Source organism: Pseudophryne corroboree, chromosome 2 (genome assembly GCF_028390025.1).
Source record: "Pseudophryne corroboree isolate aPseCor3 chromosome 2, aPseCor3.hap2, whole genome shotgun sequence".
Lineage (NCBI taxonomy): Eukaryota > Metazoa > Chordata > Amphibia > Anura > Myobatrachidae > Pseudophryne > Pseudophryne corroboree.
This window is the reverse complement of record NC_086445.1, coordinates 446920-519008: the sequence shown is the minus strand read 5'-3', so window position 1 is coordinate 519008 and position 72089 is coordinate 446920. Positions and strand designations below refer to the sequence as shown.

Below are 72089 nucleotides of genomic sequence, written 5' to 3'. Positions count from 1 at the left end.
TTCCCTCCCACCTGAGCAGTTTGAAATAGTCACAGCCCACCTGTTCGAATCAACCTATGACCTTTCGTTATAATGTGAAGACAGATTCCTGTGTCCAATGAACAATGAGATTGTAGGGCCCTTTGTAGTGTACTGTATGTTGTGTATATAAGAACAGCCAGCCTGGGCCAGCTCAGTCTTCTCTCCACAAAGGTTTTCATCATTGACTAACTAGAGAGCTGGTTCCAGGACTGCGCTAGCGATCATTCCCCACGTGTGTAAGTTCTCTGTGACCAACTTATTCTCTGTCTGTATTTGCCATACTCTTTCTCTCTCTCACTGTTATTGTTTAGGATTAAGACGCTATTGTATATTCATGTCCAGTTATTCTGTTTAGGTGTTTATGTTAGTGCTGTAGTGTATAAGCTGTTAACTGTTTTCCCCTTTTTACATAGCTAAACCTCGTTAGTAAAGGTGTTGGAACCTCAGCAAGGTGTCTGTGTTTCTCTAGCTAGTATAGAGGGTTTCTGAGCGTCTCAATCGCTCAATCAGCTTTTATATAATAGAGGTTAATCAGCGTTACATTGTGTTAACATTACTAGACCAAGGTTTACAGTATAGGCTTAGCCTTTCAGTGTGTTGCATACAAGGTTTACTGTGTGTCATCCTGTGAGCGCATGCGCCGCTCGTGTTCCTCTCGTGAACACCGCATCTGCTACGCTAGTAGCGTAGCATTACGGTGCTCGGGCCACCTATAGCGTGCTCGATACCCAGCGTAAGCCGTGAGCGAACGTGCCACTCTTGCGTCTCGACCACGGCCTAGCGTCTGCTACGCTAAGTGCGTACAATTACGGTACCCCGTACGCCAATTGCGTACTGAGTCTCTTACCAATATATAATGAATGTTATAAGATAAATAATTAGCTTTATTAGCCTATGTCGTGGGCAGATGTATAGGCTTGAATGGCCTTTTGCTGCTCCTCCATCCTCTGAAGCATATAGAGCAGGGGTGGGGAACCTCAGGCCCGCGGGCCATATAAGGCCCGCAAAGCCACTTGATCAGGCCCGGCCAGGCTCACCTAACCGAGGGTGATGCCAGAGGCCCGCTGAGATTTTGTTACCAGTGGGCGCCGGCTCCTTCTCAGCAGCAGCCGGAGGCAGGAGCTCACTCCTGAACACCGGCTTCCAACTCAGGCAGTGTACATGTGCGGCTGTGCAGGGCTATGGGAGAGATGTCATTATGTGTCTCCCATAGTTCCGAGGAGCAGGCGGCCAGGCGGATGGCAACGGTTCGGAAACAGGAGCGGGGATGGTGAGTATTGTGTTTTATTTTAATGTGTGTGTGTAAGCGGCGCTACTAGGGGGCATAACAACTGACTGGGGGCATATCTAATGGGGCATAACAAATGACTGGGGGCATATCTAATGGGGCATATCAACTGACTGGAGGCATATCTAATGGGGTATAACAAGTGACTGGGGATATATCTACTGGGGCATAACAACTGACTGGGGGCAGGCTAATTTTTAAGTTGGTAATTTTTGTATGGCCCCCGAAGGATTTTATAAATATCCAAATTTCCCTTGGTAGAAAAAAGGTTCCCTACCCCTGATATAGAGGGTTGAATTCCACCTCGTTACCACCTCTTGCTTCAGCTGATGGCAGGGCATGTTCAGGAGTGTTTGCTGGTGCTCCAGTCTTCGGCACGCGGTGGCTGAATGCCGAAAGTGGCCCGCAATTCTTCGGGCCACCGACACATCTCTTGCACGCCCCTGTCGTTTTTAAAAAAATTCTGCACCACCAAATTCAAGGTATGTGCAAAACATGGGACGTGCTGGAATTTGCCCAGATGTAATGCACGCACAATATTGGTGGCGTTGTACGATGTCACAAATCCCCAGGAGAGTCCAGTTGTGGTAAGCCATTCTGTGATGATGTTCCTCAGTTTCCGTAAGAGTTTGTCAGCTGTGTGCCTCTTATGGAAAGCGGTGATACAAAGCGTAGCCTGCCTAGGAACGAGTTGGCATTTGCGAGATGCTGCTACTGGTGCCGCCGCTGCTGTTCTTGCTGCGGGAGGCAATACATCTACCCAGTGGGCTGTCACAGTCATATAGTCCTGAGTCTGCCCTGCTCCACTTGTCCACATGTCCGTGGTTAAGTGGACATTGGGTACAACTGCATTTTTTAGGACACTGGTGACTCTTTTTCTGACATCTGTGTACATTCTCGGTATTATTTATTTATTTATTAACAGTTTCTTATATAGCGCAGCAAATTCCGTTGCGCTTTACAATTTGAAATAACAATAACAAACTGGGTGATAATAGTCATAGAGGTAGGAAGGCCCTGCTCGTGAGCTTACAATCTATAGGGAAATAGCACCTTTCCTTGTGTACATATGCCTATCTATTGCATAGAATGAGAAGACATGTGAGGATATGTGTGGACTGTACAGAGTGGATGCAATTTGATAGGAAGGCTTATGAAAGTTATGTGGGCGGTTCTGGAATTTGATACGCTTGCCTAAAGAGGTGAGTTTTCAGGGAACGCTTGAAGGTTTGGAGACTAGAGGAGAGTCTTATTGTGCGTGGTAGGGCATTCCACAGAGTGGGTGCAGCCCGATGAAAGTCCTGCAGTCGTGAGTGGGAGCGAGTAATGAGTGTGGATGAGAGACGCAGGTCTTGTGAAGAGCGAAGAGGTCGGGTTGGGAGATATTTTGCGATAAGCGAAGTGATGTACGTTGGTGTAGTTTGGTTAATGGCCTTGTGTGTGAGTAAAAGTATTTTATATTGAATGCGGTAGAGTACAGGTAACCAATGGAGGGACTGACAGAGTGGATCTGCAAATGATGAACGTCTAGCGAGGAAGATTAGCCTCGCCGCTGCATTCAGAATGGATTGTAGTGGTGAGAGTCTCGTTTTGGGAAGACCAGTTAGGAGACTACTGCAATAATCAATGCAGGAGATAATGAGAGCGTGGATTAGAGTTTTAGCAGTGTCTTGTGTAAGGTATGGTCGTATTTTGGATATGTTTTTTAGATGCATGTAACATGATCTTGAGACAGATTGAATGTGGGGAACAAAGGACAGATCAGAGTCAAGGATGACACCTAGGCAGCGAGCTTGTGGGGTAGGGTAGAATGTCGCATTTTCAACAGTGATAGAGATATCAGGTTGGTACCTACTATTGGCCGGTGGAAATATAATTAACTCTGTCTTTGAAATATTCAGTTTGAGGTGGCGAGATGTCATCCAGGATGAAATGGCAGAGAGGCATTCAGTGACACGGTCCAGTACAGATAGGGACAAGTGAGGGGAGGATAGGGAGATTTGAGTATCATCTGCGTACAGATGATACTGAAAACCAAAAGAGCTGATTAGTTTACCAAGAGATGAGGTATAGATAGAGAAAATCAGAGGACCCAAGACTGAGCCTTGCGGTACTCCAACTGAAAGAGGTAGCGAAGAGGAGGTAGATTCAGAGAAGCGAACACTGAAGGAGCGATTAGATAGGTACGAGAGGAACCAAGAAAGGGCTGTGTCTTTAAGACCTAGGGATTGTAGTGTCTGTATGAGAAGAGAGTGGTCACAGTGTCACATGCAGCAGAGAGATCTAGAAGAATAAGTAGTGAGTAATGACCTTTAGACTTCGTAGTGACCAAATCATTAACCACTTTAGTCAGTGCTGTCTCTGTGGAATGTTGGGAATGGAAGCATGACTGAAGTGGGTCCAACAAAGTGTATGAGTTAAGAAAGTGTAGGCAAGTCTCTCAAGTAGCTTAGAGAGACAAGGGAGCTGAGAGATAGGGCGATAGTTTGAGAGAGCATTAGGGTCAGAATTTTGTTTTTTTAAATGGGAGTAATCACTGCATGCTTGAAGAGTGAAGGAAAAATACCAGTAGAGAGAGAGAGATTACAGATGTTAGTTAAGGTAGGGATGAGCACCAGAGACAGAGCTTTACTTATTTGTGAGGGTAAAGGATCAAGAGGAGAGATAGTAGAGAAGCAGGATGAGAAGAGTGATGATACTTCATCTTCATTTGTGGGATCAAATGAAGAAAGAGTGCCAGAGGGTTCAGCTAAAGAACGGAGCAGGTCACTGGCTGCCGAAGAGCATACCATTTCATCTCGGATCTTATCGCCTGCCTAGAGAAGTGGAACCTAGATGGTATTTGGTACCGGGGACACACTACCTCAAGCAATTCTCTAAGTCCCTGTGAACTAATGGCGGATACCGGACGCACGTCTAACACCAACATAGTTGTCAAGGCCTCAGTTATCCGCTTTGCAACAGGATGACTTCTGTGATATTTCATCTTCCTCGCAAAGGACTGTTGGACAGTCAATTGCTTACTGGAAGTAGTACAAGTGGTCTTCCGACTTCCCCTCTGGGATGACGATCGACTCCCAGCAGCAACAACAGCAGCGCCAGCAGCAGTAGGCGTTACACTCAAGGATCCATTGGAGGAATCCCAGTTAGGAGAGGACTCGTCAGACTTGCCAGTGACATGGCCTGCAGAACTATTGGTGTTCCTGTCTAAGGAGGAAATTGACATTGAGGGAGTTGGTGGTGTGGTTTGCAGGAGCTTGGGTACAAGTGGAAGAAGGGATTTAGTTGTCAGTGGACTGCTTCCGCTGTCACCCAAGTTTTTAAACTTGTCAATGACTTCTAATGAATGCGCTCCAGGTGACGTATAAGGGAGGATGTTCCTAGGTGGTTAACGTCCTTACCCCTACTTTTTACAGCTTGACAAAGGCAACACACGGCTTGACACCAGTTGTCCGCATTTCTGTTGAAATAATTCCACACCGAAGAGGTGATTTTTTATTTTATTTTGACCAGGCATGTCAATGGCCATATTCATCCCACGGACAACAGGTGTCTCCCCGGGTGCCTGACTTAAACAAACCACCTCTCCATCAGAATCCTCCTTGTCAATTTCCTCCCCAGCGCCAGCAACACCCATATCCTCATCCTGGTGTACTTCAACAGTGACATCTTCAATTTGACTATCAGGAACTGGACTGCGGGTGCTCCTTCCAGCACTTGCAGGGGGCGTGCAAATGGTGGAAGGCGCAAGCTCTTCCCGTCCAGTGTTGGGAAGGTCAGGCATCGCAACCGACACAATTGGACTCTCCTTGGGGATTTGTGATTTAGAAGAACGTACAGTTCTTTGCTGTGCCTTTGCCAGCTTAACTCTTTTCATTTTTCTAGCGGGAGGATGAGTGCTTCCATCCTCATGTGAAGCTGAACCACTAGCCATGAACATAGGCCAGGGCCTCAGCCGTTCCTTGCCACTCCGTGTCGTAAATGGCATATTGGCAAGTTTACGCTTCTCTTCAGGCGCTTTTAATTTAGATTTTTGGGTAATTTTACTGAACTTTTGTTTTTTGGATTTTACATACTCTTTACTATGACATTGGGCATCGGCCTTGGCAGACGACGTTGATGGCATTTCATCGTCTCGGCCATGACTAGTGGCAGTAGCTTCAGCACTAGGTGGAAGTGGATATTGATCTTTCCCTATTTTACCCTCCACATTTTTGCTCTCCATTTTTTAATGTGTGGAATTATATGCCAGTAATATATCTGGAATTAGACGGCAGTAATGACTGGAATTAGATACCACTAGACAGATACCAGATACCACTGTGACTGGAATGATGATGACCTATGCACAGTGACAGGACACTACCACAGCACCCTACAGCAGCAAGATGCAGCACAAGACACTGGACTTTTAGTCACCACAATGCAGCACTGTTACTGAGCACAGATATTGAGCACTGTTCAGCATAATAGAACTAACACGGAGCAGCAAAATACAGCACTGGACTACTGTACTGTACTACTATATACTGGTCATCACAATGCAGCAATGATAATAATGAGCACAGATATTGAGCACTGTTCAGGATAATAGAACTGACACTGGGCAGCGAGAACAGCTCTGGACTACTGTACTGTACTACTATATACTGGTCACCACAATGCAGAAATGATAATAATGAGCACAGATATTGTGCACTGTTCAGGATAATAGAACTGACACTGGGCAGCGAGAACAGCAATGGACTACTGTACTGTACTACTATATACTGGTCAGTGGTCACCACAATGCAGCAATGATAATAATGAGCACATATATTGAGCACTGGTCAGGATAATAGAACTGACACTGGGCCGTGAGAACAGCACTTGACTACTGTACTGTACTACTATATACTGGTCAGTGGTGTTATGCACACCAGTGCCAGCAGGAAAGTACTGGTGTCAGAACTGTTATGCACTCCAGTGTCTGCAGGAATGTACTGGTGTTTGAACTGTTATGCAAAACAGATGGACTCACAGACAAACTGGGGGATATGACATAACGTACACAGAAGGTGATAGGGCAACAAAATACACACAAAGTGAACAGAGAAGCCCAGAGGCTAAGGAACTGGGTATCTCCCTTGTATTAGAACTGCTAAGATGGAAAAAGCAAGATGTTGTGTTTTAATACGTAGAGTACCCGAAATGCTGTTGCTAAGGGCAACAGCAAAACCCTAAAGGGTTACCAACGGGTGTGGCAGTAAACTCCTTGGTCAGAGATGGAATGATAGACACAAGGAGAATCTCCACAATCCAAATTCTCACTTGCAGTGCACAGGTTTTAGCTTACTGCCACTAAACTGACCCCTGACACCTAGCACAGTGAGACAGGATTAGACAGGCAAGTCTTAGAATACAGCCGCAAACTTGCTAAGTTCACAGAGTAATAACAGAACCCCAGCAAGCTAAACGACCGACTCCAGTCTTACTGCTAGGTCTGGATTGGCAGAGTGTAATACCAAATTCCCAGGCCTATTTGCAGTAAGCAACAAACAAATACAAAGCTACACAGTACTGGCTAACGTTCATGAACTGACTAACCAACAAAGATTCAGCAGCATCTGCTTACCCTGAAAAGAGGCCTTATAAAGCAGGTGCTGTCCACGCCCCACTCAGACCTCACAGACTGTGAGCACAAAAACCAGCACCGGATCCCCTGCCGTGCACAGAGCCTATAACCACTGCACAGCAAAAGACCCGAACCGGAGTATCAGCTGCGCTCAGGTTACTCCACTAGCACTTGTCTCCCGGTTGCCATGACGACGTGGCAGCACAGGGCAGGAGACCCTAACAGTACCCCCCCTCTGACGAGGGGTCAAAGAACCCCTACCACCGGGTTTATCGGGGAACTGCGAGAAGAAAGAGCGTATCAGTCTGGGGGCATGAAGATCACAACTGCGCACCCACGACCGCTCCTCCGGGCCATACCCCTTCCAGTGCACCAAAAATGACAGCCGACCCCGAACCACCTTGGAGTCAAGAATCCTTTCAACAACAAACTCCCTCTGGCCACGTATCAGAAGAGGGGAAGGTCTTCCACTGGTAGAAGGATTACTAATCGCCCGTTTTAAAAGGGAACAATGAAATGTTTTATTGATACCCAAAGAACGGGGCAGATCTAACTGAAATGCCACCGGATTGATAACCCTGGTGATCTTATAAGGGCCGATGAACCGGGGCCCTAACTTATGAGATGGCTGTCTCAACTTCAAATTCTTGGTAGACAACCAGACGAAGTCTCCTAATTTGAAGCTGCAGGGTCTTTTCCGCTTATCAAAAACCCTTTTGGTCACTAATGACACAGACACAAGGGCTTTCTTCACTTTCCGCCAAATACCTCTAAGGACCGAAACCACAGAGGAACCACCAGGCGTGGAGTCCACGGGGTCAAAAGAATTGGCCTTAGGATGATGCCCATACACACAAAGGAAGGGAGAGATCCCTGTAGCAGAGTGAGCCGCGTTGTTATAGGCAAACTCCGCCATGGACAGATGAGCAACCCAGTCAGTCTGACACTTGGAGACATAACACCTGAGGAACTGCTCCAAGGACTGGTTCACCCTTTCAGTCTGCCCATTAGACTGCGGATGGTAGCCTGACGACAAGCTGACAGAAATCTGGAGATCGGAACAAAATGCCCTCCAGAATTTGGCCACAAACTGGGATCCGCGGTCAGAGACCACATCAAGTGGCAACCCGTGGAGACGCACAACATGCAGCATAAATAATTCAGACAGGCGTCTGGCTGATGGCAGCCCAACCAGTGGAACGAAGTGCGCCATCTTCGAAAACCTGTCAACGACAACCCAGATGGCTGTCATCCCTGAGGATTTGGGCAAGTCCACCACAAAATCCATTGAAATGTGGGTCCATGGCTTAGATGGGATAGAGAGTGGATGTAATGGGCCAACAGGAACCCCTCTAGGAGTCTTATTTCGGGCACAGATGTCACATGCCCGAACCCACTGATCCACATCCTTAGCCACCGAGGGCCACCACACCGCCCTAGATAGCAACTCCCGAGTTCTGGCAATACCCGGGTGACCTGCCGACTTCTTGGCATGGAATTCCAGGAACACTCGCTGTCTTAACCTAGGAGGCACAAACAAAAGACCTACCGGAAGGTCTGGAGGAGCCTGCTCCTGTGCTCTAAGGACTAATGATAAGAGGTCCTGGGTAATGCCCACTTTAATACATGATGGGGAAACAATGGGCAACGGCTCCTCGGTGGTCTCCTGGATTGGAGCAAAACTCTGCGAGAGCGCATCAGCCTTGATGTTTTTTGACCCAGGGCGATATGTTATCAAAAAATTAAAGCGAGCAAAAAACAAAGCCCATCGTGCCTGCCTGGCATTGAGACGCTTCGCTGACTCTAAATATGCCAGATTCTTATGGTCAGTGAGAATTGAGACCACAAACTTAGCCCCCTCAAGCCAGTGTCTCCACTCCTCGAGTGCATCCTTAATAGCCAACAATTCCCGGTTACCCACGTCATAATTCATCTCGGCAGGCGAAAATTTACGGGAAAAGTAAGCACAGGGATGAAGGCGATTATCAGACACTCCCATCTGAGAAAGCACTGCCCCAATACCCATCTCAGAGGCATCCACCTCCACCACAAAAGGACGCTCTGGATCTGGGTGTCGCAGCACCTTGGCCGAAACAAATGCCCTTTTGAGACGGGCAAAAGCCGCTTTAGCCTCACAAGACCAGTGAGCAACATCCGCCCCTTTCTTAGTGAGTGCCACCAAGGGCGCCACTATAGACGAAAATCCAGCGATAAATCGTCTATAAAAATTTGCAAAGCCCAGGAAACGCTGAAGCGCCTTCAAACTAGTGGGCTGCACCCAATCCAGGACTGCCTGTACCTTGGAACCCTCCATTTGGAAACCTTCTGGGGAGATAATATATCCTAGAAATGCGATTTGCTGAACTTCAAATTCGCACTTCTCCAGCTTTGCCCCAAGCCGGTGGTCTCTGAGTTTCTGGAGGACTAAGCGTACATGCTTCCGATGTTCCTCCAGGGAATGGGAGAAGATTAGGATGTCATCTAAGTATACAACTAAGAATCTATCCAAATATTCCCTGAGCACATCATTCATGAAATCCTGGAAGACTGCCGGGGCATTACAGAGCCCAAAAGGCATCACCAAATATTCATAATGCCCTGAGTGGGTATTAAAGGCAGTCTTCCATTCATCCCCCTCTCTTATTCGGATTAGATTGTACGCACCGCGTAGGTCAATCTTAGAAAAAATGGTGGCAGTACGAAGCTGGTCAAACAAGACCGAAATGAGAGGCAGTGGGTATGAGTTTTTAATCGTGATACGGTTCAATTCCCTGAAGTCGATGCAGGGTCGCAACGAACCGTCCTTTTTACCCACGAAGAAGAACCCCGACCCAACTGGAGACTGTGAAGGTCTGATAAATCCCTTAGCCAAGTTCTCCTGAATGTACTCTGCCATAGCCTGAGTCTCAGGACGTGACAGGGAGTACAACCTGCTCTTGGGAAGCTTAGCATTTGGCAACAAATCAATGGCACAGTCATAGGGGCGATGGGGAGGTAGTACCTCTGCAACTTTTTTGGAGAACACGTCCGCAAAATCTGCATAACACCCTGGCAATCCTGGCAAACTTAGCTGCGAGAGCCTGACTGGAAGGCTCAAGCAACTCCTGAAACAATCAGTACCCCAACTAAGAATCTCCCCAGAGACCCAGTCAAATTGAGGATTGTGGGCCCTTAACCAGGGTAACCCCAACACCAATGGGGCAAAAGTACAGACAGTCACATAAAAGGACAATTTTTCAGAGTGTGTGGCTCCAATAAACAAAGAAATCTGGCTAGTGCAAGAGGTAATTTTACCTTGGGATAATGGTTCCCCGTTTAACCCACAAATCTCAATTTCCGATGCCAAGGGTACTAAGGGAACAGAGTGTTTCAGGGCGAATTGGCGGTCCATAAAAACTCCGTCGGCCCCACTGTCCACAAAGGCCTCAGTCTTGACAGTTTGACCGAGGATGTTCAAGGTCACCGGAATGATAAAAGTCTTCTTGGGAAATTCTGACTTCTGGCCTGACAGGATATTTCCCATCACCCTCAGGCCCTGAAGTTTTCCGGCTTTTCTGGGCATGATACTACCACATGACCTTTATTCCCACAGTACAAACACAACCCCTGCTGTCTCCTCCGCGTCTTCTCACGCGAGGAGAGGCGGGTAGCCCCAATCTGCATAGGCTCCTCAGAAAATTCCTCAGAGTCTGAGGTTCCCTTGGGAAGGAAGGAAATCTCAGTCTCCCTTTCAAGCCTACGCTCTCTCAGCCGTCTATCCACCCGGATGGATAACTGCATGAGCTGATCCAAGCTATCAGGCAAGGGATATTGTACCAGTTGGTCCTTTATCTGGTTAGAAAGACCTCTTCGGTACTGGTGTCTCAGGGCTGGGTCATTCCACTGGGTATCATGGGCCAACCTCCGAAACTCCGTACAGTAAACCTCAACTGGCCTGCGCCCTTGCTTAAGGATCGAAATCTGAGCCTCGGCTGAGGCCGTCTTGTCAGGGTCATCATACAACATGCCCAGTGCCGTAAAAAAAGCATCAACACTTTTAAGCGACGGACAGTCAGGCTGCAACCCATATGCCCAGACCTGTGGGTCTCCTTGTAGCAAGGAAATCACTATGCCCACCCGCTGAATCTCCGACCCAGAAGACTGAGGCCTAAGCCGGAAGTATAGCTTGCAGCTCTCCTTGAAACAAAAGAACTGCGAGCGATCTCCAGAAAAACGATCCGGGAGATTTACTTTCGGCTCCTTAACCCCTGCAGGTGCTGCTGCTGTGGGAGCTCCGCCAGCAGCCTGGGAGGTGTGCATTTTAATGGACAAATCATTAAATTGTCGAGTCAGGACCTGCACCTGATCGACCACCTGTTGCAACGTATTTTGAGGGGTATGCTCCATATTCCCACAAAATTTCAACAGGAGTATTAGGCTGCTGAATATGTTATGCACACCAGTGCCAGCAGGAAAGTACTGGTGTCAGAACTGTTATGCACTCCAGTGTCTGCAGGAATGTACTGGTGTTTGAACTGTTATGCAAAACAGATGGACTCACAGACAAACTGGGGGATATGACATAACGTACACAGAAGGTGATAGGGTAACAAAATACACACAAAGTGAACAGAGAAGCCCAGAGGCTAAGGAACTGGGTATCTCCCTTGTATTAGAACTGCTAAGATGGAAAAAGCAAGATGTTGTGTTTTAATACGTAGAGTACCCGAAATGCTGTTGCTAAGGGCAACAGCAAAACCCTAAAGGGTTACCAACGGGTGTGGCAGTAAACTCCTTGGTCAGAGATGGAATGATAGACACAAGGAGAATCTCCACAATCCAAATTCTCACTTGCAGTGCACAGGTTTTAGCTTACTGCCACTAAACTGACCCCTGACACCTAGCACAGTGAGACAGGATTAGACAGGCAAGTCTTAGAATACAGCCGCAAACTTGCTAAGTTCACAGAGTAGTAACAGAACCCCAGCAAGCTAAACGACTGACTCCAGTCTTACTGCTAGGTCTGGATTGGCAGAGTGTAATACCAAATTCCCAGGCCTATTTGCAGTAAGCAACAAACAAATACAAAGCTACACAGTACTGGCTAACGTTCATGAACTGACTAACCAACAAAGATTCAGCAGCATCTGCTTACCCTGAAAAGAGGCCTTATAAAGCAGGTGCTGTCCACGCCCCACTCAGACCTCACAGACTGTGAGCACAAAAACCAGCACCGGATCCCCTGCCGTGCACAGAGCCTATAACCACTGCACAGCAAAAGACCCGAACCGGAGTATCAGCTGCGCTCAGGTTACTCCACTAGCACTTGTCTCCCGGTTGCCATGACGACGTGGCAGCACAGGGCAGGAGACCCTAACAAGTGGTCACCACAATGCAGCAATGATAATAATGAGCACAGATACTGAGCACTCTTCAGGATAATAGAACTGACACTGGGCAGCGAGAACAGCACTGGACTACTGTACTGTACTACTATATACTGGTCAGTGGTCACCACAATGCAGCAATGATAATAATGAGCACAGATGCTGAGCACTTTTCAGGATAATAGAACTGACACTGGGCAGTGAGAACAGCACTGGACTACTGTACTGTACTACTATATACTGGTCAGTGGTCACCGCAATGCAGCAATGATAATAATGAGCACAGATACTGAGCACTGTTCAGGATAATAGAACTGACACTGGGCAGCAAGAACAGCAATGGACTACTGTACTGTACTACTATATACTGGTCAGTGGTCACCACAATGCAGCAATGATAACAATGAGCACAGATATTGAGCACTGGTCAGGATAAAAGAACTGACACTGGGCAGTGAGAACAGCACTGGACTACTGTACTGTACTACTATATACTGGTCACCACAATGCAGCAATGATAACAATGAGCACAGATATTGAGCACTGGTCAGGATAATAGAACTGACACTGGGCCGTGAGAACAGCACTGGACTACTGTACTGTACTACTATATACTGGTCAGTGGTCACCACAATGCAGCAATGATAATAATGAGCACAGATACTGAGCACTGTTCAGGATAATAGAACTGACACTGGGCAGCGAGAACAGCACTGGACTACTGTACTGTACTACTATATACTGGTCAGTGGTCACCACAATGCAGCAATGATCATAATGAGCACAGATACTGAGCACTTTTCAGGATAATAGAACTGACACTGGGCAGTGAGAACAGCACTGGACTACTGTACTGTACTACTATATACTGGTCAGTGGTCACCGCAATGCAGCAATGATAATAATGAGCACATATATTGAGCACTGTTCAGGATAACAGAGCTGACACTGGGCAGCAAGAACAGCAATGGACTACTGTACTGTACTACTATATACTGGTCAGTGGTCACCACAATGCAGCAATGATAATAATGAGCACAGATATTGAGCACTGGTCAGGATAATAGAACTGACACTGGGCAGTGAGAACAGCACTGGACTACTGTACTGTACTACTATATACTGGTCAGTGGTCATCACAATGCAGCATTGATAATGAGCACGGATATTGAGCACTGTTCAGGATAATAGAACTGACACTGGGCCGCGAGAACAGCACTGGACTACTGTACTGTACTACTATATACTGGTCACCACAATGCAGCAATGATAATATGAGCACAGATATTGAGCACTGTTCAGGATAATAGAACTGATACTGGGCCATGAGAACAGCACTGGAATACTGTACTGTACTACTATATACTGGTCACCACAATGCAGCAATGATAATATGAGCACAGATATTGAGCACTGTTCAGTATAATAGAACTGACACTGGGCAGCAAGAACAGCACTGGACTACTGTACTGTACTACTATATACTGGTCACCACAATGCAGCAATGATAATAATGAGCCCAGATATTGAGTACTGTTCAGGATAATAGAACTGACACTGGGCAGTGAGAACAGCAATGGACTACTGTACTATACTACTATATACTGGTCAGTGGTCACCACAATGCAGCAATGATCATAATGAGCACAGATACTGAGCACTTTTCAGGATAATAGAACTGACACTGGGCAGTGAGAACAGCACTGGACTACTGTACTGTACTACTATATACTGGTCAGTGGTCACCGCAATGCAGCAATGATAATAATGAGCACATATATTGAGCACTGTTCAGGATAACAGAGCTGACACTGGGCAGCAAGAACAGCAATGGACTACTGTACTGTACTACTATATACTGGTCAGTGGTCACCACAATGCAGCAATGATAATAATGAGCACAGATATTGAGCACTGGTCAGGATAATAGAACTGACACTGGGCAGTGAGAACAGCACTGGACTACTGTACTGTACTACTATATACTGGTCAGTGGTCATCACAATGCAGCATTGATAATGAGCACGGATATTGAGCACTGTTCAGGATAATAGAACTGACACTGGGCCGCGAGAACAGCACTGGACTACTGTACTGTACTACTATATACTGGTCACCACAATGCAGCAATGATAATATGAGCACAGATATTGAGCACTGTTCAGGATAATAGAACTGATACTGGGCCACGAGAACAGCACTGGAATACTGTACTGTACTACTATATACTGGTCACCACAATGCAGCAATGATAATATGAGCACAGATATTGAGCACTGTTCAGTATAATAGAACTGACACTGGGCAGCAAGAACAGCACTGGACTACTGTACTGTACTACTATATACTGGTCACCACAATGCAGCAATGATAATAATGAGCACAGATACTGAGCACTTTTCAGGATAATAGAACTGACACTGGGCAGTGAGAACAGCAATGGACTACTGTACTATACTACTATATACTGGTCAGTGGTCACCGCAATGCAGCAATGATAATAATGAGCACATATATTGAGCACTGTTCAGGATGACAGAACTGACACTGGGCAGCAAGAACAGCAATGGACTACTGTACTGTACTACTATATACTGGTCAGTGGTCACCACAATGCAGCAATGATAACAATTAGCACAGATATTGAGAACTGGTCAGGATAATAGAACTGACACTGGGCAGTGAGAACAGCACTGGACTACTGTACTGTACTACTATATACTGGTCAGTGGTCATCACAATGCAGCATTGATAATAATGAGAACAGATATTGAGCACTGTTCAGGATAATAGAACTGATACTGGGCCGCGAGAACAGCACTGGAATACTGTACTGTACTACTATATACTGGTCACCACAATGCAGCAATGATAATAATGAGCACAGATATTGAGCACTGTTCAGGATAATAGAACTGACACGGAGCAGCAAAATACAGCAATGAATTACTGTACTGTACTACTATATACTGGTCACCACTATGCAGCACTGATACTGAGCACAGATATTGAGCTGATATTTAGCTGATATTGGGCTATTCAGGCAGAGAACGTAGCCACGTCCTCTCCGCTCAATCTACAATGCATGAGTGAAAATGGCGGCAATGCGCGTCTCTTTATATGGAATCCGAATCTCGCAAGAATCCCACAGCGGGATGATGACGTTTTCCCCCGTTCGGGTTTTGCGAGTAAGGCGGGAAGAACGGAGGCTGCCTCGGACCCGTGTAAACCACGTGAAGTTCGGTGGGGTTCGGATCTCGACGAACTGAACCTGCTCATCTCTACTAAAAAGATTCAAATTCAAGATCGAGTCTCTAAGAGCAGTGATCTCCAGTTTGGAGGAGAAGGAATTCATGTTGTCGGTGGACATCAAGGCGATCCTCATTGCCCCAGACTGGCCAAGGAGGGCTTGGTATCCAGATCTTCAGGAGTTACTGACAGAAGATCCTCTGCCTCTTTCTCTTCGCGAGGAGCTGCTTCTGCAGGGGCCGTTTGTTTATCAAGACTTACCGCGGCTATGTTTGACGGCATGGCTGTTGAGCGCCAGATCCTAGCCCGAAAGGGCATTCCCAACAAGGTCATTCTCACACTTATTCAGGCCAGGAAAGGAGTAACATCTAGACATTACCATGGTATTTGGAGAAAATATGTATCATGGTGTGAATCCAGGAATTTTCCAACGGTGGAGTTTCAATTAGGACATCTTCTCCTATTTCTACAGACTGGTGTGGATGCAGGCATTAAGATTGGGGTCTATCAAGGTCCAAATTTCGGCCTTGTCCATTTTCTTTCAGAAACAATTGGCTTCCCTTCCTGAAGTTCAGACGTTCCTGAAGGGGGTTCTGCACATTCAACCACCATTCGTGCCTCCTACGGCACCATGGGACCTTAACGTGGTGTTGCAGTTCCTTCAATCGGATTGGTTTGAGCCTCTGAGGTTGAGTTAAAGTTTCTCACTTGGAAAGTGGTCCTGCTGTTGGCCTTGTGGTCCTGCTGTTGGCCTTGGCATCCGCGAGGCGGGTGTCTGAGTTGGGGGCCTTGTCTCACAAGAGCCCCTATTTGATCTTTCATGAAGATAAGACTGAACTGAGAACTCGTCAGCACTTTCTTCCAATGGTTGTGTCTTCATTCCATATTAACCAACCTATTGTGGTGCCAGTGGCTACTGACACCACTGCTCCTTCAGAGTTCTTAGACGTGGTCAGAGCTTTGAAGATTGACATTACGAGGACAGCTCGTATTAGGAAAACAGAAGCATTGTTTATCCTGTATTATCCCAACAAGATTGAGTGTCCTGCTTCTAAGCAGACAATTGCACGATGGATCAGATGTACGAATCAGCATGCTTATTCCAAGGCAGGATTGCTGTACCGAATTCGGTTAAGGCCCACCCTACTAGAAAAGTGGGTTCTTCCTGGGCGGCTGCCCGGGGTGTCTCGGCTCTACAGCATTGCCGAGCAGCTACTTGGTCAGGGACAAACACGTTTGTTAAGTTCTACAAGTTTGACACCTTGGCCGCTGATGACCTTTAAATTCGGTCAATCAGTTCTGCAGGAACATCCGCAGCTTTGGTACATCCCCATGGTCCTAAATGGACCCCAGCATCCTCTAGGACTTTAGAAAAAATAGGATTTTATACACCTACCGGTAAATCCTTTTCTCGTAGTCCGTAGAGGATGCTGGGCGCCCGCCCAGTGCTCCTTTTTCCTGCATATTATCTTTTCTTCTTGCACAAGTTATCACGTGTTAAGTTGTTGTTCAGCAGTTGCTGTAAAGTTATTCATGCGCGTTGGCATGTGTTTGAGTTGTACGCCATGTTGTGCGGCATGGTTGAAGGTGTGTGAGCTTGTGTGAATCTCGCCACTAGCTTAAAGTAAATCCTTCTCTCGAAGTTTGTCCATCTCCTCTGGCACAGTTCCTATACTGAGGTCTGAAGGAGGGGCATAGAGGGAGGAGCCAGTTCACACTGTAAAAAAGTCTTAAAGTGCCGAAGGCTCCTGCGGACCCGTCTATACCCCATGGTACTAAATGGACCCCAGCATCCTCTACGGACTACGAGAAAAGGATTTACTGGTAGGTATATAATATCCTATTATTTGTCTACAGCTGGTTGCCCTGGTCCCCGTCGCCGGACAGTTGATGTCACTTCCAGCGCGATGAGTCCAGCCGCGTCCGGAAGTGCCCGCTGCAGGAAGGCGGCCGCAGGGACCGGGAGCCCATTGTGACGAATGGGGAGGGGGTAAGTCCATTAAGGTATTTAAGGTTACTGTTCGTCACTTAAGCTTTGTCTGAAGAAGGGGAGACATCCCGAAACGTCACCAATAAAGCACGCCCCACGGGGCTGTTATTAAGCAATGGAAATAGTGTGCATAAGTCTCTGAGTGCCGCCTACTACATTGGAATCCTGTACATACACTGGGTTTGCACCCCCAGAGGACTGTTTGTGTGTGTGTGTGTATATATATATATATATATATATATATATATATATATATACATACATATATATATATACACACACACACACACATACAAATACTTTCTAAAAGGGGTTATTAACCTGTGCACATAACTGGGGCTAGTGTTTACTTCTTCACATATTAAACTACAGTATATTACTGCTATATAATGTTTTGCTTTGCGTGCATATTGTAACAGTTCTTTACATAACCATTTGTGAACATGCTCAATGGTACTGTATGTGAATTGTATGTAAATCGTATGTAAATCGTAACCAGCTTGAAATTATTACTGTGGAGTCAATATCTTGAAGTTACTATCTTCTTTAATAAATCAGTCCTCTGTTGAGATGATTCGCTAAACTATTCTTGCAGCGTGGACTCCTATTCCTTACCCCTCTGAAGTGAGTTGATGAAACTTGTATCTAGAACAGAGATCCAGATCACCAGGTAACAGACGGATGAAACCCCATAAATTACCAACTTACCTGCATACTCCATCTATTCTCACCCAGGTGTCACACTCGGACTTCCCTCTTCATATATGATTGGTGTCACCTGTGTAGAACTATCTAATTGATAAGAAAGGTGTTTCATCACAGGTGATTGCAATCATATAATAAGAGGGAAGTCCAGGTAGAGAGCATGGTGTCCCTCCTGGAACGGGTCATGTTAGGATGTATGGATTGTGTATATTAAATTTTAGCCAATGGTGTATATTAGATTTAAACTAATAGAATAATAATGCCTGGGTACTGTTTATAGCTCTACCTAATTAAGAGACAACTATTTTATAAAGTTTCCTGTAGTGGAACAAATACAACTTAGCCTAAAATACACAGAGAAAAATAAAATCTATAACTTATCTTGCAAGAATGCAATAGCAGCAGCTTCTGTACTAGTACCACACTGGGACAGGACTCAGGAGGACTGTGTGTGTGTGTCTCTCTCTCTGTGTCAATAGATAACAGGTTACACAGGACCCTGACACCAGGGCTGGAAGGAGGAGAAGCTGGGATCCCTGGGCCACTTACAGCTCTCCCCCCTCCTATCTCTCCTCTGGTCCGGAAGCTACATCATCAGTACCTTATGAAACCTGAAACTCCTGTGACTCTGCCTCTACTGCATAGTGTCCTGCTCACATTCTGGCTACCTGGTTCTGCTGCTGCACAAGAGAGAGAGCTAAATATGTCAGTGTGTTCCGGCCAGGTGGCCCCCTGACAGAGTACAGGTACAGTATGCCATGCGCCCCCCCCTTAATCTGGCTTTGCAGTGCTGCTGAGGGGAACAATTGCCCGCCTGTACAGCTCATATTGCCGCAAAGCATAGCATTTTGAATATTTCTTTTTTTTGAGGTCCATGGTGCCGTTCGCAGCTGGGAGGAGCTGGGACATCCTATGGCAGAGGTTCTCAAACGCGGTCCTCAAAGCACTCCAACAATCCAGGGTTTAGGTATTTCCATGGCTCAGCACAGATGGTTAAATCAAATTAACTGAGGTGCTAATAAAGTCACCTGTGGCCAAGCATGGATAAACTTAAAACTTGGACCGTTAGGGTGCCTTGAGGACTGAGTTTGAGAACCTCTGTCCTGTGGTGAAGCCGGATCCTCTGGAGATGTAACCGACTATGTCATCAGCCATGGAGACATCATCCTGGGCAGGGTCTCCCAAATTCACTCCTCTCTGGTCAGATGACCACACCCCTTCTAGCGACTGGCCATGCCCCTTAGTGGACCTCTGTGATTGCTTCACCTGGTGGGCCCTCCATGCCCCAATCCGACACTGCATTTATACCACACACAGTAGATGCTTAGATGCCAGGACAGGGGCTCCCTGGGGACCAGTAAGTGTCAGGTCCGGGTGTTTTTGTGAATCCGTTAACCCGGGACCAACCACAGGTGTAGGTGCTGGGCTATGAAGAAAGCAGGGAGGACGAAGAAAGTTCCGATTCATATATTTATTCAAAATAACAATTCAGTAAAGAGTTAACTGACAAGTTGTTAATCATCATATTATACTGAAGTATTGCAGGAATAATATGCAAGAGAAAACTCAAAAATACATAAAAGAAATGTTCATGGAAACATATGCAAAACAAGCTGATGAATAAATGTTGGATTGTCCAAATATAAACGAGCTTTGATGCTGAACTGCAGAATATGATTAACTGGATAATGCAGACATGAAGAGATAACTGTAAGGATTTGCAATGGAGTTTTGAGAGTTAACTGAGAGACTGTGAAGAATTATCCTTGTTATGACAACATAGCAAATATAAACAAGCTTTGATGCTGAACTGCAGAATGTTATTAACTGGATAATGCAGACATGAAGAGATAACTGTAAGGATTTGCAATGGAGTTTTGAGAGTTAACTGAGAGACTGAAGAATTATCCTTGTTATGACAACATAGCAAATATAAACAAGCTTTGATGCTGAACTGCAGATTGGGTTTAACTGGTTAATGCAGACATGGAGAATTAACTGTAAGAATTGGCAATGGAGCTTTGAGAGTTAACTGAGAGACTGTGATGAATTATCCTTGTAATGACAACATAGCAAATAAAAGTACTGAATTGGGTTACTTGCGGGTTCCGGAGATCACTGTGAAACTGTAGTAGAAGACAAGGTGATGAATGGGTTAAATGCAGAGTTGAACAAATGAACAGCTGAGAGAAACAGAATCCTCCAGACTTTGAATGATAGGCAGACTGACAAGGTAACCTCATGCAGGGCACTGGGAATCCAACTATTTCCAATAGGAGTGCAATTAACTGACAGCACAGCAGAGAGCCGGTGGATCTTTCAGCAGTGAAGGCTGCAGACGGACCTCTGGGAACGGAGGCGATATCTGGACCACGGGAATCACACAGGAATGCACGGAGAGAGCTCAGAGCTAGAGCACAGCTTTGATACAACAAAGCACTGGCCCAGAGTAACATAATCCCAGCCTACTTAAAGGCAACACAAGCACGGGATTGGCTTACACCTGCCCACAGGTGTTTTCACAAGTGCTATGTATTAGCTATTTGGTCTCCAACATGGCCACCTCCTATACAGCAGACACACCGCAGTGCCTTAGGCCATTTGGTCCCCGCACTCCCAGTTCCCAGACTCTGCATTACCTGTGCCATTGATCACGCCGTGTCCCCACACGGGCGCACAGCACTGCGAGCAACCGCACTGGCAACGGATGAACCCCAGAACCCGCAGAGGTAAGAGACCGGTTCGTGACAGTAAGAAGTCCACTTTACTGCCTGGTTCAGCACCCTGCTGCTCTGCTGCGCACTTCCGGTCGCCTGACTGCTGGTGTGCGAGCAGCCATTGCTGGGAACACTCTCCTTGGTAAGTTGTCAGGAGGTGATCGGAAAGTTACTAACAGTGTAGAAATGATGTGACGCCATGAACTCATTATCGTTTCTATAATGGGTACAATGTGTGTGGTGCACACAGGCCCATGGGTCCAGGGAGCCCACATAGCGCACATTGCACCCATATTTTAATACTTACCTCTCTAGAGTCCAGCGTCGGGCGCTGCAGCCGCAGCAAAAATTACAGACAAAATGTCCGCTGTGCATGCGCAGTAGTGATTTTGGTCCCCGTCACATGTTGCTCGAACAGTTGATTGCGTCAGGATACACTCATTTATATTTATTGGTACAGTATGTCTACGGGTGCTCATTACCGCTATGTATTTTAGATAGCGGAATCAGACGCTCCAGCAGATGTACCCTGATTTATGTGAAAACTGTGTGCACCCTTCCATTGAATGTATTACAATGGATTACAGAGAAAGAATAAAATAATAATAAAGTGAATGGCACGGGGAAAAAAATAATACATTGGCACTTTGGGAATCGAACCCGGGACTCTCAGCATGGGAGGCGTAAGCCTTCACTGCTTGCCCATGTCACTGCATGGAAGATACACAAGTTCATGTATAAAACTAATGCAAGCAGCGATTTTTTTCCCATTGGTGTTCGTTTATGCCGTTAGGGGACTCGGATGCTCATATGGCAAAACATATTTAGTGCACTGTACATACTTTAAAGTCAATGAGCTACATTATTCCTTTCACACAGTTGCGTCTGCATACACAAGTGTTTTAACACGTTTGTTTGCTCTCCGTCTGACCATTGGTCACCATCTGTGTGTACAGTATGCAGTACAGGACTGTATATTAACATTACAGTCGTCACTGACCATTTGCCAGAGCTTGTACTGTAGATCAATCCACTGCTATTCAAACTAAATTACTGGATTAGTGGAGCATTAGCCACCCAGTGGTGGAGATGTGTATTGCATGCTGAGTATGTAATCGTGCCTCAACGCGCCTGTCCGTGATTAAACTCAGCAACCTAAGATATATCGCCTAGGTGTGACTAAACCTCCGTCTAGGTGCAGAAACATCCAAGATAACGGAGGACCCATCTGTATGTTTCCGGAGACCTGCACATGCTCAGTGAGACTCCGGAACGATGCCGGAGACTACTGTGTTATACAGAGGAGGGGGACCATCCGGAGTCTGCACAGGGCCCCCCTCCTCTGTTAAAATGCCCTTGCTTAAACTCCAAATGCATTATTGCCCCATGTAATAACCTTAGTAATACGTACCTGTAAATATAAAAAGTTTAAAAATAAAATATTTAAAAAGTATCTAAAATAATTACCAAATATACTAAGTGGCATCTGTAAATGATCAGCCTTTTTATTGAAATTATGAAAACTCTGGCCCACAGGGGTGCAGGGGAAACCACTGGTAGGCCCCACTGCCTGAGGGCCCACTCCTTCCTCTAGGGATCAGGTTCCAGACTGTGCACTTGTATTATACATGGTAGATATGTTGCATTACACTGCACAAGTCTATTGTGTATTTCAAGCCTCTGTGGGGGTTGGCCACACCCCCTGCATAGGCTGACCACACCCCTAAGTATGGGCCCCTACCACTGCATTTCCCCGGTGGGCCCTTCATGCCACAGTCTGACACTGGTCAGTGACGAGCGTCTTATGCTAGCTGGTAACACAACACAAACTCCCATCTCAGTGGCAAGCAGGGTTGGACTGGCCCACAGGTGTACAGGGGAAACCCCTGATGGGCCCCACTGCCTGAGGTCCACCCCTACCTCTAGGGATCAGGTTCCAGACTGTGCACCTGAATTATACATTATACATATGTTACATTACACTGCACAGGGCAAGGGATGAGAGTGTTATACTCCCACTACATAAATCCCTAGTTAGGCCACATCTTGAATACTGTCCACAATTTTGGGCACCATACTACAAAAAGATATCCTTGAACTAGAAAAGGTTCAGAGGCGGACAACCAAACTAATTAAGGGGGTGGAGACGCTGGAATACCAGGAAAGGCTTGCAAGGCTAGGCATGTTTACACTGCAAAAGAGGAGATTAACATTTACAAATATATAAGAGGACAATACACAGAGATAGCAAAGGATTTGTTTTGTTTTTGGTAAGATCATCACAGAGGACACATGGACACCTGCTTAGGTTGGAGGAGAGGAGATTTTGCACCGTGAGACGGAAAGGTTTCTTCACAGTAAGGACAATATGTATTTGGAATTCCCTGCCTGAGAGAGTAGTAATGGCAGACTCGGTCAACACTTTTAAGAATGGGCTAGATAAATTCCTAATGGATAAGGATATACAGTGCTATGGTGCGTAGTCACGCACTATAGTTATTAAAAAAGAGGAATAAGGAATAAACACAACGGCAAACATTAGCAACAGACCAGCAAGTAGTCCTAAAAAATAATACAGCGTAGGAGACCACACATACAGTAGATTGAACTCGATGGACAATTGTCTTTTTTTCAACCTCAGAAACTATGTTACTGTGTATTACTCTGCTACATTATCATGCAGGCACTAACAGTATTTACCATATATATTTATCATGGATCCCAGACATTGACCTCCCTAATGATTGGCCGAGCATCTATGGTGCCTGGCCACACCCCTAAACACTGGCTCCTATCACTGCATTCCCCCGATGGGCCCTTCAAGGCCCCATGTCTACCACAGGCAAGTATCATCTACCAGGATCCAACTCTCTTACCAATACACAACAGCAAGCCTGGCCTGACTCCCCGTGCCGCTGACTCCAGTAGGGCAAGAGCAGCCTAACGGGTGTACTGGGTGTGCTCCAGGATGTGTACAGTAGGGCAGTGATATAGCCACTGGACGCCATTCTTTCCCGCTGCAATGAGGATGACAGACAACAAAGGGCAGAATTAGGGAGGACGGGAAACCAGATGATAAAGAAGCCTCCAATATGACAAACTGGGGGCTCTCTCCACCCCCTAAACACTAACATCCCCCACCACCACCACCCCATCCCAAGCGATTGTACAGACTACCAATTGTATTTTACTCATACTTACCTACATAAAAACATAGGCTCACGGCAGATATGAACCATTTGGCCCATCTAGTCTGCCCTTTTATGGTGCGGTCATTGGGGTTAGGTGGAAGAGTTGGATTAGGGGTTGGGGTTAGGGGCTTGGTTAGGGTATCAGTATTACAGATTGTGGTATATTTAGATTGATATATACCAGAGTTGCACTAATCAGAGGTCTGTAAAGAAACAGGGCAAAAGGAATGTGCAGCGTCCATCAAAAGGACGTATAAATAGAAACAGGTTACCTTCTCTCCCATGAGGTGCGGGAGACTTACAATTTTTTGGGGTAGACCCCAAAAGGTGGATGGATCACGCACAGCACACCCGCTTCCTGGTGATGTGGGCAGGATGGGGAGATAATACCGTGAGTCACAGGTGTCACTGTCGTGCTTAGGTCTGTATGTGGACCTCAGTGGGTTGTGGAGTCAGTGTCTGGAAGCTGACGGGCTTGATGTCATTCCTGCTCGTGGGATATGGTGAGGATAATGGCTTGTACCAGGGAGTTGGCAGTAACCCAGGGCAGAAGCACGGAGTCTAACACATTGGTGGGCTTTCACCTGGAATTAGGGATGGCCATCGACCGTTGATGATTTCTAATCATTGATGGTTTAAGGCCGATGTCTGATGGTTTTGCCATCGATGGGAGAGAACCGGATGGTTTCCCCCATCGATGGCTTAGCATAAACAAATATTTTTTTTATTTTGCATGGTGTCAAAACACATAACTTAGCTCCACCCCTGACACCTGTGAAGCCCCACCATCAGGCTGTGATTAAGCCAATCACTGTAATAACAGGGATGACCATCGATGGGGGAAACCATTGATGCTCACCCATATCATAGTTCAGGCCTGGCCAACCTGTGGTTCTCCAGCTGTTGTAGAACTACACATGCCAGCATGCCCTGCCACAGTTTTTGCATTCCCTAATACCAAATCTGTAGCAGGGCATGCTGGGACGTGTAGTTTCACAACAGCTAGAGAGCCACAGGTTGGCCAGGCCTGGCATAGTTGGTTACCATTGATGATCACTCACAGTTTCACCATCGATGGCAACAATCAATGGAGAACACACCGATGGCCATCCCTACCTGGGATTCCCTCTGACTGGTGCCAGAATATCACAGATTAATGGAATAGCAGGAACCAGGGTGGTACAGGATATTGCACTGGAATGATGGTGCAGGGCATCGGACTGGAACCAAGGGTACAGTCAAGGGGGGTCATTCCAAGTTGTTCGCTCGTTATTTTCTTCCGCTACGGACGATTAGTCGCAAACTGCGCATGCGCAATGTACGCAGTGCACCTGCGCCAAGTAAATTAGCACAAAAGTTTGGTATTTTACTCACGGCCTAACGAAGATTTTTCATCGTTCTGGTGATCGTAGTGTGATTGACAGGAAGTGGGTGTTTCTGGGCGGAAACTGGCCGTTTTATGGGAGTGTGCGGAAAAACACAGGCCTTTCAGGGAAAAATGCGGGAGTGGCTGGAGAGACGGGGGAGTGACTGGGCGAACGCTTGGTGTGTTTGTGACGTTAAACCAGGAACGAAACTGACTGAACTGATCGCAGTGTAGGAGTAAGTCTCGAGCTACTCAGAAACTGCTAAGAAATTTCTTTTCGCAATTCTGCTAATCTTTCGTTCGCAATTCTGCTAAGCTAAGATACACTCCCCTAGAGCGGCAGCTTAGCGTGTGCAATGCTGCTAAAAGCAGCTAGCGAGCGAACAACTCAGAATGAGGCCCAATATAAGCAAACGCTGGGATTGAATCATCTATTCAGGAACCAACAATTTGAGCAGATGCTGGGATGAACCAGCTATTCAGGCACCAGGGAGCGCTGGAAGTCTTCAGGCCTATAGTATATGTAGAAAGCCACAGGTGTAACTCACAGCAGGTTAAAAGACAACAAAGCACTGGCAGCTTGGGAGTGTCCAGAAAGCTTTCTTTATACCCCTGGCTGACCAGGGATTTGCTAGGAGTGTCATGTGATCGTAGGCTGGCTCCTGGTTGGTGTTTGACCGATCACCTGATCCAGACTGTCATGGCTGCACCCATCACTGATTCTGTAGGGAATTCTGGCATGTGGTGAATATGCAGGGAGAATGGCAAGCACTGGAAGACTAAAGACAATACAGTCACATGATCTCTGCAGTTCAGGTCCTACTGCTAGCTGGACCTCAACCTCTGCTGTAATCAGGATTATGTAGACATCACAAACCACGAACAGAGAACTCTCAGGTGCATAATTATCCATGAAGGAGGCTCTCGGAAATTAGCGACACAGACTTGTATGCTGAGCAGAACCCTCGGGCAAACCTGGAAATCTTATACTGTAGAACAGGTGGCAGATGCATACCTCCCAACATGACCCTCTCCAGGGACATAATGCTCTGCTCCTTGACTTCCCTTTTACTGTATGATTACTATCACCTGTGCTGTACCCTAATACTGACCCAGTGCTCATACCTATGTCATACCTCCCAACATGACCCTCTCCAGGAGGACACAATGCTCTGCTCCTGCACTTCCCTCTTACTGTATGATTACCATCACCTGTGCTGTACCCTAGTACTGACCCAGTGCTCATACCTATCTCATACCTCCCAACATGACCTCTCCAGGAGGACACAATGCTCTGCTCCTGCACTTCCCTCTTACTGTATGATTACCATCACCTGTGCTGTAACCTAATACTAACCCAGTACTCATACCTATGTCATACCTCCCAACACGATCTCTCCAGGAGGACACAATTCTCTGCTCCTGCTCTTCCCTCTTACTGTATGATTACCATCACCTGTGCTGTACCCTAATACTGACCCAGTGCTCATACCTATGTCATACCTCCCAAAATGACCTCTCCAGGAGGACACAATGCTCTGCTCCTGCTCTTCCCTCTTACTGTATGATTACCATCACCTGTGCTGTACCCTAATACTGACCCAGTGCTCATACCTATGTCATACCTCCCAAAATGACCTCTCCAGGAGGACACAATGCTCTGCTCCTGCTCTTCCCTCTTACTGTATGATTACCATCACCTGTGCTGTACCCTAATACTGACCCAGTGCTCATACCTATGTCATACCTCCCAACATGACCTCTCCAGGAGGACACAATGCTCTGCTCCTGCTCTTCCCTCTTACTGTATGATTACCATCACCTGTGCTGTACCCTAATACTGACCCGGTGCTCATACCTATGTCATACCTCCCAACATGACCCTCTCAAGGGACACAATGCTCTGCTCCTTGACTTCCCTCTTACTGTATAATTGCTATCACCTGTGCTGTACCCTAATACTGACCCAGTGCTCATACCTATATCATACCTCCCAACATGACCTCTCCAGGAGGACACAATGCTCTGCTCCTGCTCTTCCCTCTTACTGTATGATTACCATCACCTGTGCTGTACCCTAATACTGACCCAGTGCTCATACCTATGTCATACCTCCCAAAATGACCTCTCCAGGAGGACACAATGCTCTGCTCCTGCTCTTCCCTCTTACTGTATGATTACCATCACCTGTGCTGTACCCTAATACTGACCCAGTGCTCATACCTATGTCATACCTCCCAACATGACCTCTCCAGGAGGACACAATGCTCTGCTCCTGCTCTTCCCTCTTACTGTATGATTACCATCACCTGTGCTGTACCCTAATACTGACCCAGTGCTCATACCTATGTCATACCTCCCAACATGACCCTCTCAAGGGACACAATGCTCTGCTCCATGACTTCCCTCTTACTGTATAATTGCTATCACCTGTGCTGTACCCTAATACTGACCCAGTGCTCATACCTATGTCATACCTCCCAACATGACCTCTCCAGGAGGACACAATGCTCTGCTCCTGCTCTTCCTGTATGATTACCATCACCTGTGCTGTACCCCAATACTGACCCAGTGCTCATACCTATGTCATACCTCCCAATATGACCCTCTCCAGTAGGACACAATGCTCTGCTCCTGCACTTCCCTCTTCCTGTATGATTACCATCACCTGTGCTGTACCCTAATACTGACCCAGTGCTCATACCTATATCATACCTCCCAACATGACCTCTCCAGGAGGGCACAATGCTCTGCTCCTACTCTTCCCTCTTACTGTATGATTACCATCACCTGTGCTGTACCCTAATACTGACCCAGTGCTCATACCTATGTCATACCTCCCAATATGACCCTCTCCAGTAGGACACAATGCTCTGCTCCTGCACTTCCCTCTTCCTGTATGATTACCATCACCTGTGCTGTACCCTAATACTGACCCAGTGCTCATACCTATATCATACCTCCCAACATGACCTCTCCAGGAGGACACAATGCTCTGCTCCTGCTCTTTCCTCTTACTGTATGATTACCATCACCTGTGCTGTACCCTAATACTGACCCAGTGCTCATACCTATGTCATACCTCCCAACATGACCTCTCCAGGAGGACACAATGCTCTGCTCCTACTCTTCCCTCTTACTGTATGATTACCATCACCTGTGCTGTACCCTAATACTGACCCAGTGCTCATACCTATGTCATACCTCCCAATATGACCCTCTCCAGTAGGACACAATGCTCTGCTCCTGCACTTCCCTCTTCCTGTATGATTACCATCACCTGTGCTGTACCCTAATACTGACCCAGTGCTCATACCTATGTCATACCTCCCAACATGACCCTCTCCAGGAGGACACAATGCTCTGCTCCTGCTCTTCCCTTTTACTGTATGATTACCATCACCTGTGCTGTACCCTAATACTGACCCAGTGCTCATACCTATGTCATACCTCCCAACATGAGCTCTCCAGGAGGACACAATGCTCTGCCCCTGCTCTTCCCTCTTACTGTATGATTACCATCACCTGTGCTGTACCCTAATACTGACCCAGTGCTCATATCTATGTCATACCTCCCAACATGACCCCCTCCAGGAGGACACAATGCTCTGCCCCTGCTCTTCCCTCTTACTGTATGATTACCATCACCTGTGCTGTACCCTAATACTGACCCAGTGCTCATATCTATGTCATACCTCCCAACATGACCCCCTCCAGGAGGACACAATGCTCTGCTCCTGCACTTCCCTCTTACTGTATGATTACCATCACCTGTGCTGTACCCTTATACTGACGCAGTGCTCATACCTATGTCATACCTCCCAAAATGACCTCTCCAGGAGGACACAATGCTCTGCTCCTGCTCTTCCCTCTTACTGTATGATTACCATCACCTGTGCTGTACCATAATACTGACCCAGTGCTCATACCTATGTCATACCTCCCAACATGACCTCTCCAGGAGGACACAATGCTCTGCTCCTGCTCATCCCTCTTACTGTATGATTACCATCACCTGTGCTGTACCCTAATACTGACCCAGTGCTCATACCTATGTCATACCTCCCAACATGACCTCTCCAGGAGGGATACAATGCTCTGCTCCTGCTCTTCCCTCTTACTGTATGATTACCATCACCTGTGCTGTACCCTAATACTGACCCAGTGCTCATACCTATGTCATACCTCCCAACATGACCTCTCCAGGAGGACTCAAAGCTCTGCTCCTGCACTTCCCTCTTAATGTATGATTGTCAGCACCTGTGTTTAACAGGTTAATGCAGGCATGTCCAAACTGCGGCCCTCCAGCTTCTGTGAAACGACATATCCCAGCATGCCCTAACACAGTTTTGCTGTCAGTGAATGCTAAAGCTGTGTCAGGGCATGCTGGGATGTGTAGTTTCTCAACAGCTGGACGGCCGCAGTTTGGACATGCATGGATTAATGGATGAGAAAGGTGTTTCAGCACAGGTGATGGTGATCATAAATTAAGAGAGAAGTCTAGGAGCAGAGCATTGTGTCCCTGCTGGAGAGGGTCATGTTGGGAGGTATGCAGATGTAAGTTACAAGATAACTAAAATATGAGAATAATAAATCAGTGTAAGGAGTGATACAAAAATATAAGTTTCACAATTATCAATCTCAAATACAAAGAACAGAATGAGTAAACATTCTGGAGATAGTACTAGTTACCCATTACATGTCAGGTTGCATACTGACTATGGGGGTAATTCCAAGTTGATCGCAGCAGGACTTTTGTTAGCAGTTGGGCAAAACCATGGCCCTCATTCCGAGTTGTTCGCTCGGTAATTTTCTTCGCATCGCAGCGATTTTCCGCTAATTGCACATGCGCAATGTTCGCACTGCGACTGCGCCAAGTAAATTTGCTATGAAGATTGGTATTTTACTCATGGCATTACGAGGTTTTTTCTTCGTTCTGGTGATCGTAGTGTGATTGACAGGAAGTGGGTGTTTCTGGGCGGAAACTGGCCGCTTTATGGGAGTGTGTGAAAAAACGCTACCGTTTCTGGGAAAAACACGGGAGTGGCTGGAGAAACGGGGGAGTGTCTGGGCGAACGCTGGTTGTGTATGTGACGTCAAACCAGGAACGACAAGCACTGAACTGATCGCACTGGAAGAGTAAGTCTCGAGCTTCTCAGAAACTGCAGATAAATATTTTCGCAATATTGCGAATCTTTCGTTCGCAATTTTGCTAAGCTAAGATTCACTCCCAGTAGGCGGCGGCTTAGCGTGTGCAATGCTGCTAAAAGCAGCTTGCGAGCGAACAACTCGGAATGAGGGCCCATATGCACTGCAGGGGAGGCAGATATAACATGTGCAGAAAGAGTTACAATTCATGTTTTTAACTTCATTTGATTATTATATGAGTGCTTTATGTTATATCTTTAAAAAGGTGGTAGGTGTTTGTTATGAATATAATATGGTGTTTTTAATAGGACAAGAAGGGGAAAATAAATATATATATATATATATATATATATATTCATTTAATACAAGGAAAATATATATATATTTATTACAAACTGATATGTTCTTTGTGTGTCAGTATTCCGGACAGGTATATTTCACAAGCAAGGGCAATGTCCATTGTCTGGTTATATAAGACAGACAAAAACAAGACAAGTGTTTGGAGTTGGACATATGTCAACATTGTAATGTTTGCATCTTCATATTAAGATAATGGTGTTTTCACCTTGTTTGTTAATCTATATAATCCATGTTACACATTGGTATTTTTATGTTATTTTTATCACTCAAAATTGAAGGCAACAGTGCCCCCTACTGTTTCTTAGTATTTATGTATATGTCATAATATGAACTTTGTACATATGAGTTTGAGAACCTATGCTCTAGACGAAGAGGACGAGGCTCCTGAGTATGATGATGTGATTGCTGCATCGAACATCTGCTGAATACATCAATAACCTTAGCTAAGTATATAATACATTCATATTTATATATTCAAGTTATTTGTTGAAATACTTTTCTGGGAATCCACCCATCTGGAACTCCTCGAACTTAACCCACCTGTAACATTCAGGATTGTGACAACAGGTATGTGTGGAGGGGTCAGGACTAAAATAGCACAAAGAGCATAATTTCAGCCTTGCGCCTTCCCCATGGACCTGCAATTCACACCATTGTGCTGTGATGAGGCACGCCAAAGATGGCAAGTATATTTTCACCTCTTAAATCCCTGTTACATCCTGCAGTCCTTAGGAGTCTAAGCTCTCACTGATCATTCTTTCAATTACTGAAGTTATAACTTGTAGTAGGCTCCATAGCAAGAATAAGAGGTGGGGGCACAGGGCATACTGTAACCCGGTCCTCCTCTGTCAGGCCCCCCCCCCCCTAGCAGGAGCACAATATCGTCACTAGCTCTCCCTCTTGTGCAGCAGCAGAACCAGGATTCATGAGATACCAACGGAGCTTCCGGACCAGAGGAGAGATAGGAGGGGGGAGAGAGATGTAAGTGACACAGAGATTCCAACTTCTCCTCCCCTGTTCTCTGTAACCTGATATCCAATGAAAGCATTTGGGTCTAGAGAGAGACACACAGAGTCCTCCTGAGTCCTGTCCCAGTGTGTAAGTAGTACAGAGGCTGCTGCTAAACCTGCTTGTGACAAGATAAATGATAGATTAGATTTGTCTATGTGTATTTTAAGGCTATTTAAGTTGTCTCTCAATTAGGTGGAGCTATAATCAGTACCCAGGCATTATTACACCGTTAGTTTCAGGACCTAATTCAGCATGGAACACAAAGAAAAATCTTTCTCTAATGGACAAAATAAAAAATAATGCTGTACTGCAGGTGGGGCAGATGTAACATGTGCAGAGAGAGTTAGATTTTGGTGGGTTATTTTGTTTCTGTGCAGGGTAAATACTGGCTGCTTTATTTTTACACTGTAATTTAGATTTTAGTTTAAACACACCGCACCCAAATCTAACTCTCTCTGCACATGTTACATCTGCCCCCCCCCCTGCAGTGCACATGGTCTTGCCCATTAGATAAATATTTTGCTTTTGTGATGCATGCTGAATTAGGCACTCAATCTAATATACACCATTTAAATTTAATATACGCAATCCATACCTCCCAACATAACCCATTCCAGGAGGGACACCATGCTCTCTACCTGGACTTCCCTCTTACTGTATGATGGCAATCACCTGTGATGAAACACCTTTCTTATCAATGAAATAGTTCAACACAGGTGGCGCCAATCATATATGAAGAGGGAAGTCCAGATAGAGAGCACGGTGTCCCTCCTGGAATGGGTCATGTGGGGGGGGGGGGTTGTGTTTATTTATCTTCCTCTAGATCAGCAGAAGAACTTGTGAAAGTTTCTGAGAATCCTGACTGCAGCGCTGTACGGAAGTGTGCACGGGTGTATGGGTGTGACGTTACTGATAAGTAGCTGTGACTTCCTCTACTCTGTAACCCTCACACTCCTGCCTCTGGCAGACATTATACAGTATACTCAGTGTACGAGGCAGGGTGTATATACAGTATACAGGCAGGGTGTATATACAGTGTACAGGCAGAGTATATACAGTATACAGGCAGGGTATATATACAGTATACAGGCAGGGTATATACAGTATACAGGCAGGGTATATACAGTATACAGGCAGGGTATATACAGTGTACAGGCAGGGTATACTGTATATAGTATATAGGCTGCAGGGTATATATAATATACAGGCAGGGTATGTACAGTATATATAGTATACAGGCAGGGTATATATAGTATACAAGCAGAGTATATACAGTTTACAGGCAGGGTATATACAGTATACAGGCAGGGTATATATACAGTATACAGGCAGGGTATATAAAGTATACAGGCAGGGTATATACAGTATATATAGTATACAGGCAGGGTATATATACAGTATACAGGCAGGGTATATATAGTATACAGGCTGCAGGGTATATATAGTATACAGGCAGGGTATGTACAGTATATATAGTATACAGGCAGGGTATATACAGTATATATAGTATACAGTATATACAGTATACAGGCAGGGTATTTATAGTATACAGGCAGGGTATATACAGTGTATATATAGTATACAGTATATACAGTATACAGGCAGGGTATTTATAGTATACAGGCAGGGTATATATAGTATACAAGCAGAGTATATACAGTATCTATAGTATACAGGCAGGGTATATACGGTATACAGGCAGGGTATACTTATATAGTATACAGGCAGAGTATATACAGTATAGTATACAGGCAGGGTATATAGAGTATACAGGCAGAGTATATACAGTATACAGGCAGGGTATATATAATATACAGGCAGGGTATATATACAGTATATACAGTATACAGGCAGGGTATATATAATATACAGGCAGGGTATATATACAGTATATACAGTATACAGGCAGGGTATATACAGTATACAGGCAGGGTATATACATACCCTCCAACTGTATCTTTTTAATCGGTACAGTACCTTTTGTTTATGGTCTGTACCTATTTTTGGCTCTCCAAACTTCCATTGAAAGTATAGGAAAAGGGGCGTGACCACGCCCCCTTACCTGTGACCACGCCCCTTTTCCTAATTTGTACCGATTTTTGTGTGTAAAATGTTGGAGGGTATGTATATACAGTATACAGGCAGGGTATATACAGTATACAGGCAGGGTATATATACAGTATACAGGCAGGGTATATATAGTACACAGGCAGGGTATATACAGTATACAGGCAGGGTATATATACAGTATACAGGCAGGGTATATACAGTATACAGGCAGGGTATATACAGTATACAGGCAGGGTATATATACAGTATACAGGCAGGGTATATACAGTATATATACAGGCTGTAGGCTGCAGGATAAATGTATCAGCGGGTGAGATACATTGTGTCAGCAGCAGGCTTCCTGACCCCGCCCCTCCCCGCACAGGCCCCGCCCCCTGTCCTGTGACTGTCACCTGAGCAGTGCCGGGTGTTTACGGTATATAGCGGCGCACGGAGCTCCGGGAGAATGCTGCTGCTGCTGCCGGTGCTCGGGGCCTCCCTCCTCCTCCTCCTGTCCCTGCCGCTCCCCGGCTCCTGCCTCCCGCTCTCCGGCCCGGGAAATCTGTCCTGTGCGGCCTGCAAGACGCTGTTCACCGCGCTGGACATCAGCCTGCAGGTACCGTATAGCGAGAGCGAGTATGACCCCGGGGACCCGGCCTGCGCCTGCGGGGGAATGTGCGGGACGGGCCCGAAAGGGGAAGGGTTACTTGGGGGTGCGGCGGGGAAGGGTTACGGTAGATGCTAGAATTAAGTGGGCTAAGGGACCTTTTCCGTAAGGGGGAGGAGTTACGACGCAAGGGGGAGGAGCTAGGCCAGCGGGATAGTTCCTCTACTATCCACGCCACCAACTATTACCTTTAGTAATTAGGTGGTGAGCGAAGCGGAGCGAGCCACCGTGCCCGAAGCGTGGCGAGCGAAGCGAGCCCACGAGGGTACTTTTCGGGTACCCTGTTCGCCCATAGCTCCTCCCCCTGGTGACGTAGCTCCTCCCCTCAATACGTCACAAGGTCCCTTCAGCCCCTCCGATATAGAACCAACCGAAGGGTTACTGGAGGATGTGGGGGACGGGCCCGGCGGGGGAAGGGCTGCTGGAGGATGTGGGGGACGGGCCCGGCGGGGCAAGGGTTACTGGAGGATGTGGGGGACGGGCCCGGCGGGGGAAGGGTTACTGGAGGATGTGGGGGACGGGCCCGGCGGGGGAAGGGTTACTGGGGGATGTGGGGGACGGGCCCGGCGGGGGAAGGGTTACTGGGGGGTGCCGCGGGGAAGGGTTACTGGAGGATGTGGGGGACGGGCCCGGCGGGGGAAGGGTTACTGGGGGGTGCGGCGGGGAAGGGTTACTGGAGAATGTGGGGGACGGGCCCGGCGGGGGAAGGGTTACTGGAGGATGTGCGGGCGGGCCCGGCGTGGTAAGGGTTACTGGGGGGGGGGGAGGTGCGGGATGGGCCATGTGTGTACATTACATAGCCTATGTGTGATGCCCCGCCCTCTTATATAATATAACCTATATGTGATGCCCTGCCCTCCTATATATTAAGTTTCTTATATAGCGCAGCATATTCCGTTGCGCTTTACAATTACGCAACAGTAATAGAACAAAACTGGGTAAAAACAGACAGACATAGAGGTAGGAAGGCCCTGCTCGCAAGCTTACAATCTACCCTATATGTGATGCCATGTGTGTACATTACATAACCTATATGTGACGCCCCGCCCTCCTATATAATATAATCTATATGTGACGCCCTGTGTGTTCAATACATAGCCTATATGTGACGCCCTGTGTGTACATTACATAGCCTATATGTGACGCCCTGTGTGTTCAATACATAACCTATATGTGACGCCCTGTGTGTACATTACATAGCCTATATGTGACGCCCTGCACTCCTATATAATATAACCTATATGTGATGCTGTGTGTGTACATTACATAGCTTATATGTGACGCCCCGCAATCCTATATAATATAACCTATATGTGATGCCCTGTGTGTACATTACATAGCCTATATGTGATGCCCTGTGTGTACATTACATAGCCTATATGTGACGCCCCGCCCTCCTATATAATATAACCTATATGTGCCGCCCTGTGTGTACATTACATAACCTATATGTGATTCCCCGCACTCCTATATAATATAACCTATATGTGACGCCCTGTGTGTACATTACATAGCCTATATATGACACCCTGCACTCCTATGTAATATAACCTATATGTGATGCCGTGTGTGTACATTACATAGCTTATATGTGATGCCCCGCACTCCTATATAATATAACCTATATGTGATGCCCTGTGTATACATTACATAGCCTATATGTGATGCCCTGTGTGTACATTACATAGCCTATATGTGACACCCCGCCCTCCTATATAATATAACCTATATGTGCCGCCCTGTGTGTACATTACATAGCCTATATGTGACGCTCCGCCCTCCTATACAATATAACCTATATGTGCCGCCCTGTGTGTACATTACATAACCTATATGTGATGCCCCGCCCTCCTATATAATATAACCTATATGTGATGCCCTGCCCTCCTATATAATATTTATATATTAAGTTTCTTATATAGCGCAGCATATTCCGTTGCGCTTTACAATTAGGCAACAGTAATAGAACAAAACTGGGTAAAACAGACAGACATAGAGGTAGGAAGGCCCTGTTCGCAAGCTTACAATCTATCCTATATGTGATGCCATGTGTGTACATTACATAACCTATATGTGACCCCCGCCCTCCTATATAATATAACCTATGATAAAGCTAAATATTTATCGTATATAATACCCTTTATGAGGTCTAAGAACACTGTACGCTATTTATGTATGAAGTACCGTAAGGGTACGCTAGTTGCGTAACAATCGCTTTGCCGTGATCGAGACGCTCAAGCGTCACGTTCACTCACGGCCAAGAGATCACAGGCAGGCACGTTATTGGCTGTTAACTAAAGTAATGATTCGCTATAGCGTAGCGAACGCTCGGGACCACGAGGAGATCACCAGCGGAGCTGACGCTCACTATATTAAACCTTTGTATCTAAACCATAAACAGTGTATTGTGCAGTAAAACCTTAGTGTACTGTTAGAGAGTAAATGCAACACAGTATAACCTTATTACCTTAAAAGCTGTTTGAGCGTCACCGACGCTCTGAGAATACTTAATACTATAAGAAACACACAGATACCGTGCTCAGGGTCCAACGCCTAAAATATATATTATGAATGCTATACTTGCAAAAGAGTTTAAACACAATACAAGTCATACACTACAATATAACATAGACTACCTAACCAGATAACTACACAGGAAATACAATACAATACAATTTAAGGGAAAATGAGTGAGAAAGAGAGGGAGAGAGAGAGAGAGAGAGAGAGAAATTGAGAGAGATTGGCCCACAATAACAAGAAGATCAATATAGTTGCGGAGAAACACTTACGCACAAGGGGAAACGATCGCATGCGCCTCGATTTCCAGCTCCCGATTATCAGCAATGAGAACCGTTGAAGAGAGTGAACTGGATATGGTCGGCCTGCCTATTTATGCCCCACACACACTGCAATTCAATGGTCCCTACAATCTTATTGTTCATTGGACACAGGAATTCGACTTCGCACTATAACAAAAGGTCATAGGTTGATTCATACAGGTGGGTTGTGACTGTTTCCAACTGTTCAGGTGGGTGGGATACTGAGTTTCCCGCCGCATGACTAAATAAGAACAAATAATAGTAAATGGACATAAACTTCTTATGTCCATAACTATTCGCATGAGCGATTAATCCGCTCCAAACCAACACCGGAATATTGCTATTTAAATACTCTTCCGATGGGTACCAAACACCACTGTATGACCCCTGTTAGACCCTTCGTACAATACAAAGAGGGATCTCTCTGTTCAGGAACATGCTATGTTAACTAAACTTTCAGAATCTATCAAAGGGACCATGATCTACAAAATACATTATTACTGAAAATATGTAACGATTGAGTCGCACGCTACGATCACATAAACTCTACCGTAAATACGCATACCGTGCGCCTGCGGGTGCCCGCGACTGTGAGTATGCGCACGTACGGGAGAGCGTACGCATGCGCAGCGCGGACCAGAATGAGGTGCAAATATGGCAGTGTGTATAGAGATATTTTTCTGACTTTGACAGTCCACCCTTTGGCAGTCAATAATAACTGCCACCTTCTAAAACATTTCAAAAGAGAAAAATATATGTCAGGGGTTAATACATTTACATGGTTGGGTAGGGGAGGAGAGGAGAAGGTAGGAAAAGGGTATGACCTAGTGAGATAGCAGAAGCATGTGTGTATGAATCCGTGCTTGGGGGTCATGTATCATCGTGCCGTACGTGTTTTAAATCAAGCTTCAAGGTATTGCGAAGTATACATGTGAATTCCTTCTTATCCCGTGGTACGGGTCTGTGGATGGGCTGTCAAACTTTACCGAGCTCTTTTCGGCTTTGGTTGTAACAAAATGGGGGAGCACATTTTAGTTGATGATACATGAATGGGGGAGATATGTGATTGCTGATATCTGTGCCTGTATTCCCTATCGACTATGTGTGTCATTACCTGAGGGTTGTAGAAATGAAGAAAAAGACATAATTACGGTAAATGCGGTGGTATTCTATGTCAGGTAAATGTACAGTCGTCGATTGAGGTCTTGTTTGGTGTCTGTTGAATGCAGTCTTCTTTGTGCTTTTGCCCATAAGGTGCGAGCAAAAGCTGTCAATGTCCATAGATTTACAAAAGTGTTGGGCTAGCGTAATTTTAAAATTTCTAGGGAAACTGGGGATCCATGGCATAGTTCATCAAAAATCTGTGTATCAGGTTGTCAAACTTCTTCTTTAATCCCTCTGTTGTCTGTATATCGGCTCATCAAATTCCTCGTCCAAGTGGGTCTTGTTACCTTGGAGAAAACGGAAAAACAGGTGAAAGAAACGGACCGTAGAAATCGCATTTTCATCACATCATTGTTTCTACATTTGGGTCATAAATCAAGTCCAGGTTAATTACAGTTTCCTCACTCCTTAAACTCATTACCCTTGTACAGTGTTTGCACTTCATTAAAGCCTGACCGCATTTAAATATCAATCCAATCGATATGACAACACCTAAGATACATAGGAGAAACTTCCCAACATCCATTATGACTCCTTGAGCCCAGTCTCCTAAACCAGAAAACCAATTTCGCGGGTTCAACCATGACACCCAACCAGTCAGCTCATTACCTACAGCAGCAAGAGTGAGATTGTGTCTCCTGCGAAATTCCCACTTCAATTGGAGAATATCGTCCATCTTCTGGTCTATGACCTCGACCGGGTCCTCGGTGCTATTCGTAATATATGTACAACATTTCACGCCGTATTGTGTTGCCAGTGTGACACAATATCCGCCTGTCACTGCTGTGAGGTAATTGAGAACCATTCTATGCTGTACCAGTTCTGTTTTGTAAGCCTGAAGTTCTCTTCCAGTATACCTAAACGTGTCATCATACATTTCAGTGATATTATCTAACAAATTTGCGAGCGCCGATATGTATTTATAATTCAGCACTCCTCTAGCGGTGCGGGTGAAATCTAACGCGATTAAGAATTGAATCCCGGTGGATTCACTTATCAGATCAGAGGCCGGATGCTCTGTCTTCTCTATCAGGTGCCTTTTAACAACGTGCTCGTAATGGGTGTGAGTATAAGGAGCTTGGGCACCACGGTGTATGTCTTTCATTTTGTCATGTGATACAGTCATTACTTCAGGCAGTACTTTTCCAATATAACACAATCCTTCAGAGTTTGGGGCAAGCCACTTGTACGCCTTTCTCCCGCATATGAAATATGCATCATCGGGGAGAACATATGGGACGGAGTAGGACATAACCATATTACACACCTTCCATGTGAAATCTCCTAACCCTAATTCTTCCATCTGCTTAGTACACGTATCAGGTTGTACGATATGTGCACAGTATCCTGGTGATACCTCTCCAACTTTAGTAATCCTATTTCCTAAGGTATACCTATACCGGAAAGATTTTCCTCTACTGGCTATGTGGCGTACAAGCTCTGTATCTGTAGGCATTCTATCTGCTCTATGCGAAAAGGTCATGGTGTGGTTACTCCATGACACTTCCCAATTTCCCGGTTTTCGGGGATTGGAGATGTTGAAACATAATAGGGACCTATCCACATGGTATTGGTGGAGCTTCAAACTAGGAGGGCTGGAGATATTAAACCTCCGGTCCACCGGTCTCCCACCATTTAACTCAAGTACCTCCTCTATCGTTAAAGGAAATGGTACTAGCCCTGATTTGCTATGACCCTGAGGTACTTGAGAGCATACCCAACAATCTGTTTTGTTTAACACATTACCCACTATGGAGTGATAGTCACTCAATGGATGCCGGTCCATATGGATATTAAAACTGGATTGGCATTTCTTAATGCACCCATCCTCAATGACATTGTTACAGAGCCTACAGATACAGTTTTCTTCAGCTAACAATCCTTCACAATTCCTTCTATGGTCAATGCTATCGGATCGTTTTCTGATACTCGCCTTTGCTTGTTGATTATGTTGTTCTCGGAAAACTACGCCTCCATCTTTATCATCAGAACCCATTCCAGAACCTCTCTCGACCTCCATGGTACTCTCGCCGGAACAGACTGCTCTGGTCAACATCATGGTCAACAGGAAAATCCGGATCACAGTCTCTTGGGGCAAGTCCATCTTAGGAGGAGACGAAGAAGAATGAGAAGAGGGGAAAAATAATTTGAGGGAGAGGGGATGGGAAGTGGAGAAAAACAATAAAAGGGAACAGGGGATCGACAACTGCTTTTGATCTTGTGGTTCTCGATGCTCAGGTGCCGCCTTAGTCCTCCTGGAACAGACACTCTAGTGATACAACCTCTACCGTCTGTTCCTTATCACAGGACTTCTCTGGATCAACGACCTTCTTACAGTGGGACGAATGAACCCAAGTCTCTCTCTCAGCAACCTTCAATGCTGTAGTGCTAGTCAATAAGACCTGGTATGGTCCTTCCCATCTGTCAATAAGGCAACCTGAGCGTAGAAAATTCCGTATCATTACATAATCCCCAGGTTCAATGTCATGACAATTACTATCTGGTAAATCAGGAATCACTAACTTCAGATTATCATTTTGATTCCTTAACTGTTTACTCATGTTAATCAAGTATTTTACAGTCACTTCATTGTTACACTTCAAATCATCCTGAGGGTTAATCATAACATGCGGTTGTCGACCAAACAAGATTTCAAAGGGAGACAGATTAAGAGGGGACCTGGGAGTGGTTCTGATGCTGTACAGTACAATGGGTAGAGCTTCTGGCCATGTCAATCCTGTCTCTGCCATCACTTTACTCAGTTTATTTTTAATAGTGCTGTTCACTCTTTCCACTTTCGCACTCGCCTGTGGACGGTATGGAGTGTGCAGCTTGCTATCAATTCCCATCAATTTACACATTCCTTGAAAGACATCACCTGTAAAATGGGTACCCCTATCACTTTCGATAATTCTAGGGATACCATATCTACATACAAATTCCTGCACAATTTTCTTAGCAGTAAACATAGCGGTATTTGTGGCCGCCGGAAATGCTTCGACCCAATTTGAGAAAACATCTATACAAACAAGTACATATTTCAAATTTCGACAAGGGGGTAATTGAATTAAGTCAATCTGTATTACCTGGAAAGGGCCGCCGGCAGGTGGGATATGGGATGGTTCTGTAGGTATTGCCTTTCCAATATTCTTTCTCAAACAGGTAAGGCACGACATGGCTCTTTTATTCGCATGAGAGGAGAATCCTGGGGCGCACCAATATGCTCTTACCAACTTGCACATCCCTTCCTTGCCTAGATGAGTCAGCCCGTGAGCTGCCTCAGCCAAACATGGAAGGTATGTTCTGGGGGCCACCGGTTTACCTTGTCCATCCGTCCAGAGTCCTGAGGACTCCTGGCCATATCCCTTTGCCTTCCAGACTGCCTTTTCCTGTGTGGAACACAAATTTTGCATCTCACACAACTTCTGTGTGTTGATGGTATTAAATACCATCAGTTGTGTGGTGTCTGTCTGTCTGGGGGTAGCAGCTGCTAACTTAGCTGCTTCGTCTGCTCGGCTGTTACCAAGCGATACTGGGTCTTGGCTATATGTATGTGCTTTACATTTGATAACAGCCACTCTGTCGGGTTCCTGTATCGCTGTTAGAAGCCTTTTTATGTGAGCTGCATGCGCTACCGGTGTACCAGCTGCCGTCATGAAATTTCTGAGGCGCCATAGGGCTCCGAAATCATGGACTACCCCGAATGCGTATCTAGAATCGGTGTAGATATTGGCTGATTTGCCCTTAGCCAATTCACATGCTCTGGTTAGGGCGACCAGTTCAGCAACCTGGGCTGAGTGAGGTGGGCCTAGCGGTTCCGCTTCTATGGTGCCTTGGTCATCTACGACTGCGTATCCAGTACACAAGTCTCCCGAGTCTGACTGTCTATGACAACTACCGTCCGTGTAGAACGTAAGTTCTGCATCTTCCAGTGGGTTGTCACTGATGTCAGGCCTTGCGGTAAAATTTTGGGTCAAATATTCTATACAATCATGAGTGTCTTCCTTTGTATTAAATCCTCCTTCCCCAGTACTCTCATCCTCCACCCTTTGGGTCTGTCCAGACACACTTGGGAGATATGTTGCAGGATTTAATGCACTGCATCTCCTTATGGTGATGTTTACGGGGGCCATTAGTGCCAATTCCCATCTTGTAAACCGCGCTGATGAGACGTGCCTGGTTTGGGCAGAATTTAACAAGGCTGACACTGCATGCGGTGTATGAATTGTGAGGTTGTGACCTAGCACGACGTCTTCGCTTTTTGTTACTAGCAATGCTATCGCAGCAACGCTTCGCAAGCATGTGGGGAGGGATCGCGCTACCGTGTCTAGCTGAGCGCTGTAATATGCTACTGGCCTGCTAGCATCACCGTGCTTTTGGGTTAGTACGCCTGCCGCGCAACCAGCACTTTCTGTTCCGTATAGTTCAAAGGGTTTCCCATAGTCCGGCATACCTAATGCTGGTGCCTGCGTTAGGCACTGTTTAAGTCTCTCAAATGCTGCCTCAGACTCGTCTGTATGCGAAATCCGATCAGGTTTGTTTGAGGAGACCATTTCCTGCAAAGGTAACGCTAAAATGGAAAACCCTGGGATCCAATTACGGCAATACCCACACATTCCTAAAAATGTTCTGATTTGTTGCTGGGTTTGTGGCAGAGTCATGTCTCTAATTGCTTGAATTCTATCAGCGGTCAGGTGTCTCAGTCCTTGTGTTAAACAGTGTCCCAAATATTTTACCTTAGTTTGGCATAATTGCAACTTGTCTTTGGAAACCTTGTGTCCTGTGTCTGAAAGATGAAACAGGAGCTGTTTCGTATCCTTCAGGGATGCCTCCAATGAATCAGAACACAGTAGTAGATCATCCACGTACTGTATTAATACTGATCCACTCACTGGTTGGAAAGACTGTAAACAATCATGCAAAGCCTGAGAAAATATACTTGGGCTATCTATGAATCCTTGTGGTAATCGAGTCCATGTGTATTGGACTCCTCTGTATGTAAATGCGAATAAATATTGACTGTCAGGGTGCAGAGGTACCGAAAAGAAAGCGGAGCAGAGGTCAATAACAGTGAAAAATTTCGCAGTGGGAGGGATTTGCATTAGGATGACAGCTGGATTTGGCACTACGGGGAACTGACTCTCAACTATTTTGTTAATACCCCTTAGATCCTGCACTAGCCGGTAACCCCTCCCCCCACTCTTTTTCACAGGGAAGATGGGACTATTAGCAGTGCTGGACGTTCTTACCAGAATGCCCTGTTGTAGCAAGCGCTCTATTACTGGGTAAACTCCTAACTCCACCTCTGGCTTCAGAGGGTACTGTGGGATTTTTGGAGCTATCCTACCATCTTTTACTTGTACAACTACCGGAGCTACGTTTGCCATTAATCCAGTGTCCTGTCCATCTTTAGTCCAAAGTGACTCTGGTATCTGAGATGTCATTTCTTCTACTTGGGAGGGAGTCCTATTTGTCATAGTGGTATGCAACATTAATTTTGACGGGGAGTCTAACATGTCTCGTACTTCCTGAGCGTGATTCTCAGGTATGTCCAAGAATACACCTTCAGGAGTACAATAAATGACGCACCCCATTTTACACAGTAAGTCTCTTCCCAGGAGATTGGTCGGTGCCGATGCAGCCAGCAAAAAGGAATGCTTGGTATGTAAAGGCCCTATTGTAATCTCTGCTGGTTTGCTAACAGGGTAATGCTGGACTACTCCTGTTACTCCCACGGCTGGAATTGTCCTACCAGTGGTCCTCATGCCCACTGTCGAATTTATCACTGATTTGGCCGCCCCTGTGTCTACAAGAAAGTTTAATGATTTACCAGCTACATTGATTGCAATTTCTGGTTCACTTCCAAGACTTGCAATCAATTTTACTGGCTGCAGATTACAGGTATGGCCACACCCCTATTGGGTATGGTGACCTCCCTGAATCCCGCTGGCAGCAACTACTTGTGAGGGAGTTAGCTGGGAACTACCAGAGGTTTGCCAATCTCTGTTTGGGGGGTATCTTTTTGTTTCCCCTGCATGTGGCTCATAACTCCGTTTCTGCGGACCTTGCTCCCAATGTCGTGTGTCGTGTCGTTGTCTAGGGGGTTGGTATGAGTTTCGTACATTCTTTACTCTACAATCTCGTGCCATGTGTCCCTGTTTATGACAAGAATAACAAGTAACCATACTTGACTTACCCACAGGGTTTGGTGATACAAACAAAGGCTGCCTTGTGGTCAGGGCCTGTATACTTACTGCCATTAACTTATCACTTTGTTGTTCCCTGTGTCTGGTGATGTTCCTATCGTGATCAATAGCAGCCTCTCTCAAAGTAGCCACAGACAGACCTCGCCAACATGGTTGTGTGGTCTGTACCCTAGTCTTCAATGACTCTTTTAAACCATCCATCAGTACCGATACTGCTACTTCTCGATGGTTTATGTTTGTTTTAATGTCCTCTATGCCTGTGTATTTTGCCATTTCTGATAATGCTCTGTGAAAATACTCTGCAGCTGTCTCTGACTCCTTCTGTTTAATGGAGAATATCTTGTTCCATCTGACTACCGCTGGGAAATACTCTTTTAACTGTAAGTTTATTCTTTTTACATTGTCTTTGTTGTACACATCTGTAAGAGGTACATCCTGATCTAATCCGCAATCAGCTAAAAATTGAGTTGCGTCAACATTGGAGGGTAAACATGCTCTCAGCAATATCTGCCAGTCTTTATTGTTGGGCTCTACAGTGTTACCTAAGTCTCTGATGTATTTTTGACTGGCAACTAAATCTTTTCTAGGGTCAGGGAATTCAGACACTATGGTCCTTAATTCCATTCTGGAAAATGGGCTATACATGGCAATGTTCCTCACAGGGGTGACCCCTGTTGTGTCAGTTTTCCCATTTGGAACAGCTATTACCTAACAGGATTAACTCTAACAACATCACTCTGTGTGGGTTCTACAGCCTGTGGTGAAATGGCTTCAGCATAGTGTATGGTGCCGTACTTACCTGTAGATACGACCTCACCTATCCCTCCGCTAGGGGCCTTTGTTACTAATCTCGTGGGTGGAGCTGTGCCTACTGTGGTCTCTGCTATGGTGGCTGCTAGAGAGAGCGCTGAAATTGTTGCCGATTCGTCTTCTTGATCACACTCCTGAGGAAAGTTCAAAACAGGGTACAACTTGCACAGGTTAATACTTGCGTTGGTTAATTGGTTAACATTATCTTTAACATTTATACAGTTGCTAAGTGTTTGTGTGTTACACCTTAGTGCGTCATTCTCCGCAACCAATTTTTCTCCTGATATGTATGGTGGCGGTGGGGCCGTGGCTATCAGTTTTCTGATTGAGCCAGATCCCGCCGCCTGAGCCAATCCTCTCTGTATGTCACCTTCCTGCTGCCACAACTGCAAATAATCGTAATGTTTGATTCGTCTCTTTGTTGATTTAATGAGACATATCCTTCTCCTTAAATTCGTTAACACTTCTGTGCTGAAGCTACCTACTCTTGGGAATTTCTCCCCGTCATGTACTGTCATTCTCTCCCATTCATCACATAAAGCTTCTGTGTGACTTCCGTATTTCTCACACATTACATACCTTGCCGACCCAATTGGTCGGTTCACTGAATCAACCCGAACCGAGGTTGATCGGGCCCTACCTGAACAAGTGGCCCCCATAGTTCGAAGGTGTTGCTTTATTTAACCAACCCTTACGCAAACCAAATGTCCAAAATAGGCTGACGGTGGCGGTTTACCGAGTACCCCACTCACTCGCCCACGCCGACCAATACGACCTGATCACACCGATATGGTGCTGGCGTACTCGACCTAGGGCCCCTGCGACCTGAGCCTCTATTTACTGGAACCTGTGAGGGTGCTCCGAAGAACACTTACTCTTTCCAGTAACTATTGGTTGCTGGATAGTTCCTGAGTGAGCAGCGAACTTCCCTTAAAATAAAAAAAATTACACAAATCACGTTAGAATGTACAAATAGCGTTTATGACCTTCGTACACAAATAGTACCGGTCAGGTTTACTAATGCACACAATTACGTGCGGTACAATCGTTTAGTACACAAGCAACTAATCTTATGTACTGAGCGACCAGTGGAATCGAAAAGTTCGGCTGCGAATTCCTTCAGCCAGAGCTTATATGGCCTATATGGGTGTTGCACCAACCCTTTCTTGGTGTTGTGCCTGTGGACTGTATAGCGGACTTCCTTGTCTGCTGTACCTGAACCTGTTGGTCTGCTATGACCTCCTGGTCTGTTACAGTATGACCTCCTGGTCTGCTACACTCTAATGCTCAAATTGTATATTTAACCAGGGATGCCTCCCTAGCCACCATGTACGTCACTTACACGCATGTACCTCACGAGAACTCGACTTTTCTTGTGGTTCAACCTGTAAAATTGTATACAACACACTCACTCACCACATGTACACTTTTGTTTCTATTTCTATTTCTGCGCAGAAATTTCTCTTTAGACCAGATGTGTTACAAATTAGGAGAAGGATCTATTAATTTAAATTTGGAATTTAAAAAAAAATTTGCGCGATTTATCGCCTGGCGTTATTTACCGCGTGGCGCTACTTATCGCGTTGAGAAGAGAGAAAAAAACTTGTGATTTGAGTTACGTGGGCGTACCCCTACGCTCCGTTGCGTAATATACGCTGCGTGCGTCGGCCCTTGGATTGCGTACGCAAGTCTCAGTCTTTTGTTAGAGACACGTGTACGCAAAGCAAAGATCCACCGTAACACAATTTATACGTTTATCAACTATAGAACTGGCAAACAGGAGAGTGACATACGAAAATACACCAATGAAAAGGAAATGCAGATATATATGTGTGCGTGCGTGTGTACGCAAGACAGAAAAATAAACAGTTTTAAAAAGACACTATTGTTTTGTTCTTACCTCCGGTTCCCGGATTCCTTCAGCACCCTTTACTAAGAGAAGCAGACGCTTATCCAAACAGCACTACGAGGAATATGATCTCCTGCCCTTTGCTGCTGGATAATGTCTGCTGAAATTACCTAGTGCAGATATGTGAAGGACGGGCGAGCCGCCAATTGATAAAGCTGAATATTTATCATATATAAAACCCTTTATGAGGTCTAAGAACACTGTACGCTATTTACGTATGAAGTACCGTAAGGGTACGCTAGTTGCGTAACATTCGCTTTGCCGTGATCGAGACGCTCAAGCGTCACGTTCACTCACGGCCAAGAGATCACAGGCAGGCACGTTATTGGCTGTTAACTAAAGTAATGATTCGCTATAGCGTAGCGAACGCTCGGGACCACGAGGAGATCACCAGCGGAGCTGACGCTCACTATATTAAACCTTTGTATCTAAACCATAAACAGTGTATTGTGCAGTAAAACCTTAGTGTACTGTTAGAGAGTAAATGCAACACAGTATAACCTTATTACCTTAAAAGCTGTTTGAGCGTCACCGACGCTCTGAGAATACTTAATACTATAAGAAACACACAGATACCGTGCTCAGGGTCCAACGCCTAAAATATATATTATGAATGCTATACTTGCAAAAGAGTTTAAACACAATACAAGTCATACACTACAATATAACATAGACTACCTAACCAGATAACTACACAGGAAATACAATACAATACAATTTAAGGGAAAATGAGTGAGAAAGAGAGGGAGAGAGAGAGAGAAATTGAGAGAGATTGGCCCACAATAACAAGAAGATCAATATAGTTGCGGAGAAACACTTACGCACAAGGGGAAACGATTGCATGCGCCTCGATATCCAGCTCCCGATTATCAGCAATGAGAACCGTTGAAGAGAGTGAACTGGATATGGTCGGCCTGCCTATTTATGCCCCACACACAATGCAATTCAATGGTCCCTACAATCTTATTGTTCATTGGACACAGGAATTCGACTTCGCACTATAACAAAAGGTCATAGGTTGATTCATACAGGTGGGTTGTGACTGTTTCCAACTGTTCAGGTGGGTGGGATACTGAGTTTCCCGCCGCATGACTAAATAAGAACAAATAATAGTAAATGGACATAAACTTCTTATGTCCATAACTATTCGCATGAGCGATTAATCCGCTCCAAACCAACACCGGAATATTGCTATTTAAATACTCTTCCGATGGGTACCAAACACCACTGTATGACCCCTGTTAGACCCTTCGTACAATACAAAGAGGGATCTCTCTGTTCAGGAACATGCTATGTTAACTAAACTTTCAGAATCTATCAAAGGGACCATGATCTACAAAATACATTATTACTGAAAATATGTAACGATTGAGTCGCACGCTACGATCACATAAACTCTACCGTAAATACGCATACCGTGCGCCTGCGGGTGCCCGCGACTGTGAGTATGCGCACGTACGGGAGAGCGTACGCATGCGCAGCGCGGACCAGAATGAGGTGCAAATATGGCAGTGTGTATAGAGATATTTTTCTGACTTTGACACCTATATGTGCCGTCCTGTGTGTACATTACATAACCTATATGTGATGCCCTGCCCTCCTATATAATATAACCTATATGTGATGCCCCGCCCTCCTATATAATATAACCTATATGTGCCGTCCTGTGTGTACATTACATAACCTATGTGACGCCCCGCCCTCCTATATAATATAAACTATATGTGCCGCCCTGTGTGTACATTACATAACCTATATGTGATGCCCTGTGTGTACATTACATAGCCTGTATATGACGCCCTGCCCCCTATATAATATAACCTATATGTGATGCCCTGCCCTCCTATATAATATAACCTATATGTGATGCCCTGTGTGTACATTACATAGCCCATATGTGACGCCCCGCTCTCCTATATAATATAACCTATATGTGCCGCCCTGTGTGTACATTACATAACCCATACGTGACGCCCCGCCCTCCTATATAATATAACCTATATGTGATGCCCCACCCTCCTATATAATATAACCTATATGTGACGCCCACCCTCTATATAACCTATATGTGCCACCTTGTGTGTACATTACATAACCTATGTGATGCCTCACCCTCCTATATAATATAACCTATATGTGATGCCCTGTGTGTACATTACATAACCTATATGTGATGCCCCACCCTCCTATATAATATAACCTATATGTGATGCCCTGTGTGTACATTACATAACCTATATGTGCTGTCTCCCTGCAGCTGGAGAGTAACAAGGAGCTGGTGGCGGCTGTGGCGGTGAAGGTGTGTGAGAAGCTACATATGGAAGAACCCTACATTTGCCAGCAGGCCGTTCACCTCTTTAAGCATGACTTCATCACAGCCTGGGTAATGTCGGTGCTGCGCCCTTCGGAGGTTTGTGGGTTACTTCTGGGCACTGACTGTGGACACTGGGATATCGGATTAGACTGGAACATCACTCTGCCTGCTGGACCCAAGCCCCCGGTGCTCCCACCTGTCCCACCTCAGCCAGGTTCTCCAGTCTCTCGTGTCCTCTTCCTGACCGACGTGCACTGGGACCACAGCTATTCCCCAGGGGCCCCGTCCAGCTGCAAGGAGCCCCTGTGCTGCAGGAACCAGACATTGGGTGGTTATGGGACTGCTGGATATTGGGGGGAGTACAGTTACTGTGACCTTCCTCTTCACACCATCCAATCCCTGCTCACACACGTTGCCAACAATGGCCCCTATGACCGTGTGTACTGGACAGGAGACATCCCGGCCCATAATGTGTGGGAGCAGACCAGATCGGAACAGCTGAACGCACTCAGAACCATTACTCGCCTTGTCAGAAAGTACCTGGGTCCAGTACCAGTATACCCGGCTATAGGAAACCACGAGAGCGCGCCAGTCAATGGCTTCCCACCACCCTCTGTCCATGGCAACCTGTCCTCCAGCTGGCTCTACCAGGCTATGGCAGAAGAGTGGGCAGAGTGGCTGCCACCGTCCTCCCTGGAGACTCTCAGGTGAGCTGGCACCTGTCCTGGTTCTCTCTGTCTTACAGGTTGGGTGCCGCTCACCCGTGTATGTTCTCACCCTCTCTCCGTTACAGGGCCGACGGCTTCTACACCCTGCTGATCGGGCCTGGCTTGCGCTTAGTGTCTCTGAACATGAATTTTTGTGCTGTTGAGAATTTCTGGCTGCTGATCAATTACACGGACCCTGCTGGGCAGCTGCGGTGGCTGATTGACGTTCTCCAGGGGGCAGAGGACAACCGTGAAAAGGTGAGAATATGTTCCCCTTATGGCTATATACATGTTACCTCCCACACCTCTGCTGCTGCTGCTCCGCCATCACTGCTCCACCTCCATTATTGCTCCACCTCCATCACTGCTCCACCTCCAGTATTGCTCCTCCCCCACCTCTGCTGCTGCTCCTTATCCACCTCCATCGCTGCTCCTCCCCCACCTCTGCTGCTGCTCCTTATCCACCTCCATTATTGCTCCTCCCCCACCTCTGCTGCTGCTCCTTATCCACCTCCATCGCTGCTCCTCCCCCACCTCTGCTGCTGCTCCTTATCCACCTCCATCACTGCTCCACCTCCAGTATTGCTTCTCCCCCACCTCTGCTGCTGCTCCTTATCCACCTTCATTATTGCTCCTCCCCCACCTCTGCTGCTGCTCCTTATCCACCTCCATTATTGCTCCTCCCCCACCTCTGCTGCTGCTCCTTATCCACCTCCATTATTGCTCCTCCCCCACCTCTGCTGCTGCTCCTTATCCACCTCCATTATTGCTCCTCCCCCACCTCTGCTGCTGCTCCTTATCCACCTCCATTATTGCTCCTCCCCCACCTCTGCTGCTGCTCCTTATCCACCTCCATTATTGCTCCTCCCCCACCTCTGCTGCTGCTCCTTATCCACCTTCATTATTGCTCCTCCCCCACCTCTGCTGCTGCTCCTTATCCACCTCCATTATTGCTCCTCCCCCACCTCTGCTGCTGCTCCTTATCCACCTCCATTATTGCTCCTCCCCCACCTCTGCTGCTCCTTATCCACCTCCATTATTGCTCCTCCCCCACCTCTGCTGCTCCTCCCCCACCTCTGCTGCTCCTCCTCCCCCACCTCTGCTGCTGCTCCTCCCCCCCCACCTCTGCTGCTGCTCCTCCACCTCCATCGCTGCTCCTCCCCCACCTCTGCTGCTGCTCCTCCATCGCTGCTCCTCCCCCACCTCCATCGCTGCTGCTCCTCCCCCACCTCTGCTGTTGCTCCTCCACCTCCATCGCTGCTCCTCCCCCACCTCTGCTGCTCCTCCCCCACCTCTGCTGCTCCTCCCCCACCTCTGCTGCTGCTTCTCCCCCTCCATCGCTGCTCCTCCCCCACCTCTGCTGCTCCTCCCCCACCTCTGCTGCTCCTCCCCCACCTCTGCTGCTGCTCCTCCTCCACCTCCATCGCTGCTCCTCCCCCACCTCTGCTGCTCCTCCCCCACCTCTGCTGTTATGTGCAGCCTTCCCTGATGTATTCCAGTTAGTCTCCTTCACCAGAATTTCCGCGGTGCTCTATAACCTTTTATGGCTCAGCATACACTAAATGGTGCCATCATAAGGTGGTTATAAAGAATTATAATACAGTACAATAAGGATCTAGATAGTTTAGGCAATAGGGAAGAGCGGTGGTTAGGGTTAGGCTGCTGGAGTTGTGGATTAGGGCACTGGGGGGGGGGCTGGTTAGGTGTTAGGGAAGAGTGGCGGTAAGGCACTAGGGGGAGGGGCGGTTAGGGTTAGGCTACCTGAGGTGTAGGTTAGGGTTAGGCACTGGGGGGGGGGTTAAGGAGGTGTTAGGCACTAGGGAAGAGTGGTGGTTAGGGTTAGGCACTAGGGGGGTAGGTGTTAGGGAAGAGTGGCGGTTAGGGTTAGGCACTGGGGGGTTTTGGTGTTAGGCTACCTGAGGTGTAGGTTAGGGTTAGGCACTGGCGGGGGGGGGTTAGGTGTTGGGGAAGAGTGGCGGTTAGGGTTAGGCACTGGGGGGTTTAGGTGTTAGGCTACCTGAGGTGTAGGTTAGGGTTAGGCACTGGCGGGGGGGTTAGGTGTTAGGGAAGAGTGGCGGTTAGGGTTAGGCACTAGGGGGGTTAGGTGTTAGGGAAGAGTGGCGGTTAGGGTTAGGCAATGGGGGGTTTAGGTGTTAGGCTACCTGAGGTGTAGGTTAGGGTTAGGCACTGGCGGGGGGGTTAGGTGTTGGGGAAGAGTGGCGGTTAGGGTTAGGCCCCTGGGGGAGGTTTAGGTGCTAGGGAGGAGTGGTGGTTAGGCTCCTGGAGGTGTAGGTTAGGCACTGGGAGGGGGGGGGGGGGGTTTAGGTGTTAGGTAAGAGTGGCTGTTAGGCTGCTGGAGGTGTGGGTTAGGGCACTGGGGGAGGGGTTGGTTAGGTGTTAGGGAAGAGTGGCGGTTAGGCACTAGGGGGAGGGGCGGTTAGGGTTAGGCTACCTGAGGTGTAGGTTAGGGTTAGGCACTAGGGGGGGTGTTAGGCACTAGGGAGGAGTGGTGGTTAGGCTCCTGGAGGTGTAGGTTAGGCACTGGGAGGGGGGGGGGGGGGTTAGGTGTTAGGTAAGAGTGGCTGTTAGGCTGCTGGAGGTGTGGGTTAGGGTTAGGCACTGGGGGGGGGGGGGTTTAGGTGTTAGGGAAGAGTGGCGGTAAGGCACTAGGGGGAGGGGCGGTTAGGGTTGGGCTACCTGAGGTGTAGGTTAGGGTTAGGCACGGGGGGGGGGGGGGTGTTAGGCACTAGGGGGAGGGGCGGTTAGGGTTAGGCTACCTGAGGTGTAGGTTAGGGTTAGGCACTAGGGGGAGGGGCGGTTAGAGTTAGGCTACCTGAGGTGTAGGTTAGGGTTAGGCACTTGGGGGAGGGGCGGTTAGGGTTAGGCTACCTGAGGTGTAGGTTAGGCACTAGGGGGAGGGGCGGTTAGGGTTAGGCTACCTGAGGTGTAGGTTAGGGTTAGGCACTAGGGGGAGGGGCGGTTAGGGTTAGGCTACCTGAGGTGTAGGTTAGGCACTAGGGGGAGGGGCGGTTAGGGTTAGGCTACCTGAGGTGTAGGTTAGGGTTAGGCACGGGGGGGGGGGAGGGGGTGTTAGGCACTAGGGAAGAGTGGCGGTTAGGCTGCCGTAGGTGTGGATTAGGGTTGAAATACTCACCGTGATCCGTGGGGATTTTAACTGCTGGGATATCATGCTATACGGCCATTTTCCTGATCTGCCCAACCAGAGACCACCCCCTGATTCCTTTGTTATTCAGATTATTTCCGTACTGGCTGCAGAACCCTGTTTGGGTGGTGGTCTGTGATAATGAAAGTCTGTTCCCTAGTGTTTGGGATTTTGGTAATATACAGGGTAGGGTGGACGGTGCTGGGAACGTGTTATATGTGAAAGGTATTGATTGCGCATATTGTAGCATCGTGTTGTAGCCGGAGTATCGGGGTCTTGAATTAAATGTTTGTAAGAATTTGTTTGGCGCGATTGGTGGGCGGTGCACTCCGGACCTTGTACCGTGTAACCGCTCTCGTCTATGGGTTTACTCTTGACGGAAGTCCTATGGAATGCGGTTATAGGATCTAATATTTTTGGCTAATTTGGATAGAGGATGTTGACCGGAAAGCAATGAAAACGGAGTCTCCGGGGGCTGAGGGTTTTGCCCAGTTTTACTTTCCCCTTTGCCCACAAAGACCATTCTGCCTGTTTTTCCGCAGTATTGATACTCTGCGTGCATGGGTTCCAAACACACCGACCCGTCGTTGCGGCACTCTGCAGCTGCAGAATATTATTTATTGTGATAATTAGTGAAGGCCCCCCAGTGCTTTACATCCGTGGATTTGCTGGAAACACACAGCTCCTTCTACTCCGTTCTTACTACATAATCCCTGGAATCATTAGTGCCGGCCGTCTTCCGTACAGTGAGGTGGCTCTGGCCATGCTACTTCTGATCAGCAGCCACCAGCCCTGGGGAGGGGCAAAGGCACATCAGGGATGGGGGCCAGGGCAGAGGTACAGATAGGGAGAGGGGGTCAGAGGAACACATGTGGAGGAAGAGGTCAGAGGCATGCCTGGGGGAGATCATAGGCACTTGTAGGGGGAGGGGGCGGAGGCATGCATGGTGAGGCAGGGGGCAGAGGTACATATGGGAAAGGGAGATGATGGTATTATATGGGGAGGTAGGAGGCAGAGGCTCCCATGGGGAGGGGAGATCATAAGCACAGATGGGGAGGTAGGAGGCAGAGGCTTTCATGGGGAGGGGAGATCATAGGCACAGATGTGGAGGTAGGAGGCAGAGGCACAGATGGGGAGGTAGGAGGCAGAGGCACAGATGGGGAGGTAGGAGGCAGAGGCTCTCATGGGGAGAGGAGATCATAGGCACAGATGGGGAGGTAGGAGGCAGAGGCACAGATGGGGAGGTAGGAGGCAGAGGCTCTCATGGGGAGGGGAGATCATAGGCACAGATGGGGAGGTAGGAGGCAGAGGCACTCAGGGAAAGACTTTCCTATATTACTGGTGACCCCTGGAAGCGGGTGAAGGAGGGGCAGTAAGGAGAGCTGGGGCCGGGATGTGTGAAGGGTGAGCGGGGATGAGTTGCAGAGTGAAGCCGCTGTATGAGAGGGAGGAGGGACGGGAGCTGCGGCTGATCAGTCTGAGAGGGGCCACAGCGCTGATCATCCCTGCAGTAACCTGCTTCCTAGTCACAGGCAGAAGTCATCCAGCGGTCCTGATATAACACACCCCTCCCTGTCCCACACTAAATATTGCCCCCAGCAGTCCCCCGGGTAGCACCACCCCCATAGTGACAGTAAACGGGAGTAGGAGGGCGCAGCTGTCTGTGATCAGCACAACCACCACTTCATGCTCACACTATCATCATTGTCATGTCCCCTGTGGTGAGTTAGGTGCAGGGGGGAGCCGGGCCGCAGAGGGGATTACGAAACCCAAAGGATCAACACTCCCTGCACCCACAGTAGCTAATCCTTTGGGTAAGGGTATCTGGACTGCCTATAGCTTTCTTCTCTTACTGACATGCTTCACTAAAATCATCACTGCTCGGCTCCCATTTGTCATTGATTAACGTTTCATACACCTAAACCTTCCTTGACAAATGCTCTATAAATTTGTGAAAACTGCATCAAAATTCATCCAGCGGTTCTCCAGATTATCCCGAACAGACAGACGGATGACTACCAGAAACTTTATAGATAGATTACAGTATCGGCAATAGCGCGCTGGTACAGTGGGAGTTAACGTATCGATCGCTGTGTTAATGAGGTACTGGTTACATGATACACATTGCGATTGGAAAGAGTGCGCTGCCATTCTTCTCTCCCTCCGCAGAGCTGTCCTCGCCCCTATTATTTAATTTCTTCAACACATTTAAAATACAGGCACAGTCACCTACATGGGATGGTTGGAGAAAAAGAGCTCCGGCTAGTATAGTGTTAAAAGTGTTGATTAAAATAAACAACAGACGGCTTATCCGGTGACCGTGTTTCTGCGCCCCCCCCCCCCCGATGAAGCTGTGTACGTAGGTGAAACGCGTGGGGTGATCCTGTGTAGATATTCAACTGTGGCCAGTGGGATACAGATTTCATGTCCGCTTTAACTTGTATACATCTCAGGACTACCAAGGATCATCTGGGATATGGAACTTCATGGGGGTCATTCCGAGTTGATCGTAGCTGTGCTAAAATTAGCACAGCTACGATCATGTTTCCAGACATGTGGGGGGATGCCCAGCACAGGACTAGTCCGCCCCGCATGTCAGTGCCGCCCCCCCCCGCACAAATACAAAAGCATTGCACAGAGGCGATGTCTTTGTATCTGAGGAGTAACTCCCGGTCGGTGCATCTCCTGCGGCTGCCCGGGAGTTGTGTGCCGCTGGCCGCAGCGGCTGCGTGAGACGTCATGCAGCCGTCATGCCACCCCAACGGTCCGGCCACGCCTGTGTTGGCCGAACCGCGCCTACTAAACGGCGGCTTAACGTTCAGCCCCAGGCGATCGCTGGGCACCGACGACTGCCATGCGCGCCGGCGCACGTACAGTTCCGACCCGATCGCTGCGCTGCGACAAACTGCAGCGATCGGGTCGGAATGACCCCCCAATGTTCCCATAGCAAATAGATACTCTTTACATCTTTATTGCACATGTGCTTATTGCGGTATATGAATAAAACGTTTATAAATCTAGCCACGCTATGTACTGTACTTACTGTCATTGGTACATACGTTACATCTAAGAAACAGACAGAACGGTCACTGTATAAGCTGCTGGCGCAGAATTGGAGCGCTGTTTACTAATTCTCTTCCGTACTATTGATAGGACACTAGAGGGCGCTGTCTTCCCTTCCATCCCATGCAGACCTGGTGACACCTTACAGTGTCAGAGAGAGTGTGTTATTACTTGTTACATTGTAGCAGCATTCATTATTGTTCCAGTGCTGTATTGTTTACTGACACGTTTTACCGCCATGTCCGCTATATAGCGTCACGCCACAATGTCAGTTCTCTGTGACACAGCCGCCATAGTGGCCATGAGAAGACCTAGTCCCAGGCCACACAGCTGATCAAAATGTATTAAATGGCATTAACTAGATTTCAATCACATTTTATATCTTATAATCGTGTTCTATACATTGTTCTGTCTACATTTATACACGCACATATATACAGGGTATACAGCACAGTGGCAGCCTATACTAAGAACCAATGTGAGTGTCAGCTCTGTGGGTCAGTGTGACTAGATTCTATTCTTTCTGCAGGTCCACATTATCGGCCACATCCCCCCGGGGCGCTGTCTGAAGAGCTGGAGCTGGAATTATTACCGGATTGTGAACAGGTGGATCTATGTCACCCCCTATTATTCCCAAGCGATTCCTACCCCCACCCTCCCTGCTCCTGTCCCCGTCTCCCACCGCCCCCTCCCTGCTCCTGTCCCCTTCTCCCACCGCCTCCTCCCCGTCTCCTCCCTGCTCCTGTCCCCGTCTCCCACCGCCCCCTCCCTGCTCCTGCCCCCTCCCTGCAACTGTCCCCGTCTCCCACCGCCCCCTCCCTGCTCCTGCCCCCTCCCTGCTCCTGTCCCCGTCTCCCTCCCCCGCCCTCCCTGCTCCTGTCCTCGTCTCCCACCGCCCCCTCCCTGCTCCTGTCCCGTCGCCCTCCCTGCTCCTGTCCCCGTCTCCCACCGCCCCCTCCCTGCTCCTGTCCCCGTCTCCCACCGCCCCCTCCCTGCTCCTGTCCCGTCTCCCACCCCCGCCCTCCCTGCTCCTGTCCCGTCTCCCTCCCCCGCCCTCCCTGCTCCTGTCCCCTTCTCCCACCCCTGCCCTCCCTGCTCCTGTCCCCTTCTCCCACCCCCGCCCTCCCTGCTCCTGTCCCCGTCTCCCTCCCCCGCCCTCCCTGCTCCTGTCCCAGTCTCTCACCGCCCCCTCCCTGCTCCTGTCCCAGTCTCCCACCGCCCCCTCCCTGCTCCTGTCCCGTCTCCCTCCCCCGCCCTCCCTGCTCCTGTCCCCGTCTCCCACCCCCGCCCTCCCTGTTCCTGTCCCCGTCTCCCACCCCCGCCCTCCCTGCTCCTGTCCCCTTCTCCCACCCCCGCCCTCCCTGCTCCGGTCCCGTCTCCCACCCCTGCCCTCCCTGCACCTGTCCCGGCAATAGCTGTGTACAGGAAAGGTGTCACCATTAATACTGCAGTACTGGGAGGGCAGAGCAGCAGCAGCTGTGTACAGGAAAGGTGTCGCCATTAATACTGCAGTACTGGGAGGGCAGAGCAGCAGCAGCAGCTGTGTACAGGAAAGGAGTAGCCATTAATACTGCAGTACTGGGAGGGCAGAGCAGCGGCAGTAGCTGTGTACAGGAAAGGAGTAGCCATTAATACTGCAGTACTGGGAGGGCAGAGCAGCAGCAGCAGCTGTGTACAGGAAAGGTGTCGCCATTAATACTGCAGTACTGGGAGGGCAGAGCGGCAGTAGCTGTGTACAGGAAAGGAGTAGCCATTAATACTGCAGTACTTGGAGGGCAGAGCGGCAGTAGCTGTGTACAGGAAAGGGGTCATCATTAATACTGCAGTACTGGGAGGGTAGAGCGGCAGTAGCTGTGTACAGGAAAGGAGTAACTATTAATACTGCAGTACTGGGAGGGCAGAGCGGCAGCAGCTGTGTACAGGAAAGGTGTCACCATTAATACTGCAGTACTGGGAGGGCAGAGCGGCAGTAGCTGTGTACAGGAAAGGTGTCACCATTAATACTGCAGTACTGGGAGGACAGAGCAGCAGTAGCTGTGTACAGGAAATGTGTCGCCATTAATACTGCAGTACTGGGAGGGCAGAGCAGCGGCAGCTGTGTACAGGAAAGGAGTAGCCATTAATACTGCAGTACTGGGAGGGCAGAGCGGTGGTAGCTGTGTACAGGAAAGGGGTCATCATTAATACTGCAGTACTGGGAGGGCAGAGCAGCGGCAGTAGCTGTGTACAGGAAAGGGGTCATCATTAATACTGCAGTACTGGGAGGGTAGAGCGGCAGTAGCTGTGTACAGGAAAGGAGTAACTATTAATACTGCAGTACTGGGAGGGCAGAGCGGCAGTAGCTGTGTACAGGAAAGGTGTCACCATTAATACTGCAGTACTGGGAGGGCAGAGCAGCGGCAGTAGCTGTGTACAGGAAAGGGGTCATCATTAATACTGCAGTACTGGGAGGGTAGAGCGGCAGTAGCTGTGTACAGGAAAGGAGTAACTATTAATACTGCAGTACTGGGAGGGCAGAGCGGCAGCAGCTGTGTACAGGAAAGGTGTCACCATTAATACTGCAGTACTGGGAGGGCAGAGCAGCGGCAGCTGTGTACAGGAAAGGTGTCACCATTAATACTGCAGTACTGGGAGGGCAGAGCAGCAGTAGCTGTGTACAGGAAAGGTGTCACCATTAATACTGCAGTACTGGGAGGGCAGAGTAGCAACAGTAGCTGTGTACAGGAAAGGTGTCACCATTAATACTGCAGTACTGGGAGGGCAGAGCAGCGGCAGTAGCTGTGTACAGGAAAGGTGTCACCATTAATACTGCAGTACTGGGAGGGCAGAGCGGCAGTAGCTGTGTACAGGAAAGGTGTCGCCATTAATACTGCAGTACTGGGAGGACAGAGCAGCAGTAGCTGTGTACAGGAAATGTGTCGCCATTAATACTGCAGTACTGGAAGGGCAGAGCAGCGGCAGCTGTGTACAGGAAAGGGGTCACCGTTAATACTGCAGTACTGGGAGGGCAGAGCAGCGGCAGCTGTGTACAGGAAAGGTGTCACCATTAATACTGCAGTACTGGGAGGGCAGAGCGGCAGCAGCTGTGTACAGGAAAGGAGTAGCCATTAATACTGCAGTACTGGGAGGGCAGAGCGGTGGTAGCTGTGTACAGGAAAGGGGTCATCATTAATACTGCAGTACTGGGAGGGCAGAGCAGCGGCAGCTGTGTACAGGAAAGGTGTCACCATTAATACTGCAGTACTGGGAGGGTAGAGCGGCAGTAGCTGTGTACAGGAAAGGTGTCACCATTAATACTGCAGTACTGGGAGGGCAGAGCAGCAGTAGCTGTGTACAGGAAAGGAGTAGCCATTAATACTGCAGTACTGGGAGGGCAGAGCAGCAGCAGCAGCTGTGTACAGGAAAGGAGTAGCCATTAATACTGCAGTACTTGGAGGGCAGAGCGGTGGTAGCTGTGTACAGGAAAGGGGTCATCATTAATACTGCAGTACTGGGAGGGCAGAGCAGCGGCAGTAGCTGTGTACAGGAAAGGGGTCATCATTAATACTGCAGTACTGGGAGGGTAGAGCGGCAGTAGCTGTGTACAGGAAAGGAGTAACTATTAATACTGCAGTACTGGGAGGGCAGAGTAGCTGTGTACAGGAAAGGTGTCACCATTAATACTGCAGTACTGGGAGGGCAGAGCGGCAGTAGCTGTGTACAGGAAAGGTGTCGCCATTAATACTGCAGTACTGGGAGGGCAGAGCGGCAGCAGCTGTGTACAGGAAAGGTGTCACCATTAATACTGCAGTACTGGGAGGGCAGAGCAGCGGTAGCTGTGTACAGGAAAGGTGTCACCATTAATACTGCAGTACTGGGAGGGTAGAGCGGCAGTAGCTGTGTACAGGAAAGGAGTAACTATTAATACTGCAGTACTGGGAGGGCAGAGTAGCTGTGTACAGGAAAGGTGTCACCATTAATACTGCAGTACTGGGAGGGCAGAGCGGCAGTAGCTGTGTACAGGAAAGGTGTCGCCATTAATACTGCAGTACTGGGAGGGCAGAGCGGCAGCAGCTGTGTACAGGAAAGGTATCACCATTAATACTGCAGTACTGGGAGGGCAGAGCAGCGGTAGCTGTGTACAGGAAAGGAGTAACCATTAATACTGCAGTACTGGGAGGGCAGTCCAGCGGCAGCTGTGTACAGGAAAGGTGTCACCATTAATACTGCAGTACTGGGAGGGCAGAGCGGCAGCAGCTGTGTACAGGAAAGGTGTCACCATTAATACTGCAGTACTGGGAGGGCAGAGCGGCAGCAGCTGTGTACAGGAAAGGTGTCACCATTAATACTGCAGTACTGGGAGGGCAGAGCAGTGGTAGCTGTGTACAGGAAAGGTGTCACCATTAATACTGCAGTACTGGGAGGGCAGATCAGCGGTAGCTGTGTACAGGAAAGGTGTCACCATTAATACTGCAGTACTGGGAGGGCAGAGTAGCTGTGTACAGGGAAGGTGTCAGCATTAATACTGCAGTACTGGGAGGGCAGAGCAGCGGCAGCTGTGTACAGGAAAGGTGTCACCATTAATACTGCAGTACTGGGAGGGCAGAGCAGCGGTAGCTGTGTACAGGAAAGGTGTCACCATTAATACTGCAGTACTGGGAGGGCAGAGTAGCTGTGTACAGGAAAGGTGTCACCATTAGTACTGCAGTACTGGGAGGGCAGAGTGGCAGCAGCTGTGTACAGGAAAGGTGTCACCATTAATACTGCAGTACTGGGAGGGCAGAGCGGCAGCAGCTGTGTACAGGAAATGTGTCACCATTAATACTGCAGTACTGGGAGGGCAGAGCGGCGGCAGCTGTGTACAGGAAAGGTGTCACCATTAATACTGCAGTACTGGGAGGGCAGAGCGGCAGCAGCTGTGTACAGGAAAGGTGTCACCATTAATACTGCAGTACTGGGAGGGCAGAGCAGCGGCAGCAGCTGTGTACAGGAAAGGTGTCACCATTAATACTGCAGTACTGGGAGGGCAGAGCGGCGGCAGCTGTGTACAGGAAAGGTGTCACCATTAATACTGCAGTACTGGGAGGGCAGAGCGGCAGCAGCTGTGTACAGGAAAGGTGTCACCATTAATACTGCAGTACTGGGAGGGCAGAGCAGCGGCAGCTGTGTACAGGAAAGGTGTCACCATTAATACTGTATTGCTCGGAGGGCAGAGTAGCAGCCACTGCAGTAGTAGCGGTGTACAGGGTAGGCCGCGGCCTCCCATATTGCCCTGTGTAATGGTATTTCTGTGCCCCCAGGTATGAGGGCACCATTGCTGGACAGTTTTTTGGACACACGCACCTGGATGAGTTTGAGATATTTTATGATGAGGAGACTCTGAGCCGGCCGGTGTCCGTGGCCTACATCGCCCCCAGTGTCACCACCTACTTCAACCTGAACCCAGGTAACGCCCATCCCATAGTCACTCACAGGGGAGCTGCCGGTCACTATTGGTACCTGGTGCCCCCGCGGGGTGGGGGGATGGGGGTCTGCTGATCACATGATGCACTTGTTTATTTGCGTGCTTTCTTTATGGACCAATAAGAACACAGCAGCACAGACTGGGAGATACTCTGACAGTCTTATTGTTTCATTCAGAATTTCTTCTAGGGTACGGCAATAAGGGGGGGCAGAGGGTACCATGTGCTTCTGTTGTGTGATTGGGGCCCGGGAGCGGACGCACAACTACGGTACACCTGGAATAGTGTTAAATAGGGCCTGCAGTGTGTACAGCCGACATGTACAGTATATACGGCGCTGACACGTAGAACGCCACGCCAAAGGGACGGCCTCTGTGTATCCCCTCCCTCGCTATCCGGTCACCTAAGTAATGACAATCTGCGCTGTATAGTGGCAGCTGGGTGACGTTATATGTTATCAGCTGCCGGGGTTTGACCGATGTGTGAAAATCTCCCTGTAACCTGTATACTTTCACAATCGGCTTAGAATTTATTCACGTACAGATGTGTCCTCGTACATCTTTGCCGCAGTACCGCCACACAGCCCCTCACATGAGACTCTTCTAGCGGCAGGGGACTTTTTTCCTTTTTTTGCAAAAATGCATCTTAGTAGTCACAACACAATGCAACTAGGACACACGAGGAGACTGCCGAGTAATGTGATATCTGTGTGACTGAGTCTGTACACTATGGGGGTGATTCCAAGTTGTTCGCTCGTTCATTTTTTTCGCTACGGAGCGATTAGTCGCAAACTGCGCATACGCAATGTTCGCAGTGCGCCTGCGCCAATTAAATTAGCACAAAAGTTTGGTATTTTACTCACGGCCTAACGAGGATTTTCATCGTTCTGGTGATCGGAGTGTGATTGACAGGAAGTGGGTGTTTCTGGGTGGAAACTGGCCGTTTTCTGGGAGTGTGCAAAAAAACGCTGGCGTTTCTGGGAAAAACGCGGGAGTGTCTGAAGAAACGGGGGAGTGTCTGGGCGAACGCAGGGCGTGTTTGTGACGTCAAACCAGGAACGAAACGGACTGAGCTGATCGCAGTGTAGGAGTAAGTCTCGAGCTACTCAGAAACTGCTAAGAATTTTCTATTCGCAATTCTGATAATCTTTCGTTCGCAATTCTGCTAAGCTAAGATTCACTCCCAGAGGGCGGCGGCCCAGCGTGTGCAATGCTGCTAAAAGCAGCTAGCGAGCGAACAACTCGGAATCACCCCCCCCGTATACAGACTCGGTGGGGGGGGGCGGGGGGTAATTCAGACCTGATTGCAGCAGCAAATTTGTTATCAGTTGGGCAAAACCATGTGCACTGCAGGTGGTGCAGATGTAAAATGTGCAGAAAGAGTTAGATTTGGGTGGGTTATATTTCTGTGCAGGGTAATTACTGGCTGCTTTATTTTTACACTGCAATTTAGATTTCAGTTTGAACACATCCCACCCAAATCTAACTCTCTCTCTGCACATGTTACACCCCCCCCCCCCATCTAACTCTCTCTGCACATGTTACATCTGCCCCACCTGTGCTGCACATGGGTGGTCATTCCGAGTTGTTCGCTCATTGCCGTTTTTCGCAATGGAGCGATTAGGTAGAAAATGCGCATGGCACACAGCGCGCATGCGCTTAGTTATTTAACACAAAACTTAGATTTACACAAGCTCGAGCAACGTTTTTTCCTCGCTCTAGTGATCGTAGTGTGATTGACAGGAAGTGGGTGTTTCTGGGTGGTACCTGAGCGTCTTCAGGGAGTGTGCTACACAGGCGTGCCAGGTAAAAACGCAGGAGTGTCTGGCCGAACACAGGGCGTGTTTGTGACGTCAAACCAGGAACTAAACGGACTGAGCTGACGCAATCTGTGAGTAGGTCTGGAGCTGCTCCCAGAGGGTGGCGGCCTAGCGTGTGCAATGCTGCTAAAAGCAGCTAGCAAGCGAACAACTCGGAATGAGGGCCATTGTTTTGCCCAACTGCTAACAAATTTGCTGCTACAATCAACTCTGAATTAGGCCCTCAGTCACACACAGTATACAGGTTCTGTTCTGCTCCGTATACAGACTCGGTCACACATAATATACACGTTCTGTTCTGCTCCCTATACAGACTGTCACACATACACTATACATGTTCTGTCCTGTATACAGACTCGGTCACGCACCATACAAGTTCTGTTGTGCTCTGTATACAGACCGAGGCACACACACTATACACGTTCTGTTGTGCTCTGTATACAGACCCAGGCGCACATAATATACATGTTCTGTTCTGCTCCGTATACAGACTGTCACACACACACACTATACATGTTCTGTTCTGTATACAGACTCGGTCACGCACCATACAAGTTCTGTTGTGCTCTGTATACAGACCGAGGCGCACACACTATACACATTCTGTTCTGCTCCGTATACAGTCTCACACACTATACACGTTCTGTTTTGTATACAGACTCAGTCACACACACTATCCATAGTTTGTTCTGCTCTGTATACAGACTCAGTCACACACAATATATTAGTGTCATATATAATATTACTCAGTGCAGTCTCCCGGTGTGTCCTAGCCGCATTGCATTGTGACTAAGATGCATTTTCAGGAAAATACAGATGCATGACGTTAGCAGAGTTGCGCGGGAGCTGGAGGCTCACTGTCTCGCGCTGCGTGAGGCTGGATGTATGAGGACGCATCTGTACGTGTCCCGGGCTCCTGTACTTGTAGCATGTTAGATTGCGGTCATCCTAAGCTGGACAGGTGTCTCTGTGGCAGTGTGTGGTGTAACTCGTCTCTCATCTCATCCCTTCTTCAGGTTTCCGCATATACCAGGTAGACGGGCAGTACACGAACAGCTCACACGTGGTATTAGACCACGAGACCTACATCCTGAATCTGACTGAAGCCAACAGCAATGTGAGAGAGGAGCCTCGCTGGAAGCTCTTGTACAGCGCATTAAACACGTACGGAATGAAATCTGCTTATCCGTCAGACTGGGATCATCTGCTGCAGAGGTTCCTGCAGGATGACGGCCTCTTCCAAACCTTCTGGTTCTTGCACCACAAGGGCCACGTGGACGTTGTCTGCCAGGAGTCCTGTAAGAGGTCTGTTTTATGTGATCTGCGGTCGGGGAGATCCCACGATCTCCAGCTGTGCAAGGATCTGATACATGATGGGAAACCAGCCTGGGAGCGGAAACCTCGCTGCTAACCTGTCTCACAGAGAGACGGTCTATCCTCCAATCCCAAAGGTCGATTCATGAGGAGCATCTACAGGCTCTTCCATTACACGGAAATGTTACTGAGCGTAAAGGAGGAAGAGAAGATAGTATTATATTGTTACCTCAGGAATCCTCAGAGCATATCACACACTTAGCAGAGAGAGGAATGGCTTCCCTGGGAATATCAGGGAGATGGAGACATCGGCTTCTGCTGAGACACTTCCTGGAAACTATCGGCTGATGGAAGTAAGCGCTGGCCACATCTCAGGACACACTATGCAGACTACAGCAGGTATAAGCTTAATGGTGCGGACAGAACAGGCTACATCCCACTCTTTATTTGCTCTTCTATAAAGACACACAGGGTGTACCACCGTATCTGGCACCTTACGGACATGCAGTGATCAACTGAAGAACATTCTACACAAGGAACTCTTTACAGGTCACATCCATGTTGTGTGAGAATTTCCTTCTGGATGCTAATGACAACTAATTGTTTTACCAATATGACTGCACCCAAACCTTCAGCAGCCTCTTATCCACCCATCTCCCACCTGCCCACTCTTACAGCCTTTCATCCACCTTTCTCCCCTTCCTACAGTGTCCCATGTAACCCCATCATTCTATAGCCTCCACCCAACAAACATCTCAGCAACTTCCACCTGCCCACTCTTACAGCCTTTCATCCACCTATTTTACCTTTCTACAGTGTCCCATGTACCCCCATCATTCTATAGCCTCCAACCAACAAACATCTCAGTAACATCCCCCCTGCCCCACTCTTACAGCCTTTCATCCACCTATCTCCCCTTCCTACAGTGTCCCATGTAACCCCATCATTCTATAGCCTCCACCCAACAAACATCTCAGCAACTTCCACCTGCCCACTCTTACAGCCTTTCATCCACCTATTTTACCTTTCTAGTGTCCCATGTAACCCCATCATTCTATAGCCTCCACCCAACAACCTCCTACATGTCCCTCTGTATTGAGTAGCCTCCCACCTACTCCCATTATTCTACAGCCTCCACCCAACGAACATCTCGCCAACCTCCCGCCTGTCCCTCTGTATTCAGCAGTTTCCCACCTTTCTCCATTATTCTATAGCCTCCCACCCAATTCACATTCACCAACCACCAGCCTCATCTTTCATCTGCCACCCTTTAGCAACCTGCCCCACTCTTACAGCCTTTCATCCACCTATTTTACCTTTCTACAGTGTCCCATGTACCCCCATCATTCTATAGCCTCCACCCAACAAACATCTCAGTAACATCCCCCCTGCCCCACTCTTACAGCCTTTCATCCACCTATCTCCCCTTCCTACAGTGTCCCATGTAACCCCATCATTCTATAGCCTCCACCCAACAAACATCTCAGCAACTTCCACCTGCCCACTCTTACAGCCTTTCATCCACCTATTTTACCTTTCTAGTGTCCCATGTAACCCCATCATTCTATAGCCTCCACCCAACAACCTCCTACATGTCCCTCTGTATTGAGTAGCCTCCCACCTACTCCCATTATTCTACAGCCTCCACCCAACGAACATCTCGCCAACCTCCCGCCTGTCCCTCTGTATTCAGCAGTTTCCCACCTTTCTCCATTATTCTATAGCCTCCCACCCAATTCACATTCACCAACCACCAGCCTCATCCTTCATCTGCCACCCTTTAGCAACCTGCCCCACTGTTACAGCCTTTCATCCACCTATCACACCTTCCTATCGCCCACCTACCCCAGGTTTCAACAGTCTTCACCCAACCAGTATCTCAGCAACCTCTCACCTGTCCCTCTGTAGTCATCAGCCTCCCACCTGACCCCATTTTTTTGCAGCCTCCACATTTACCAGGAAACTAACCAGATGCACATTCTTTATCTGCCACCCACCTCCCCTTTCAGCCACCTGCCCCCTTGTAGTTAAGGGCCTAATTCAGATCTGATCGCTGGGCTGCGTTTTTTGCCGCCCTGCGATCAGATAGTCACCGCCTCCCTGAAACGCTTGCACACGCCTGCGTTTCTCCAGACACTCCGTGAAAACGGTCAGTTGCCACCCACAAACGCCTTCTTCCTGTCAATCTCCTTGCGAACGCCCGTGCAAATGGATTCTTCGCACAATCCCGTTGCTGACCGGCGATCCCCATTGCTGCGGTCCGTTGCGCCTGCGCATTGCGGCTCAGACGCATGCGCAGTTCAGATCTGATCGCATGCTGTGCGAAAAAGCACAGCAGCGATCCGGTCTGAATTACCCCCAAAGTCTCCCACCTCACACCATTATTCTATATCCTCCCACCCCGTACACACTCTTCAGCCACCCAACCACTCTCCGTATCCTTTAACTGCCGACCTAGGAACGCTTCAACAGCCTTCGCACCTTCTCCTCATCCCAGCCAGTTCTTCAGCACTCTCCCATCCAGCAATGCTCCCCCTGCCCGCAGTAACCATCCATCCGCCTGCTCCACTTTTCCTCAGCAAACAGCGTTCTCTCCACCCGCCACTCCTTTCACTAGACACCCACCCACCCATCCCACCTTCCAACAGCTTCTGATCCACCAAACCTATGCCACAGCCTCTCCTCCACGTGCCCAGCACGTACCTCCCACCTCCGCGCAGCCTGCAACAGGACACGGGACATGGAGTGGAGGGTGATTTGCCCGGAAACGCTGCCTTTCTGACATTTATTTGGGCAAACTGCCGTATGTGTTAGAATCAAATGCAGTATTTAAACGCGGCTCATCGCAACTCGCCATCACGTCATATTTCAGTATTCTAAGTACAGATTGTCAGATGTAATCAGCTGCAGATCAGAGGCAAATGGGCCGGAACAAATCGCCAGACAGAGGGGCCTGAGGCTGGCGTGCTGCTCTGAGCGCAGTTATCTGTCCAGCCGCAGCGTAATAAGGAGCCGCAGCCACGTATACAGTACAATGGCAGCAGTGCTTACAGGACAACATAAACCATAATTATATTTATGGGGCACAATTATTTAATGAATTTATTATTCAGGGGACAGTGAAATACTAAATAATACAATATGCACTATACTGGATATAATTAATTATGAAGGGGCCAATATTATTAGCAAATGTAAATAGTGTTGCAATTTTATTGTTAATTAGGGCTGTGTTAATTAATGATAGAAGCACCAATTATATTGCGCTTGTATCATGCGTGTGCTTTCATCATGAACTAAAAAATATTACTGTCCCCGTTCATCCTATATAATAAATGGCTGACGCTGCTCCTCACCTCTGTGGGGGGAATTCAAGTGTTTTGCCTGTCTGCGGCCACATGCAGGGCAAAGCCGCCAACACTGACATTACAGTTATGTAGGTCTGTCTTATGACGGAACTACATGAATATTTTACTGATCAAACTGTCCCCTTAAGTATATTCTATAATGTTGTTCACTTAAGAAACAAATTATTATTTTATAATTTAGTATTAAATTACCACCAGTAATTAATTAAATTATTGCGTCATTAGGTATTATGTAATTAGTCATTTTCCAGCTGTGTCGGGTTTGGCCGCACGTTGCCGCTGATGCTCTAGCCGTAAGTCTGGTGATCACTAATCGCTAAATCGCCCTCAAATGTCCTCTCGTACATTTCCCCCTTAGATCATCAGTAAATCGTCTCCAGGACAAATAACGCTGCAGAGTAATGGACGGATCGCTGTACTCATTGGATGGTAACGATAGTATAAGGCAGCGATTATTAACGACCTATTAACATGGAACTGATGTAAATAATATCCCCTGTACAGCGCTGCGTAATAAGTTATAATAATAAGGTCAGACACGATGCTCTGTGACGGGCCAGGTGCGTTGCGGCGCTGGGATTGTGGAGCGCAGGTGGAATCCGCTCTGATAATGGAAACGCGCGCAATATGGGAGAACTATTCCGCATCTTTCTTTCACTGACTTTTTAGGAACTTTTTTTTTTTTTCTGTTTTTCACCATTTCTGCCGCTAATTGTGCAAATGGCGGAGCTGGAGATTACACGTATTATATACGAGGCTGCGCTGTGGTCAGACCTGGTAAACAGTTATGTTATCTATCCAGAGAGCATTAATGTGACTGCGGGAGAGAGAGGGGATCAGATCATTCTGCTTCCGTCAGGAAGATGGCACCTTTTACTGACCTGTTCTGTTTTTCTGACGGGCGGATATGTCCCTTTACTGACTGACGGGCGGATATGTCCCTTTACTGACTGACGGGCGGATATGTCCCTTTACTGACTGACGGGCGGATATGTCCCTTTACTGACTGACGGGCAGATATGTCCCTTTACTGACTGACGGGCGGATATGTCCCTTTACTGACTGACGGGCGGATATGTCCCTTTACTGACTGACGGGCGGATATGTCCCTTTACTGACTGACGGGCGGATATGTCCCTTTACTGACTGACGGGCGGATATGTCCCTTTACTGACTGACGGGCGGATATGTCCCTTTACTGACTGACGGGCGGATATGTCCCTTTACTGACTGACGGGCGGATATGTCCCTTTACTGACTGACGGGCGGATATGTCCCTTTACTGACTGACGGGCGGATATGTCCCTTTACTGACTGACGGGCGGATATGTCCCTTTACTGACTGACGGGCGGATATGTCCCTTTACTGACTGACGGGCGGATATGTCCCTTTACTGACTGACGGGCGGATATGTCCCTTTACTGACTGATGGACTGATAACACTTTACTGACCGACGGACGGATATGTCACTTTACCGACGAACTGATATGTCACTTTACCGACGAACTGATATGTCACTTTACCGACGAACTGATATGTCACTTTACTGACGGATGAATATGTCGCTTTACTGACGGATGAATATGTCGCTTTACTGACGGACGGATATGTCACTTTACTGACTGATGGACGGATATATTACTTTACTGACTGATGGACGGATATATTACTTTACTGACTGATGGACGGATATCACTTTACTGACCGACGGACGGATATGTCACTTTACCGACGGACGGATATGTCACTTTACCGACGGACGGATATGTCACTTTACCGACGGATGAATATGTCGCTTTACTGATGGACGGATATGTCACTTTACCGACGGACGCATATGTCACTTTACTGAAGGACGGTACATTTGCTATCACCACACTGGATCACACACAATCATTACACATGACACAATAACACGTAACACTGGGTGACCCCAGATTATCCCGCGGTGCTGAGTCACAATACAGGAAATGTTGGATTGATTATTTATAACAATGTATATGAACGACGTGTAAATATTTGGACAAATAAATAATATTCACCAACAATGTCCTGTGAATGTCATATATCACACCTGAGAGAGGATGTGAATGATACACGTGTATTGTACAGATGGAGCCTCGCTCATTTATGCTGTCTATGGCGTTCGTCCCGAGTCACGGCGTGCCTAGTTGTAGGGAGGCACACAGAGCTCATCATGGTGTTACCAGTGAGTGTAATACCTGCGATCATCCACCAGATGTCTCTTTTTAAAATCACCATTGCGCATGCGTGTGTGGTCTCCATTGAAATACGGTACACTATTTGATACTGCTCTGAGGAAGAGTTGCGAGCAACTCGAAAAGCGTTGGAGGCGGGATTTAGTTGACCTACCTACATCCTGACTAGTCGGTCGTGGTTGGTGCTGGTGATAAGCTTGGAGGGGGGGAAGGAAGGAAACCGGAACCTCCCATAATTGAGTTACTCCTTTGCCAGGAGCCAGGCACGGTACAATTTTAATTTTACACCTTGTGGTGAAGAAAATATATTTTTCTCTAACGTCCTAGTGGATGCTGGGGACTCCGAAAGGACCATGGGGAATAGCGGCTCCGCAGGAGACTGGGCACAAAAGTAAAAAGCTTTAGGACTACCTGGTGTGCACTGGCTCCTCCCCCTATGACCCTCCTCCAAGCCTCAGTTAGATTTTTGTGCCCGAATGAGAAGGGTGCAATCTAGGTGGCTCTCCTGAGCTGCTTAGAGTAAAAGTTTAAATAGTTTTTTTTATTTTCAGTGAGACCTGCTGGCAACAGGCTCACTGCATCGAGGGACTAAGGGGAGAAGAAGCGAACTCACCTGCGTGCAGAGTGGATTGGGCTTCTTAGGCTACTGGACATTAGCTCCAGAGGGACGATCACAGGCCCAGCCATGGATGGGTCCCGGAGCCGCGCCGCCGTCCCCCTTACAGAGCCAGAAGACTGAAGAGGTCCGGAAAATCGGCGGCAGAAGACGTCCTGTCTTCAACAAGGTAGCGCACTGCACTGCAGCTGTGCGCCATTGCTCTCAGCACACTTCACACTCCGGTCACTGAGGGTGCAGGGCGCTGGGGGGGGGGCGCCCTGAGACGCAATAAAAACACCTTTTTGGCAAAAAAAACATCACATATAGCTCCTGGGCTATATGGGTGTATTTAACCCCTGCCTATTTTTACATAAAAAAGCGGGAGAAAGGCCGCCGAAAAAGGGGCGGAGCCTATCTCCTCAGCACACTGG

General features: G+C 47.7%; 1 protein-coding gene across 1 annotated transcript; it reads left to right on the top strand.

Annotated features, from left to right (window-relative positions):
* The first annotated feature begins 34468 nt into the window (after positions 1 to 34468).
* Positions 34469 to 70889, top strand: SMPD1 (sphingomyelin phosphodiesterase 1). Its single transcript, XM_063950772.1, has 6 exons — positions 34469 to 34691; positions 49908 to 50671; positions 50758 to 50929; positions 57427 to 57503; positions 62177 to 62322; positions 65174 to 70889. The coding sequence occupies exons 1-6, from the start codon at positions 34542 to 34544 to the stop codon at positions 65566 to 65568; spliced, it is 1704 nt and encodes a 567-aa protein (XP_063806842.1). The 5' UTR covers positions 34469 to 34541; the 3' UTR covers positions 65569 to 70889.
* Positions 70890 to 72089: the final 1200 nt, after the last annotated feature.

Bases quoted from the DNA above. Each gene is read 5' to 3' on its own strand.
- SMPD1 (XM_063950772.1), top strand. From the start codon at position 34,542: ATGCTGCTGCTGCTGCCGGTGCTCGGGGCCTCCCTCCTCCTCCTCCTG. The intron at 34,692-49,907 runs GTACCGTATAGC...GTCTCCCTGCAG, and splicing joins CGCTGGACATCAGCCTGCAG to CTGGAGAGTAACAAGGAGCT. The intron at 50,672-50,757 runs GTGAGCTGGCAC...TCTCCGTTACAG, and splicing joins TCCTCCCTGGAGACTCTCAG to GGCCGACGGCTTCTACACCC.